The following is a 72089-nucleotide window of genomic DNA, read 5'->3' on the forward strand; positions in this document are numbered from 1 at the left end:
GATGTTATAATGAATTGGAAAAAGGTAATGTAATTAAATGTACCTTTTGTTAATTGAAAGTGGTGTTGGAAAGATTAAAATTGTAATTTTTTTCAAAAAAATATTTAAATGAAATCTTGTTTTTTATTTCTTCATTTGCCCAACATTTTTTGTCATGGCAAGTTCAGATGAGTTCTTTATATTTTTATGGCAAATTAAAATTGCACGAGCGATTGCAATAAAACTTTATCAACATGCTGAATTGGAATTTGAAGAATTATCCTCGTTTATTAATTGGGAATTATGAAGGTTTGATGAAAATTAAGAGGAATGGTTTTGCTCGCTCTCTCATTTAGATAATGATACAAAAGAACAAAAACGATGGGGTGAAAAACTTTATAAAGTTTTAAAAGCGGAATGCATTGAAAGAAGGGGCCTTTTTTTGATAATATTAATGAATCATTATTTTCTATGTACTTATAAAAAAGGATGATGAGTGATATATCCTTTGATTTTTTACAATGGCAAGTCATACTGATCATTACGATCACTTAAAATCAATTTTCATGCATTTTGATAATGGAAATAATAGTATGAATTATGACATTATTTCAGTTATTAATAAAGGCGGTGTTGCAAAAACAATTATTGAATGGTATATTCTCTATTGAGTGGAAAAAAATTCAGACTTATTTCAATAAAAAAGGGTGATATCTTCAAAGCAAAGTTGCCTGAAGCTAAAGGGAGAAAATTGCAAATGAAAGAAATGAAATTACGATCCTTCTTTAAAGAATAGGCGTAAATTTATTATCACAGTTGCGAGAAATCATTTTTGCGTTAAGTGTAAAACATATGAAAAAGATTATAAGTGTTTCATGAAACCACTTAGGGAAAGTAATAATACAGCGACATTTCCGGCATTTTTTTTTTTTACTTCAAAACAAAAACTGATGAAAATGAAATGATCCCCTTCTATGCTGTGGTTCAAAAAGTTTGTCAATAGTGAAAAACAGGAATTTGAAGGATGTGAAAAGAAAGATGAGAATGCTGAAAAATTTGCGGATCCATTTATTAAAAAAGCAAATTGTTCAAATTGCGTTTGCGGATATAGACAGTATGTTTTTGATAATAATGGAGATAATATTATTTCAGACTTAATTAGTTTATAATTGAACAAAGAAATAGTATTGGATTGCACACAATGGAAGTCGTTTTGACACAATTTTATTACGAAAATTAATTAATGAACAGGAAAAATTCCCGATGTTATAATGAATTGGAAAAAGGTAATGTAATTAAATGTACCTTTTGTTAATTGAAAGTGGTGTTGGAAAGATTAAAATTGTAATTTTTTCAAAAAAATATTTAAATGAAATCTTGTTTTATTTCTTCATTTGCCCAACATTTTTCATGGCAAGTTCAGATGAGTTCTTTATATTTTTTATGGCAAATAATAAAGCACGAGCGATTGCAATAAAACTTTATCAACATGCTGAATTGGAATTTGAAGAATTATCCTCGTTTATTAATTGGGAATTTATGAAGGTTGATGAAAATTAAGAGGTTTTGCTCGCTCCTCATTTAGATAATGATACAAAAGAACAAAAACGATGGGGTGAAAAACTTTATAAAGTTTTAAAAGCGGAATGCATTGAAATGAAGGGCCTTTTTTTGATAATATTAATGATGAATCATTATTTCTATGTACTTATAAAAAGGATGATGATTGATATCCTTTGATTTTTTACAATGGCAAGTCATACTGATCATTACGATCACTTAAAATCAATTTTCATGCATTTTGATAATGGAAATAATAGTATGAATTATGACATTATTCAGTTATTAATAAAGGCGGTGTGCAAAAACAATTATTGAATGGTATATTTCTCTATTGAGTGGAAAAAAATTCAGACTTATTCAATAAAAAAGGGTGATATCTTCAAAGCAAAGTTGCCTGAAGCTAAAGGGAGAAAAATTGCAAATGAAAGAAATGAAATTACGATCCTTCTTTAAAGAATAGGCGTAAATTTTATCACAGTTGCGAGAAATCATTTTGCGTTAAGTGTAAAACATATGAAAAAGATTAAAGTGTTTCATGAAACCACTTAGGGAAAGTAATAAACAGCGACATTTCCGGCATTTTTTTTTTTACTTCAAAACAAAAACTGATGAAAATGATGAAATGATCCCCTTCTATGCTGTGGTTCAAAAAGTTTGTCAATTTGTGAAAAACAGGAATTTGAAGGATGTGAAAAGAAAATGAGAATGCTGAAAAATTTGCGGATCCATTTATTAAAAAAGCAAATTGTTCAAATTGCGTTTGCGGATATAGACAGTATGTTTTTGATAATAATGGAGATAATATTATTTCAGACTTAATTAGTTTTATAATTGAACAAAGAAATAGTATTTGGATTGCACACAATGGAAGTCGTTTTGACACAATTTTTTATTACGAAAATTAATTAATGAACAGGAAATAATTCCCGATGTTATAATGAATTGGAAAAAGGTAATGTAATTAAATGTACCTTTTGTTAATGAAAGTGGTGTTGGAAAGATTAAAATTGTAATTTTTTTCAAAAAATATTTTAAATGAAATCTTGTTTTTATTTCTTCATTTGCCCAACATTTTTTGTCATGGCAAGTTCAGATGAGTTCTTTATATTTTTATGGCAAATAATAAAATTGCACGAGCGATTGCAATAAAACTTATCAACATGCTGAATTGGAATTTGAAGAATTATCCTCGTTTATTAATTGGGAATTTATGAAGGTTGATGAAAATTAAGAGGAATGGTTTGCTCGCTCTCTCATTTAGATAATGATACAAAAGAACAAAAACGATGGGAAAAACTTATAAAGTTTTAAAAGCGGAATGCATGAAATGAAGGGCCTTTTTTTGATAATATAATGATGAATCATTATTTTCTATGTACTTATAAAAAGGATGATGATGTGATATATCCTTTGATTTTTACAATGGCAAGTCATACTGATCATTACGATCACTTAAAATCAATTTTCATGCATTTTGATAATGGAAATAATAGTATGAATTATGACATTATTTCAGTTATTAATAAAGGCGGTGTTGCAAAAACAATTATTGAATGGTATATTTCTCTATTGAGTGGAAAAAAATTCAGACTTATTTCAATAAAAAAGGGTGATATCTTCAAAGCAAAGTTGCCTGAAGCTAAAGGGAGAAAAATTGCAAATGAAAGAAATGAAATTACGATCCTTCTTTAAAGAATAGGCGTAAATTTTATTATCACAGTTGCGAGAAATCATTTTGCGTTAAGTGTAAAACATATGAAAAAGATTATAAGTGTTCATGAAACCACTTAGGGAAAGTAATAATACAGCGACATTTCCGGCATTTTTTTTTTTTTACTTCAAAACAAAAACTGATGAAAATGATGAAATGATCCCCTTCTATGCTGTGGTTCAAAAAGTTTGTCAATATTGTGAAAAACAGGAATTTGAAGGATGTGAAAAGAAAGATGAGAATGCTGAAAAATTTGCAGATCCATTTATTAAAAAAGCAAATTGTTCAAATTGCGTTTGCGGATATAGACAGTATGTTTTTGATAATAATGGAGATAATATTATTTCAGACTTAATTAGTTTTATAATTGAACAAAGAAATAGTATTTGGATTGCACACAATGGAAGTCGTTTTGACACAATTTTTTTATTAAGAAAATTAATTAATGAACAGGAAATAATTCCCGATGTTATAATGAATTGGAATAAGGTAATGTAATTAAATGTACCCTTTGTTAATGCGACATTTCTTGATAGTTACTTGTTTTTGCATATGTCGTTAGCTAAATTTCCAACTTGCTTAGGTTTTGAAGATTTAACCAAAGGGTATCACCCCTATTTATTTTACGATTTATGTTCGATTTTTTGACCTAACAAAAATGGGTGATGAAGAAAGAAAGGCATTCAATTCTTGGTATAATAAGTAATGTAAATCAACATATGTATTTCGTGATGAGATTTATTATTATTGTGTTTCGGATGTTAATATTCCTCGAAATGGATGTTTAATTTTTTCAAATTTAATGAATGAAATTGCGAATGTTTGACCGTTTTACGATTCGTCCATGCTAACAATCGCAAGTGTTGCATTAAAGGTTTTTAAGTTAAACTTTTTAAAAAAACATCAAATGGCGTTAATTCCAAAACAAGGATATCGAGGGAATACCAATCAATCATTAATTGCATTATGTTGGTTAAATTCTATTCCTAATTTAACACACTCAAAAATGCATCGAAATGGTGAAAAGCAAATTTGTGGGCAACATGTTGATGGCTTTGATGAAAACACAAACACTGTATATCAGTTTCACGGATGTTATTTTCATGGATGTGAAAAATGTTTTGAGCTCGAAGGTTTCAATAGTACAACTAATGAAAGTTTTTTAATTTGCGAGAAAAAACAAGATGATTCACAGAATTAATGTTATCACATAGATATAAAGTTATTGAAAAATGGGAATGTGACTTTCTAATTGAAAACAAGTTAACTGAAAAAAAAGTTGCACATGAGAAACTAAAATATTTCAACTTTTTACCACTTGAGCCAAGAGATAGCCTTTTTGGTGGGCGAACATGCCCTGTTTTTTTAAATTACGATGTGAAGTAAGGTGAAAAAATCCGGTATTATTATGATTTTACATCTCTTTATTTGTATGTGCAAAAGAAAAATAAATTTCCAATTGGTCATCCTGACATTTACTTGCGAGAACAATGTAAATCCATTGATGTTAATAACATGACCGGATTGATAAAATGTAAAATATTACCACCAAGATCATTATTTTTTCCTGTTTTGCCGTTCTGTTTTGAGGGGAAATTAATTTTTGCTCTGTGTCATCAATGTACAATTGAGAAAACGATAAGTTGTTCACATTCTGTCGACGAGCGCTATCTTTATGGAACATGGACAAGTGTTGAAGTTAAAAAAGCAATTGGCATGGGATATAAAATAATTGAAATTTTTGAAGAAGTATATGATTATACACGGTCAGCAGAGATTTTCGGGGAATATGTGAACACGTTTTAAAGATAAAACAAGAAAGTAGCAGAGTTCCAAAAGAATGTTTTGATGAAGAGGGAAACATTAATGATAATCTTTTAAATCACTTCATAAATGAATATGAAAGAATTGAAAAAATAAAATTGAATAAAGAGAAATTAGTGCAAAAAGATCCCGCATTACGAACGATTGCCAAATTTTTACTAAACGCATTATGGGGTAAATTGGCACAAAATGATAACAGCGTTGTTGTTGATTTCATTAATTCATATATGAAATTATGCAAATTATTAATCCCCATACAATAATACAATAATACAATACCGTCGATGTAACATCAATTGATTTTATACCGGATAATTGTGTGCAAACAACACATAGGAAAAAATGTCAACATCTGTTCACTTGGATAATAGAAATGTTGTTGTTGCTTCATTTGTGATCACTTATGCTCGATTAGAACTATATAATGTATTAGAGAACTTAGGTGGAAATGTATTGTATTATGATACTTATTCTGTTTTTTTTGTTGAAACTGAAAAAAACAAAAATATTATTCAAACTGGGAATTTTCTTGACGACTTAACAGATGAAATGGAAAAGGATAATTGTAGCGAAAATTAATTTTGAATCAATAAAATGGTGTGTGGAAAATAAATAACAAATTATCGATATTTATTATAATCGAAAAATTACACGAAATAATCGCCAACAGGTAATGGTGTTACCCGAAATTAAAAAATTCAAATTCACATTTAATAAAAGATACATTATTGAAAATTCTTATAAATAATTTCTGTTTGGTTTTTGTTTTAGCGAAACGAGATAACCAATGTAACGCTACCCCTTTCCAATCCGTTTACAATGTGCATTACAGGACCAACACAATGTGGAAAGACATATTTCATAAAACAGCTAATTGCAAACATCGACAAAATTATTGACTCGACACCTGATAAAATCGTCTTTTTTTATACCACATTTGAACCGATTTACGATGAAATTCAAAAAGAAATTAGAGAAAAACAAAATGAAAGCGACCTTCAAGATATAAAGTTTATTGATTGTGATAAAGGTATCCTAACAATCGATGATATAAAAAATGAATTTGGTGTAAGAACATTGTTAATCCTAGATGATCTAATGGTTCATGTTGGTTCAGCGACTGCATCATGCACAGCATCAGAAAATCAAAGAAATTTGAATAGTTTAGTTTGTTGCGATAGTCATCACCTTGACATGTCATTGATATTTGTCTGCCAAGATATCTGGTATAAATACGTCCTTTCAACATTAAAAAAAATAGTCATCATCATTGTGTGTTTATCAATCATACAGATGTAAAACCAATTTACCAAATGGCTAAAAGCAAAGGAAGTGAAAAAAGAAGATTCAATTAAATATATAATGACATTAAAGATAAAAAGAATTTGTATTTGTTTTTTGATGGGAAACCTGACAGTTATGCAAATGCATGATTTCGCACAAAAATAATGCCAAATGAAGACACAACATTGTATATAATTTAATTCTTTTTATTAATGAAATAAAAGTTTTACATTTCTGACTATTTTCTACTTTTTTACATTTTTGTTCATATAATGATTTAATGTCAAAATTGTTTTTGGATATTTCAAATAATTTCATTTCATTTTCAAGTGTTTTTCTTACTTGTTCTTTTTTTTTAATTTTACCCATCACACAAAAAAATATTTCATTTTCCTCCAGAAATAACAATTTATTCCAAAGATATAATAAACTCCACATCCTGCATGTTACAGTAAACATGTTTTGAATAAATTTGTTATTAACATGAATCAATTGTAAATTATTTTCCGTTGCAAATGTACTCCAAAATTGTTGATATTTTTCTGCTTTCCTTCCAAAAACTGTAAATCACTAAGTGGTAAAATATCAGCAGGATATGCACCCAGAGAATTGTCTATGTATTTTTTCCAAGTTTATCAATGTCATCGGTCATGAAATACTTGCTAACAAAACAGATCGCGTTAAACTTCATTACTTCCCCATTAATGAAGGAAGAAGAGGCATTGCCAACATTGGAGCCAAGGATCCAGTACCTCCTTTTTGTTTTATATACTTTTTTTTCCTTTTTCCAACAATTTTTTTTCTGAAACCACCTTTTTGTGTTGTTGCAAAGTGTGCTAAATTTTTTCATCGTTTAATTCATTGAATTCTATTATAATTGGGAAAGGGACCAGGATTTCCAAAATTGACCAATCATTATTTATCCCACCTCTTTGTTTTATTTCATTCGTCAATCTCCTTGAAGCCGACCCGCTTAAACCTTTTTGTTTTTACACCCATTCCCATTTGTTTCATTAATAACAATGGTAATATTGTGTCATGTTTGTACCACTTTCCCTTTAAAGCAAATAATTTATAAACTTTAAACGTTAACACAATTAATTGTCGGTTTGAAACTCGTCAAAATACGACACCTGTAAAGCATTGTTTACACTCGAGATATTGCTTGCAGTGGCAAAACATACATAACAGTCTCCTGATCAACCTCGCCGTATCCAGCAACAAACTTGTCAGTAATTCTCTGGACGGGCAGAAATGAAGATGGTCCAAAAGGCTCAAAAGTATTTCGACACCACAACTGAGGAGATACAGTAGACTGTCCCAGTAAATATCGATTCGGATGAGCCTGGAACCAAACTACACAAGCGAAACAGAATGAGTACCTGGAACCACCAAATGAGATTATTTGCCTCACAAAATACTTGACATATGCTGGTCGCAAATCAGAGCCAGTTCTATTGATCTCGCCATTAAAGCGCCCTGCCCATCTAGCAAGAACATACGAAGAGCGGTTTAGCCGAGACATACAAGAACAATACTTAACTCCAGCCAACTGAATTGACTCGTACTTGTCAAATAAACGGGGAACATCGTCCAAGGAAAGAGTGGGGAAGAAAATCTTGTAAGTATCAGCAAGAGCTTCAACGTCATCATCATCCAGATAAGAAGGTATATGATGAGTCCCAAATTGGTAACAGTAAAGCGAATACCACAAATGGTTTTCTGGGTTGACAAAACCTTTTACCAAGCCTGGAGTCTTCAATAATTTGTGCGTTGTCAGCAACAGAAGCAGTTGAAAATTGTCTAAAAAGGGGTTGGAAATGGTTTATATAATCAGCTGGAATGTCTAGCGCGTAAACACTTTGATCACATAGAAATTTTCGCATAATTTGGATTTCCACTGACTTGTTATTTGTTTGGAATTCACCCAATACACCGTTATATCTTTCAAAGCTGAACAACCAAAAGGAGTAGACAGGTCCGTAGTCGAGGGTGCATTCAGCGAGATGTGTATGAAGGTGCATGTTTGGAGTGACGTTTCCTGGTTTGTAAAGGCGTTCAAATTCACTGCAAAACTTTAAAAGGGCAAAGTGAGCTTTCTCAACGTCATTTATTTTTATCAATGGCCTACACAAGATCGCACATGCTTCAACAAATGGCAGCCAACACAAATAACGCTCCATCGGAAATTGACCAAACAGAGAAAAAAGCAAAAAAACCAGCACCCACGTCAACCTCGTACCCAGGGTCTTTCGTAGGGGAAAAAAGAAAGACCCTGGCAGCGGCTGGTCACGTGACTTAATTGCCTTAGGGGGTATCGGTAGAGTATCATATTACATGTTTCCACTAAAAGCAATAATATTCCAAATTTGCAAGAACAGCGAAACCTTCGAAACCATGTTGGAATTTATTGCTTTTCTCTCATGTTTGGAATTTGCAATTCTAAATAGTCTGTATAGCGACACCGTTTTAAAACCAAAGCAAGTCATATGCCTAGAGAGTGTTTTTTTGCAAAAAGACGTCCTATGCGTATTACCGACTGGTTATGGCAAGTCTTTGATATTTCATCTCGTGCTGATGTTGTTGTTTGCAAAACACAAACTGGACAGCGACTTTAATTTTGTTGGTTGGAAGCCCAGAGAATTTATCCCTGAAGATGTTAATACGATCGTTATTGTAGTCTCACCATTGAACGCTTTGATAAGTAATCAAATCTCACGGCTAAACTTAAGTGGTATTCGAGCTTCTGTTCTGTCGGTAAAGGACGGCTCAACCGCCGATATTATTGAAGAAGATACAGAGAACATTGTAAACATGGAATTGGATTTCAGCCTTTGCGAAGAAGAAAAGCTGCGGAATGGCTGTTATCATATCATTTTTACCCATCCTGAATCATTTGTAACGAGTAAATATGGTCGAGAGTTATTGTTAACGAAAGCGTACAGAGAAAATGTTGTGGCTATTGTCGTAGACGAGGCTCACTGTATTCTAGATTGGTGAGTTACAAAGATATTTGCACTGCATGTTTAAAAATACTCTTTAAGCAAGCTGCTTGCCCTCTAAACTTGGTATAGTGCACATGTCAAATTGTGTTGTTTACTATCCTTGAGTATTCATAATGACTTTTACACACTTGCAGGGGTTCTGACTTCAGAAAGGATTATTCCAAACTTGGTGCTTTATGTGCATTTTTCCCAGACGTGCCTGTTGTTGCAATGACAGCAACAGCCAGTCATGCAGACATGAAATGCATAAAGGAGTCACTGGGATTAAAAAAATGCAAGATTGTGATGGCAAATCCAGACAGAGCAAACATTTTTTATAAAAAAGTTTTAAAACATGGTAATGATGCTGATGCTGTTGAATCCATATTAATTCCAATGGCAAAGGATCTGTTGAGGATGAAGATTGAATATCCCCTCACAGTTATTTACATATCATTAAAATTTTGTGGGCTCACATATAAGTTATTTGAACATGTGCTGGTAAGTGAACAATATTTCCCAGTTGGATCACCTCCCATTCTTTCAAATAGAATGTTTGCTCAATTTCATGCACCACAGACCAGTCAAATGAAAGATGAAATACTCAAACAGCTATGCTCGACAAGAGGAACCATCCGTATTGTGTTTGCAACTGTTGCAATGGGGATGGGTGTGGATATTCCTGATATTCGCAATGTCATTCATGTAAGCCCTCCATGCACTTATAAAGGCATATTTCCAAGAAACTGGACGTGCTGGTAGGGATGGCAAGCCTGCATCAGCCACTTTGTACTACAACAAGCGAAATATTTCAAAAAACAGAGTGGGTATGCAAGATGAGATGAGAGCTTTTTGTTCCAATAATAACATTTGTATTAGACTTCTTTTATTGAAAGCACTTGACTATGAACAGGAGAAGCCTATTCTTCCACAACATGTTTGTTGTAGTATTTGCAAGCAAAAGTGTGAATGTACAGAATGTGTGGTGGTGCCAATGATGGGACAAATTTAGGTTAAGAACATTATTGCCTATCCTCTATTTCTTGTATGGTAAACAGCACTTTTGAGATACATATTCGTGTAATATATGTAATATATATATATATATATATATATATATATATATATATATATATATATATATATATATATATATATAAATATATATATTACTCACAAATAAATCACGAGTATGTATCTCAAAAGTGCTGTTTACCATAAAGCCCTAAACATTGTACGAATTATTTCTATGTACATGCTCTACTCTATTAAAAAGTTAGGAAATTGATATTGTTCATTCTTGACAATCATAGTGCAAGAATATTGTATATACAGTATAATCCTATCGTATGTATGCAAATACAAATATGCACTGTGACAAAAATATGCCTGTTTAATTTAGCACAATGTCAATCTGATTCTTCATTAGAACTTTATGATTCTTTGTCAGAACTGTCTAATTCAGTGCCAGTTGATGTTGAGTTATTCCTGAGAATGTTTTTCTTATGCTGTTTAATCCATTCTCTAAACTTGGCTTCATCAAACAAATGTGTGGGATCATGGGATATCCCAACAAAAGACTCCAAGGATCTTTCCTCAACTTTTGAAAAAGGCCTTATACCTCTTAGATCAGCAAGGATCAAACGTTCATCACTATCAGAGGACTTGTGGGAGTGTGCAGATGATCTTCTATGTAAATTCACCTGCTTCTGAAATGACTCCACAACTTTGGACACTCCTGCAGAAGCTTTGCTTGCACGAGTAATTGCTTTGACAGACTTGTTTGCACCCATAGATCTGATGAGCTTCTTCATCTCAGAGTTTTGGTTCTCTTGGAAAAGGTCTATTTCTATATTCTTCCCAGCACCACCATTCCAGTTCACAATGGCAGCCCATTTGCAGTTAAAGGCCTCTGCTTCTGACAACAAGACCTCAGACTGCAATATGTTAACAAGCATTTCAATGGAAAACTGGTTAAAACCAGTTGTCGAAAAGAAATGAATTAACAACTGTTTTCTTATTAATGACAAGTGTTCTCCATTGCCAGCTGCAACAGCATCCTTAAAGTCTAAAAGTAGCATGAATGATCTTAAAGTGTTCACTGCATAACACCAAACGTCATCTGTCTTGACTGTAGAACTCTCTATTTGGTTTTCATCAATGAAAATGTATTCATCCAGAAACTTATCAAGGGTGCTCATGATATAACTTTTTTGGTATGCATTGTCAAGCACACGAAAACTGTGAGGAGCATTTACCACTGGGGAACATTTTGCATCAGCCATTTGAAAAAAATCCAAAAGGGCTTCTACAAGATAACATTTTCCAACTATAACAAAGAACTGTTCACAGTCCTTGTAGTGTTTCACATCTACCGTAACATTTCTGCGGTTGAGCTTCTCTCTGAAGAATCGCAGGGTACCTTTCTCTCTTCCAGAAGTTTTGTACAATCTCTTAAATACAGTCTACAAAAATAAATAAGTATATTAGACTTTCTTTAAATCATAAACTATAATACTGTTATCCTGTTGACAATTAAAATTGTTCAGCACTAGCAATAGTAAAAATATAACTCAAAAATTTAAACATAATTTCTGGATGCAATTCAAAGTAACTTAATATTCAATGGATACCATTATATAGAATATAAGCTTACTTTAATGTGCATACATAAATTATTACAGTTTATGGTTCCTTAGAATGTGTGATGTTTCAATGACTGATGGGTTAATTTAGGTACAGGACAGTTCAACTTAGTTTCATTGAATAAAATTGATATGACACACAACCCCATAATGCCCAAATTATTGGGTTGATTCAAAAGAAGTTTATACAGCACACTTTATATCTTCAATATAAAATATACATTACCTTCAAAAAGCTTCTTTTTGTATGCCAGTCCACAATGCAAAATGGATAGAGATGGTCAAATCTTTGATTAGCTTGATGGCATCCAGCACGAAGGTCTTTGGCACCTGCAAAACGAACGCGAGTGAGCTGATCCCCAAAGCATGGTATTTTCACTCTGACCAAAGGATCGTCATCTGAAGCAGTGGGTGGTACATGTGAGGCAGGTTGATCAGGTCTGGACCGACATCCTACAGCAGGCATGGCCATATCACTGGATGAATGCTTAGGGATATTATCAACTGCAGAAGCTGAAGAGGTGGAAGATTGTGAGGTGGGTTGTGCGGTAGAATCACTGGAAGAACAAAGACCAGCAGCAGAATAAATTTCATATGTCCATTTTTCCAATTGATCTAGGACATCCACACAATCTGAATATTTTTTTTCATCTTTCAGTAGGATTGGCATGGTAATAACTTCAGATTTTGTTGCCATTTCCTTGGCATGGAGGCAGTCGGTGGTTTGTGGGACAAAAGGTTTAAATTTGTTAAAGGCAGGGAAATGGTCAAATAAAAGTTTTGCAATTAGTATTTTGTACCGACTTCTAATTGACTCCTTATCTGCTTGGTTGAGTTTTGCCAACTTGGTAACATTACATTCCTTTAAGTCATGCTGAGGTCCATTATCTGGTAAATCTCCAACAGGTACTCTACTGAATACAATGCTTGTTGCTACAGCATGAACACTGGCATTTTGAGAATCTGTTCTCATGTCATGAACCTTTTCTTCCCAATCTATATTGTCCAGAACATAAACAAACTTATGGCCAGACTTCACCATAGCTGCAGCACGATCAATAAATTGTTTGCCAATATCATCAAGTATTGTATACTTCTTGGTTGGATCAAGGCATATACCATACTTGTTAAGCCAGTCAATCAACTAGAATTAAAATATTATGTATAGCATTTAGATCAATATAAACCTATTGTAAAGTAAATATAATACACTTCCCCTTTACGAGTAGAATAATCCATAATTTAAGGCTACATTACACTATGCAATTTCCCTTGCAACTTGCAATGCAATTGTAATTCTGAGAGATGTTAATTACTGAAGAGGGTTCAAAATGTAAGCATGCAATAAAATATGGTATTGGCCAACTTAACATCTCTCAAGAGTAGAATTGCATTGCAAGTTGCAAGGAAAATGGCACAGTGTAACAGGCCCTTAAAGGGTGTGTAATGAAACATGCTGTCAACCAGACACTCAGTTGTGAGTATCAGTTCATTTTGCTTGTCTAAGTGAAGAGTTCAAGATTAATAGCAACAATGATTTTATGAGCTTCCCATTTACAATTACATTTACTGATGCTTGCCCATGTGTAAGCAGGACTGAATTTATCCTCTGTATCCTGCTTAACTCGTGACATCTCAAGAACATTATGATGCCATAAATTAAGCTGATAGCAGGCGTTTTCTTCCCAACATTATAGCTGTATTGCAGCAGGCTTGACAGGATCTTCTTTACAATTGGACAACGTGTTGATAGCTCATTCATAACCTCTGCCATCCAATCTTGATCAATGAGGTTAATATTATATATATTGTAATTTATTCACATAAATACAAAACTAAACTTCGTTAATAATGTAAGCCCCCTTAATAATCTGTATCATAAAGCCCATGGCTGATATTCATGGCTGAGGTTTACTGTATACAGTAATTTTAATAAATACCATTCATAATATTTATTATTACCTTCAGCAGACATTCCATCACAACTTCTTTCCCTCAAAACTGATGGTTCACTTCTTCTGGCAACTCGAAGAAGTTCTTCATTTGCTCCCTTCAAAATATCTTCTAAATGGTCTGGATCTTTACCCTACACAATATGCAGTATCTTCATTATGTTGACAACATATACATAAATATATGTACATCCAGATCTTATTTTGTGAACTCTTTGAAATTTAATACAATAGGATGCTAATTTCTATTGAAATTGGTTCAACTTTTTTTTTTCAGACACAGTGCACAACTTTTTTTTTCAGACACACTGCAGCACTAATGAATAGAACCATCAACCATTAGGATTCTGGATTTGCATAAAGCTCATGCATTATTATTCATGATAGCATTAACATATTTATAAATTCAATGTTGCAGAATATGCCATTACGTCGTTCGAACATAAATGTATTATCGCTATGAAGACAAAATAAATTTACTTACAGTAACAGGGACGTCATCTTTTGAGGTACTAAAAATCCAGACTTTGTCTACGCAAACCGACAGTTTGTATTTTGGCGGGCGGTTTTACTGTAGAAGGGGAAACTTCAATACAGCGTTTCGAGCGCAAATTCTCCCATAGTGATCGTTGAGTTTCTTGAATGGTATTCTTAAACTGTATGGCATTATTTAATCTTCTTTCGCACGGTCGACATATCAAATGTGGAAGGCCATCTTCTTGCGGCACACTCTCAGCATTGCGTAAAACACTCTGATTAGTGTTCCGAAATAAATTTTTACTGTGATAAGGATCAACAACAGATTTACAAAGTCCGCAGCGCGAATTTTGAGTCAACGCCGGAACCTTTTTATAGTGTTTTTTCGGTGTGTCTTTGCTAGCCATCGGCGCGCAGAAAGCCACGAGTAAAGTGACACGAGTGAAGCGTTGAAATTCGATATCGGACATAACAAATTCCCCCTGAGGTGCTGAATAATTCGAATCGGAAATATAGTTTTTCGACTTTTGTTCCTCAGAGAAAATACATGGATGTTGCATTTTTTTTTAACAGAGCTGTGAATTCGTTTATGAAAATTTCATACCGAGATAAGTTCACTCCTCAGCCACCCCTCCCAGAGTAAAATCACTATTTACCTCCCAAAAAGTGGGAGGCACGTGACCAGCCGCTGCCAGGGTCTTTCTTTTCCCCCACGAAAGACCCTGGGTACGAGGTTGCACCCACGTCTTCCACTGTTCAGCCCTGAAACCTCCAAAAGATTTCTCAATTTTCCTTGGCAAACGACTGAGATCGGAAGGGAGTTTTACACTTGTCTACCATCTCTTGTACATGTTTTAAGTTATTGCTATTTAGCAATCCATTATCAAGCCACAGCTCTATGATCTGTTTGGCAGTACCAAGAAAAAGGTTATGCATTGGAAATGGTGAAGCGGACGGAGTCGAAATATGGAAATCGAAAAAGTTCAGAAAAACGGACACAGTGTTCACTTTCTGCTTTAGCTTTCTCTTCTTGCGTGCTCTGTTGGCAAACTTGTTCAACGTGCGCATGGTGAGTTGTATTAGTTCTAAGGTCGCAAGCATCAAAACCCAAATAATCACTTGGTTCACAAACACCACCAATAACAAACTGCTTAGTACACCTATGACAGCCCTTTCTTGAGTTATGGCTCAAGAACCCGCAGGTTTTTCTACCTGCTGGAACTTCACAAGCTACACAAAGAAGAGCAGCTCGAAACAGTGCTCCAGGATGTTTAATTGAAATACCATCGTTCCATAGCATTACCAACTCATCGACAAGAGGAGAGAGGTAGGAATTAATATTTCCAGAAGGTTCTTTTGGGCCAGGAATAATCCCAACGAGAATACCATTTTCTCTCTTGAAGCGCTCATGCCGAGGAAAGATTCATCAATACCATGTATAAGACACTGATTGCATACTGCATACGTTTAAATGGCCGCATCCAATCGACATTTAACATAAGTGCATAGTTTTGAGGTTCAGAAAGAAATGGCCGATCATTAACAACTTGAAAATCACTCCACACGCGTCCTTCGAAAACATCACACATAAACTGATGGATCGTACGAATGTCTCCTCTTGTCCGCCACAATTTGCATTTCTCTACAAAATGAGTTCTCTTAACAAGATCTTTCAAAGAGTTTATTATACTCTTGTAACAGTACACTTTGTGGGGATACAACTGTTTTTTGCTGTCACTAAATGTAACTTCCTTCAAAAGATGTGCACCGCATTTCGTTTGTCTCCACCTCTGGTGATGATTAGGAAATTTGATGAAGCCACAGGTGTTAGGAACATTTCGATTTCCAACATTATGAAAGCAATCTTCAAAAGAGTAAAGTGAGTCACATTTTGGACAAACAACGTATTTAACAAAACCATCATTCAAAAGGTTCATTTCCTTCCGAAGTAAGTATAGTGATCCCGGAAACAAGTCAAAGAGATTTGCCATCCAATGATTAGTCAATGAAAAAACATAAAATTCTCGATAAAAATTGCAAAAGGAACTCCAAAGCTCAATCAGAAATATTAAAGTTAGTCCAGAAAAAAACAAGCACTATTGCAATAGAACGGATGATAGACTTTTGCTTCGTACTTTTCGAATTATCATCATCATCGCTTTGAGCAGGAACAAACAGAGGATTTTGAATATTCTCAATCAAATCCTTGTCAACATCATATGTACGCCCATCATCCTACACTTCATGATACATATTTTCCCATGTCTCGTTTCCTTCTCCACCTGATTCATTGTTATGACCAACTCTATCATTTCCATCAACTACATCACCATCCGAATCAACACCAGCAACACCTCCAAATCTCATCTTCATTGCTGCTACTGTCTAGTAAACTAGTATCCTTCTCCCAACATTTGTTAACTGCATCATAGTAAGCTTGTCTATGATTTCTATATGTTCTTCCAGGAAGTAAGACCTTGCAATGAGGACAAAATGTCATATATTTGCCCGACATATTGTACAATACGCATGCAGCTCGAATTTTTATTTTTCGTAAACGTTTTTATGGCAATTAGTGAACTTAGTAGTATAAACTGTATACCTGGACTGTTACACAAGCCTTGTTTTGAAAATATATGCACTTATAAGCGTGAAATAATTTCCTGCTCGAGTGCGCCAATCAACCAATCAGCAAACAATGTAACCTGTTCTAGCCTAAATTCTGGTTGTCTTTTTTGTGTTGTTTTCAACATTGCTGCACTGTCTAAAGACTACTGTAAGTTTTTACTGCCATAACTGAATATAATGGAGTTAGAAAGCTCAGAACAAATCATTAAACAGCTTCTGGAGAACCAGAAAATATTAATCGAGCAAAATCGAAAAATGATCGAGGCTCAAAATGCAGAAAATGCTGCTCCCAGACCAAGACAAAATGAAGAGAGCGAAGTAGGCTCTCTTGCACTTAAAGGACATTGGCAACGAAAATTTTTATTCTCCAAATCTGTTAAAATAATCTAGGAAATACTTAATTTAATGTTTTTGTGTGTCTATCGTATTTAGTTCTTGAGAAAACTTCCAAAAATGTTCATCAGTGGTCCGCCATTTTGAAAATAGAGCCTTATGCTAATTTATGCTAGCATACATTTGTGATGTCATTTGATGGGTTCCGGAAATATGATTATATAAACTATTGTTGTATTCTCATATGGCAACTTGGAAAATTTGGTAAAATAGGGTATAGTGGGGGAACAGAATCTAATACCTATGCAAAATTAATGCATCAACTTTGCGGGGACATGTTTTTCAAAATATTTGGAAGAGAACATATGTACATATGAACTATAAGAATATGAACTATGTACACACATATTTGCACATGCAGTGCAATATACAACATGACGTTACGGTGACAATACAACACAACTAATAACCAATCTCCCAAAGTTTAGAATTCTACTTATATTTAGATTTATACTAAAGCTAAGGATACTAGCGTTAGCGTGTAAGACAGGTGGTCTCCTTCCTTTCTCATGCGTACGTTTGCGCTCATATTTTCCCCTGTTTACAATTTTACTATATTTTAGCATAAACAAGGCGCCTTTTCTGGCGTTTACTCTGGCGTGCTGTGCACATGCTAGTCTTCAATATAAAGGCTCTGAACATAAACAATACAGTTGATATTCATTTATATGCCTTGCAAACCTAAATGTTGTGCGATCGCGAAATTCAGAAGCTCATCGTACTTTAAAAAGTATAGAATTTCAATTGTTCAAAAATGTAAATAAACCGTATGATATGTTCACTTTTTCTTACACTTTGGAATTCATGCTTTATATATTAAATCTTCAATCCTGTGCAAATTAACTGCGATGTGTCAACGCGCCGGTAAATGATCATATCTTAAAATAAGACCAGAATCTACATGCATTAAATATATTCTTTCCCCAATTAAATCTAAACTTAATCAAACAGCATCAAACGAACCGTTTATTTGCTCCTTTTGGAGGAATTGCCGTATCATGTGAGAGAAATCAAATGAGCATGTCATATCATTATGACACGACAAAATATTATTTGAGTTCACCACACGACGAAGCGCGAGTTTGTTAAATGTTCGTATTCATCGTACTCTATTTCATAGCAGCAATAACATTCTACAGCCCTTGTTAATAATGCGCAATGTTCACATTTACACCAAGTAAGTTCTTCAAGGCGCCCGGCATTCGCTCTTTCCAACTTGCGATCGAAATCCTCGTCAGAGGAAGATGGATCACTACTGTAACGTCTCTTATCATAACTCAACACTTCGTTATACTAAGACAGCTTTGTATATTTTGCACTACTAACTACAATGCATTCGCTTTTTATATACAACAAACCGGATGTGCAATTATTCATATACAAAATACATATCATTACATCCCCCCTTCTCTGAAGAAACATTAATAGTTTTTTTGTCATCTCAAACTTTTCATACGGAACTATAAACTGAATACTATAAACTACTGTTCAACGAAATATGTGTCAATAAATTGTCCAAACAATGGATAAGTCGATCAAACCATAGACTATATATAATGGTCTAACTATAAAATAAACTAATAAGTTAGGTCAGTTCCTAATATTACAACAATCTTGATATCAAGACGGTTTTCAAACAATTCTTCCACTTCGTGTTCTCAATAGACCATCTGAAATAACTTCTGTCGTTTTCGCAGCCGTGTGCTGTTCTTCTAGAACTTTCTCAATTTCTTCATTAGGTTGACCACTGCATTGGACAATAACGGGATTCTCACGTGGTTGTTGCTCAATGTTCCTCGTAGTACTTGTTTCACTCTCGGGTGGATGGGCATCAAAGGGTGCTGTACTTTCCTTTGGTTGATCCCTTGAATATTTAAGATGACGTCGATTTCATCTGTAAACTCTGCCATCTTCTGTTCGAACTTGATAGGAACGAATGTCTATTTTCCCTTCCACTTTCGTTTGTACCCATGGCTTATGCTTCTCTGCTATCTTTAATGGTTTTATACGAACGAGATCACCGTCTTTCAATTCAGGTAACTCTTTCGTGCCTTTAATATAGTAATAAGCTTGCTTGCTTTTCTGTTCCAACAACTTACATTCAAGATTCTTCGGAATACCAGGCTTAAGTAAGCTTAGCAAATGGCATTAATGTCCTCGTCCTACGGCAAAATAAACGCTGTGCTGGCGAGTATCCAATTCCTTCGCTTAAAGACAAATAAAGACAAATACAGGTCTCTACCACTCTCTTTCGCTTTTTTCATTAACCGTTTAGCTGTCCTTACCGCATTCTCCGATTTCCCATTCGACTTCGGATATCCAGGGGAGCTGGTGATATGCTCGAACTCAAACTCTCTTGCAAACTCACAAAATACTCCTGAATTATAAGGCGGTCCATTATCAGTGATAAGCTGATCAGGAACTCCATATCTTGAGAAATGCGACTTCAGTTCTCCTATGACTTTGTCAGAAGTTTTGCTTCTTAATTGATATAACTCAAAGAAATTGGAAAAGTAATCAACTGTCAGTAAAAAGTCACTTTCATCGTACTCAAACAGGTCACAGCCAACCTTCTCCCATGGCCGTTCAGGAATGGCATGACAGATCAGAGGCTCTTTCTGTTGATCTTGTGGATAAGCGTTGCACGTTGGACATCTCAAAATATAGTCAGTAAGTTCTTTAGTCATTCCAGGCCAAAACACACTGTCTCTTGCGAAACAGCCTTCATTCCACTACATTCCACATCAGCTGGTGGTGATTCAAAAGGATACTGAGTCCACTAAACTCAGAATCCTATATGACTGTTCTGCAAAAGCTGATCCTCAAATACCATCCCTGAATGACTGCCTCGAGAAGGGACCATCTTTACAGCCACTGTTGTTCGACATCCTTTTAAGAAATCGACTGAGAAGTCATTGTATCACAGGTGACTTGAAGAAAGCTTTCTTACAAGTACAAATAAACAAGCAACATTGTGAAGCACAGAGAATGTTGTAGTACAACAACCTACAAGACAAAGAAATTGTCGAATACCGGTTTACAAGAGTGATTTTTTGAGCTGTGCCAAGTCTTTATATCTTGGAGGCAACCTTACAATAGCACATGAAACAGTTTCAAGATGAATATCCAGAGGCAACAAAGGCCTTGCTCAAGGACAGATATGTCGACAACATGCAAAGTGGAGGAGATTCGGTCAGTGAATTTGAAACATGTAAAAAACAATCCACGATTATCATGGAAAAAGGTGGGTTCACTCTACATAAGTGGCACAGCAACGTTGAGAAGTTGGAATCTAATTCCAACAAAACAGCCAAAGATGATCAAGATCCTAATGCGAAAGTTGACAGCGGGACAGCAACCAAGATCCTAGGAGTTCCTTGGGAGAAGAAAATGGACACTCTTTGAGTTAACTTTGCAGCTTGTCAACTCATAACTTCTCCATTGACTAAACATAAGATATTGGCAGTGATAAATGGTGTATACAATCTGCTCGGGTGGGCTTTACTGGTAATGATTACAGAAAAAATCTTGTTCAGTGAACTTTGTTTGCGTAAGGTCTTGCGGGACGAACAGGTACCTGATGACATAGGGCGTTGATAGAATAAATGGGCTAAAACACTTTGTGAATGTACCAAGATTACAGTACCTCGAATCATAGTAAAACTGATGAGTCAACAGATTTCTATACATGGCTTTGCTGATGCAAGCCAGTTATCAGTATGTGCAGCAATTTGTGTTCTAGCCACCTACAATGATGGAAAGACAAGTCAAAACCTACTGGTTTCAAAATCTTGTGTAGCGCCGAAGAATGTTTTGATACCTCGCTTAGAAATTGTTGCTGCCTACACCCTCGCCAAGTTGCCAAGCCATGTAAATCATGCTCTCAGTTCATTCAACATTTTGCAAGAGAATCAATTATAGTCGGACAGTTTGACAGTCTTGTACTGGTTGGCAAACAGGGGAACATGGTCGAAGTACATGCGGAATCGAGTGAAAGCAAACCTTGATCTAGGGAACTTCACCTGGCGTTACATCCCAACAGACAAAAACCCAAGCAAGTCCTTGTGGCCAGAGCAACCTAAAATTACAGAAACTAAGGAAGCGTCATGTGAAACTCTACCAGCCAAGAAAGAGAAAGGGAAAGCCACAGACAAAAGAAAACAATGTGTCAAAACCATCCTTCGAAAGCACAAGTACTGGAAACTTCTTTGTGTTACAGCGTACATGTTCCGATTCATAAGACATCGCAGAAATAAGGAAAAGCAAACGGGGCCATTGACAACTGACAAGATTGCAGCAGCTGAAAATCCATGGCTGAAAATTGCCCAGCAAGATGAAGAAGTAATAGTTTACTTTACCCTTTTGCTATAAAGGAAGACGATGTTGGGGTGTGGAGATGTCATGGTTGTGACGCCAGCTACCATCCTGTGTTCATACCTCGAAGACATCCACTAGCAGCATTGATCATGGAGCATTGTCACAAAGGAACCTTGCATGGGGAAGTTCAGGCAACAACGTGCAAGGTACGAGAACGGTTGTGGGTCCCTCAACTCTATCGAATGATGAAATCAGTATGGTTTAAGTGCAACAGGTGCAAGAAGATAAGAGCCAAACCACAACTAACTCCCACTACATCTGCACAACCAGAGCACCAGACACAATACACAAATCCATTTTCAACAACAGGCATTGACTTTGCTGGGCCAATGTACTACAAGAAACAAAAGAATTTGACCGCTAAGGCTTATGTCATTCTGTTTACTTCTGCATGCACATGCGCGGTGCATCTAGGACTATGCAGAAACCTTAGTATGGAAGAGTTCAAGAGATCCTTGAGAGAGGTTGTTGAGAGGCGGGGTTCTCCAAAAGTAATGGTGAGCGATAATGCAAAGACCTTCGTGGCCGCCAATAAATGGTTAGAAACACTTCAACAAGATGAGAAAGTCATCAACTACTACGTAGCAAGCCAATCTATAAAATGGACATTTATCTATCATGTGCACCCTGATGGGTTGGGTTCTTCCAACGGTTAACTCGCTCCCGTCTGGTCACTATTGCTCCCGACAATATGTCGGGGAAAAGCAAAAACCTAAATATCTCAGCGAGTATTTGGGCTAAAGACCCCGGAATAACGCCAAACGATAGAGCTTGAAAAGATTATTTAAATGGTATATTCAAAACCGCATATAAGAATAAACTGCATTTGTATTATAAGTCAAAACATGAATCAAAATAATAAGTTGCCTTGTTATCTCAAATTACTCCCCATAGCAACCATATACTTTAGAAATTCAGTATTTTCTCGCTTTTTTTGTTCTCTGTGTTTTTTAAAATGTCTGAATTTTACATACTATCATTCTGTTATAATTCTGACTAATTGTTGGGGTAGGATGTGCAAAAGAAGCGGAGAAAATAGCATTTTATAAGTTCTAAGCGATCATTGTTGCTAAGCGCGTGCTTACCGCATGCTCGGAATGTTGTCATGCGGTTGGAAAATGTGACAAAACTCCCTAATGCATCCCCCCTAGGGTAAATTTGACCCCGGAAATCGATTTCTGGCGTAAAATTGGACCTAGGGGGCAGGTTTTCGGCTTTTTTTGCCCGAAATTTGTTTCGATATTTTTATTATTGTGAAATAATATTGCCGGTGAGGCGAATTCATATCATCAATGTATGTTTATATAAAAAATCGGCAAAAATCTTCTAAAAGCTCGATTTTGACGCTAATGATATCAAAATAATCCTGAATATGTGAACTAAACCACTGCAACGGATGTTTTTTGCATTTGGGCAATATTAAGGATTAGGCCGCTTTGATGTGCAATATTGAATAATATAAAAAGCACATGCACTTTAAAGCGAGTATCTTAGCAAATTGACAACATATCAATATAAAAAAAACATGTATCTACAGAAGACAATTTCTTCTTTAAATCGCTTCTATTTTTGTTAAAATCGGTCAAGTATTCGAACAGGATTCGCAAGTTATAATCAGCAAACCAGTTCAAAATGTCACCCGATCGGACGGCAATGAGTTTTAATTGGTATGATGAAATCAGCATTATCGAAGGTTGTTGGGAAGGCTATGCTCTCTTTCGCGGAACTCAAAGATATGTTATTGGATGTCAAATGTTTTATGAACAATAGACCCCTTGCATATCTGGGAGAAAAACTCAAGGAACGTGCGGTAACTCCAAATATCCTGCTTAGAGGGGAACCAGTAACATGTCTGGAGAAAAATGTCGAAGAGTTGGGGGAAGAAGCGGATGAATGCGGCGGCAGAAGTATTTGAAACGTTGTCGAGAGCAGCTACAAAGACGCTGGGTCAAGAAGTATTTAGGCACACTTGACGAGAAGCAGAATGCAAATGCAAGTCGAGGTGCAATATCTTTGGAAACAGGGGAGTTGTGTTGATAAAGGATTCACTGAAGAGAATGGCAAAATGGAGAATTGGATGGGTCGAAGGAAAGATCAAGGGCAAGGATGGAGTACAAAGTACGAACAGAAAATATCTTGTGGAAAGACCAGCTCAGCTGGTTGCTGGTCTAGAAATTGCCGGTGACGGTTCAGTGACAACAACAGAAGGAAAAGGTGATGGACAGAAACTAAACCCAGAAGTGAAAGAATTCCAACCAAGAAGGTCAGAATGAAAGGCGAGGGAAACTGCTCGAAATCGATAGTTGGAATTGCGTTGAACGAACTAGAGAAGGACTAGAAATGTAATAAAGCTGCATTTCATGACACTTCAATAGGGGGAGAGTGTTAAAAATTGTGACCTTTAAGAGTTCAGAGACTAGGAACAATCTGACCTATTAGAAGTAAGTGGAAGTGAAGTTGTTATGTGTACAGATAATAATAATAATATTTCACATTTATATTGTGCATATTCTATAGCGGGAAAAATTGGATCAGAAGTTTTAGTACGTTCAAAAGAGGTGATAAAGAAATACATGTGGGAAGGCGAAGATGCATGTAAATTCCATGTTGCGCTGCTTTATCCAATTGTCGCAAGAGAGCTCACTCGTAGGAACAAAATTGCAATTCGGAGAATGACGTCTTTAACTTGATCTTCTAACCCATGGCAAATATGCTTTACACAGGAAGTATACGAAGTTCTAAAGCTCCACCATTTAACAGGAAAATACGGTACAGTTTTTAAAAAAACAAGGAATGTTGAATATCTAGACATGTCAAGTAAATATTATTTCACAAACAAGTTATTAAAAACTGTGAAATAGTAAAAATTTTTAATAAAAATATTTCATAACAAGTTTCAAATTGCACTTTGAATTCAAAGTGTCTATACCATTTTTGGATGGATAAGCTTAGCTATGTAAATACATAGTCACTTCAAATTAATCCTCATTAGACAGAAGTGAACAACAACACTTTCCTCATATTTCATGACTTATTAACGTATGTGAAAAATGAATACTATTTCACTAATAACTTATATTAAACTCTGTATGTAACATATCTACACCCTCTTCATCTTTATAAGCTTAATTAATGCTGGAGCTAGACTGCCAGCCACAGCTGATTTTTCAACAGCTTTGTGATTATGAGAAGATTTGACAACTATCTGCTTCTGCATGTAAGGGAAAACTGCAATTGCAAACAGTTTTGTTGCCAACATCCTTTGGTATGTATTCCCAATTATATTTGGTATATTTAGTATGCAGAGGATCATTTATTCTTACCCAAATATTTGCCATGAAGTCATGCCTAAGGACCATAAACCAACGTCTGGTTTTAGTTGAATGCTTAGCATACTGAGCCAGTCTAACATGCTTTACCTCTCTTCCTTGCTTGCTATTGAGGCCCAGACCTCAACCATACTTGTCAAATAGTATCTGAGTATGTGCAGCATATTAGCATTATAAAAACACTGGCATGGTTCTTTACACCTATCAATTTCAGCCTGAACTATGTTCACATGAGAGAAATGAGATGGCATTTCTCAATTGCAAACAACAATATGCAATCGCTGCAAGCTGAAGTTTTGCTTCAGGACTATCTGAGTCACTACTCAGACTAACTATAAGAAACAAAAACTTATGGCACATAATTTTAGTTTCTTTTCCAGTAAATCTGAATGCAAATGACCTTTTTCGACCTTTGGTGAACCATTTTTTGACCTTCTTAAATAGTCTGGTGGCCTTTAATTGCTCTTTTAAAAGCTATTAAATATTTTAAAAAAGGTGAATCATTTGGTAGACTGTCAACATTGGTGAAACTTGCTGCAATTTTAGACTTACCCAACGCCACTTCCAATATAAGCAAATGCATATAACCCCAGGCATTGTTTGAATTATGCAATGGTTCAGCCATTCCTTGATCAATAAGCCTACGTAGTATAGGCTCAAAATTATCGTTTTAGCTTTGGACATGCTCGCCAACATTTAAAAATGATAGCAGCGATGCTGTGGCCTCATCATCTTTTCCAAATGGTGCCCCATCTGCACCAAGGGCAATTCTAAAATGATAAGGGGCACTTCCAAAGTGGTGTAAAAAGAAATTAGATCCAAAGGGCTGGTCAATGACAATATATAATTCCACCAAAACTGCAAGAAAACTGGCCAATTCTCTGTAAGAACAATGCACTTGTTTGTCAAGTTCATCAGAATCTTGACAAAAATCAGCTGAAAAATTCCTCATATTATCCACATTGTTGGCAGATTTGATAAAGACTATGCATACATGTCCAATACTGTCGCATGCATACGGATCGACAACCCCCATACACGAAACGACTGTTGATTCGTTCCATCTGTACGAATGGAAAACGTGCATTTACCAATCGTAAATAACACCGTTTCCGCTATACGCTTAGATCCCTTTTGAGGACGATACCAATACACAAGTTTTTAAAATAACTCGCTAGATATCGCTTCAATATATTTTACCAAAGATATGCCTTATCAATTAAATAGACTATTTACTTATATATAATATTCCTCGTTCTCAAGAAAAATATGAGCAATATAACATGTTATTAAAAGCCGCAAGATATCACAGCAATATATATAGCGCACAAGATATGCATATCTATCAGTAAAATAGAATACTATATAGGTGTATGTAGCATTCCTCGTTCTCAAGACAAAATAACTGTATATGTGTCATACATCACAAAGCTTTACTTTACTAAATACATGCATGCAGCACTCAAGATAACTGTCTGTATATCAGTGTTAATTTGTATATGTAGCTAACATTCCTTATTCTCAAAAAAAACCACCAACAATTAAAGAGTGCATGTATAATTTTAATGGAAAACTTTCATTTACCCACCGCTATACGCATAGGCATAGTCATAGATTCCCTTGGAGTATGAAATCAAAACACGCATTGCAAACAATAAGATAGTCTATTTATATATGATATTCCTGCGTTCTCAAGAAAAATACGAGCAATATAACATGCATTGTTATTAAAAGCCGCAAAATGTTAATGCATTATATATAGCACACAACAAGATATGTTTATTAGTAAAATAGAGATGTCTTTAAGTTAAAGACAAAACGTTAGAAATGCATTTTTTTAAACTCTGAATTGTTTTGATGGCTTTCATAATTTTATAATTATGTTGGGCTCTCATATTTATAAGAAGTCGTTTTCCGCCTGGCAAATCTCTAGCTACGGTATTAAAATAGACTTGTTATATGTAGCTACTATAGCGACGAAACAATCCATTCGACAATGACATAAGGAGGGCAGTTGTGATTGAAAAGGAACAGCGTATCTTTATCACAAATTGTTTTCGATCGACAACCTTTTCGGGGACAAACCCTAGTTGCATCACTTGCATGGTGCTAAATTACTTTATTTACAAATGGACAAAATCTGTTTACTGAACGTAAACGAACAGTCCATTCAATACCAATGGTACGGATCGACAAACTTTTCAGACACCTATCCTAGACACATCTTCCCTATATTTACGAATAGACACAGTTTTTTTACGGATCGTAAACAAACAGTCCATTCGATAACAATGGTACAGATTGACAATATTTTCGGAGGCCTGTCCTAGACACATCTCGCCCTATTTACAAATCGACACAGTCTGTTTACGGATCGTAAACTAACAGTCCATTCAACACCAATGGTACGGATCGAGAAGATTTTCAGAGGCCTATCCTTGACACATCTGGCCCAATTTACGAATCGACACAGTTTGTATAGGGATTGTAAACGAACAGTCAATTCGATACCAATGGTACGGATCGACAAGCTTTTCAGAGGCCTATCCTAGACACATCTTCCCTATATTTACGAATCGACACAGTCTATTTACGGATTATAAACGAACAGTCCATTCGATACCAATGGAACGGATCAACAAGCTTTTCAGAGACCTGTCCTAGACACATCTCCCCCTATTTACGAATCGACACAGTCTGTTTACGGATCGTAAACGAACCGTCCATTCGATACCAATGGTACAGATCGACAAGCTTTTCAGAGGCCTATCCCAAAGACATGTTCCCTATTTACGAATCAACACAGTCTGTTTACAGATTGTAAACGAACAGTCTATTCGATACCAATGGTACAGATCGACAAGATTTAGAGGGTCCTGTAGCTTGGCACATCTTTTTTTTCCCAATAGACAAAATCTGTTTACGGTGCATAAACTAACCGTCCATTCGACACCAATGGTACGGATCAACAAGCTTTTCAAAGGCCTATCCTAGACACATCTTCCCTATATTTACGAATCGACACAGTCTATTTACGGATTATAAACAAACAGTCCATTCGATACCAATGGAACGGATCAACAAGCTTTTCAGAGACCTGTCCTAGACACATCTCGCCCTATTTACGAATCGACACAGTCTGTTTACGGATCGTAAACGAACCGTCCATTCGACGCCAATGGTACGGATCGACAAGCTTTTCATAGACCTGTCCTAGATATATCTCGCCCTATTTATGAATTGACACAGTCTGTTTACAGATCGTAAACGAACAGTCCATTCGATACCAACGGTACGGATTGACAAGCTTTTCAGAGGCCTATCCTTGACACATCTTCCCTATTTACGAATCCACACAGTCTGTTTACGGATGGTAAACAAACAGTCCATTCGATACCAATGGTACGGATTGACAAGCTTTTCAGAGGCCTATCCTTGACACATCTTCCCTATTTACGAATCCACACAGTCTGTTTACGGATGGTAAACAAACAGTCCATTCGATACCAATGGTACGGATTGACAAGCTTTTCAGAGGCCTATCCTTGACACATCTTTCCTATTTACGAATCCACACAGTCTGTTTACGGATCATAACTGAACAGTCCATCCACAGTCCAAGATTTAGAGGGGCCTGTAGATTGGCACCTCTCCTTTCTACCAATGAACAAAATCTGTTTACGGATGGTAAACCAACAGCCCATTTGGTACCAATGGTACGGTTCGACAAGTTTTAGAGGGGCCTAAAGCTTGGCCGGCACACATGTTGTCCTTTTTACCAATGGACAAAATCTGTTTACGGATCGTAAACGAACCGTCCATTCGATACCAAAGGTACGGATCAACAATCTCTTCATCAACTTATCCCATAGACACAACTAGCCCTAGCCTTACAAATGGACACAGTAAGTTTGAGGATACAGCTGTTTACTCCTTAGGCACACGCTAGTTTCCATGCCTCATGTTCTAGTCGACAAAATGTGTTTACGAATCAACATAGTCTATTTACGCATCGTAAACTAAGAGTCTATTCGATACCAATGGTGCGAATGGTTGCTTACTTCTAACAAATAGAAATGCCTAAATTGCTTTACCATCCGTATAAAAAATTTTAAGAAACAAATGACCCTTATGCTTGCCACAGTATTGGACAACCATCAGACTATGAGCTTATCATAATATAGTAGATTGGGGTTAAATACTGTTTTGGGCACTGTAGCAACAATATTTCTACATACAGATTTGTATTTTTCTTTTGGCAAGAGACCACCCTCATAGAGAACCTTAAGACTGCGACAAATATTATCATTGCTATCTTGGTATAGCATTGCCTCAGATTTTACTATGGGAGGCATAATCTTACTTTTCACAGTATCAGAATTTGAAATATATTCCTTCAGAGCACCAGTTGATGATTTGGTCACAAAGGTTACCCACATTCCTGCAAGTGCTGTTGATTTTTTACCCTTTTCATCCCCATGTAATTCTCTACGCACATTCAGAGTTTCCTTTTGTCTTGTTCGACTTGAGATCTCAGATAATTTGGCTTGGAAAGTATCTGAATTCTCCTTGTTTACCTCTGATGGAGCCTTTTGTCGAAAGGTCAGCTTTCTCTTGGAAGGCAATCTGGCTTCTGTTTCTCCATCATTCTCAAGCAATGTTAGTTTTTCCTGACAACACTTAAGCTGCAAATGATTATGTATAAATATAATCATAAAAATGGTACATCAAATCTCACATCCATCATTGAAAAATATAATCATATTATCATAAAAAATACTTGGATATGGCACCAACTGTACTTTATATTGATAAAAAGTTGAAAACACGAACATACCCTTTTGGTCATCTTGTCTATAGTTTTATCCGCTTCTTTTAATTCACCTCTTAACTTGACAGTCGTAGCATCTTTTGAAACCTGCTTTGCTTTCAACCTTTTGCATTCATGAGCTAGTTTGCTATAAAATTCGCCAAAGTTTTTTTTTATCATAGTAAAAAAGCGTAAATGGCCGACGTAATGTTCTAGAATGGCCGACTCTTACTCGGAAAAAACACAATATAAATCGATCATTACCATAAAAAATCCCCCAACAAGTCAAAGACAAAGCGGAATACCAGGTGGTCTTTAATCACTGCAATATACCTGGTTGATCCCCCTGCATACCTCCAAAAAATGAATTATCATGCATGATATGCTTTAAAAAAGGGCGCCATTTTGAATTATTTTTCTGGACACAAGTGACCGCATTAGTGACTTTTTCAGCCTGCCGTGAATAATATTTACCATTAAAAACAATTACTAAGAATCTATCCTATATAAAAACAAGTTAATTATATGACTTGGCAAATAAATACGTCTTTGCCAGTGACCTAAAACTGTCCACAGTAGTTGCTTGTCTTACTGATAAAGGCAATCTATTCTATAAAATTGGAGCAGCAATCATGAATGCTCGATTACCCATGGTCTTTTTAGTTCTTATTGTGCTCCTGACTAATAAAATACCATTATCATTACGCCTCAAATCATACCTTGAAGTCTTTCAATAGGAATCAAACCAACTTCCAAGATTTCTTACTGACGGCACAGGTATAATATCAGTGTTGCCAACTTTGATGCTATCGATGGACACTTTAGCCAGCTGTTGACGACTGCCAATCAATAAAAACTCAAGTGTCTTGCAATCATTTAAACATAGCATATTTTCCTTCATTCAAGCACGCACATCTCGTATGCAGTTCTCCAACCCAGCAACAGCTTCAAGTTCACCCAAATCATCAGGTTTAAACAACATATATAATTGAGTGTCATCAGCATATATGCATGCACAGAAGGGAGATGCGAATGTATAATCTCAAACAACTTGTTGATATAAATCGTAAAAAGTAGAGGGCCTAAGCACGATCCTTGTGGAACACTGCATTCTGAGTTAAATTAATCAGAAAGCATTCCATAAATCATTGAAATTCTTTGGGATCTTTCCTCCTGATACGATTGGAACCAAGAAAGCACATTTCCACACAAACCTAACACAAACCTAACTGTGGCTGTAGTCCTCAAAGTAGGATGGTGTGATCAACTGTGTCGAAGGCAGAACTCAAATCTAATAATACCAAAAGTGTTACATGACCTTATCCATATTTATGTGTAGATCATTTTTCACCTTAATCAAAGCAGTTTCAGTGCTGTGATGTTTGTCTATAAACACTTTGAAATTCAGACATCAAATCATTCTTTACCATATGACATTGACACATTACGGCTGCATGATCTGAAAAATATCTTACTGGCCATGGCTCTGTAGCAACGATGTTATCGCACTAACATGTGATAATGAGATCAAGAATGTGACCTTTTTCATGGGATGGTAGTTTCATATGTTGCACTAGGCCCATTGAGTCAAGGAGGTCCCTAAGGCGAATGGCGTCCAAATTATTTGACATGTCCTTATGGATGTTAAAATCGCCCGATATAATTAATGGCTCACTAGACAAGACAATTGATTCAAGATAGTCCGCAAACTTGTTAATAAAGACTGCCGTAGATACAGGGTGTTCAGCTGAATATGGTGGCCTATACACCACAACAACTCGCAAATGCATCACTCCCAGGCCAACTAGCCACTCTGAAACTTCGAATGATGATTTTTCAGCAGAAAATACCTTGGTAACCTCTATGTTATCCTTAACATCGCTGTCCCATTTCCAATTCTATTAGTTCGTGGACAATGACAAAGGTTTTTATATCCTGGCGGTCTAAGCTCGTTCAGAATAGCTGAGTCATGAACTGTTGTTAACCAAGACTCACAAATAGTAAATATATCAGCCTTTACATCACAGACAAGATCAACAAATGCTGTAGATTTGTTTCTTAACAATCTTGAATTTAAGGTACACATGGAGATCCCTCTCAACAAATTTACCGAAAATATATCATCGGTCTTAACTTAAGAATGATAGAGAGAGAGGTGAACACATTGAGAATAGAGCACGGAAAAAATTGATATATAACATCTTTTTTGGAGTAGATTTAACTTATTTTTGGTGTTGGAATGCGAGGCCAGATTTCCAACAAAAGTTTGGTCTTGACCTCCTTTTTAAGAATTTTAGACCAATAAGCAATTTAAAATATGTTTAAAAGTTAACAGAAAGGGCAGTGTTCAACCAGAGACACAAGCATATCATGGTCAACTCAGTATATCCTCAATTACAATAATCTTATAGACAATTTCATAGCACCGAAACAGAACTGTTGAAGGTTACGAATGATCTTATTGAAGATGAATTCGCAGGAGGTCACTTTGTTGGTGATACTTGATTTGAGTGCTGCCTTTGATACGGACATACGGTTAATCATGGTATTCTAATTGATTGTCTTTTCTGCTAGATTGGTCGTGGATGTTTGGAAATACCCCCACATTACTCCAGTGGATCGTTCTATGCTGCTGCACCTGAACTATGGAACAATCTTCCAGTTAATATTTGTAATATCACCTCATGCAAAGTGATTAAAAAATCGCTTAAAACTTACCTTTTTAAACCATTTTTAACATAGAAGTAATGTATAGACCTACTCTGCTTTTATTTTAAATTTGTAATTTATCTTGTATATTCAAGTTGTAAGATTTCTTACTGAACATAATGTGTTAAGCGCTATTGATCTGTCATTGTAAATAGGGCTGTATAAGTGTTAAATTATTTTTATTATTATCAGCACAAAGAAACAGCATGTGTGCCAGGCGTTTTGAACAGCTGAACGCTAATCTATATTACAATACTTCATGTAATACATACATTTTAGCTTCTAGAAATCCAATATGGCACTACGTTTTGGTGTGAAGGAAGTTTTACAAAAAGCATTTTTGTGTAAACCAAAAATACAGTTCAAAAATTAGGTGTTGATTACAGTGCAAATTCTTTTCACCACAGCATACAAATGAGAAAACCGTTGTTCAAAATGATGCGTGACCAGCAGCACTTATTACAGCACGGATATACAATGGGCTATTGCATTTAATATCCGTATCCCCCCTATCGAGGACCTTGGAAATCGTCTGGGGTAGAGTATTTTCAGATTATGGAATTCCTCGGGTGTAAGGAATTTTGAATCTGGAATTCCTCAGGTGTATTAAATTTTGAATCTGGAATTCCTCAGGTGTATTAAATTTTGAATCTGGAATTCCTCAGGTGTATTAAATTATCAAGCTGGAATTCCTCAGGTGGATGAAATTTTGAAGCTGGAATTCCTCAGGTGGATGAAATTATCAAGCTGGAAATTCCTCAGGTGGATGAAATTTTGAAGCTGGAATTCCTCATATCAAGCTGGAAATTCCTCAGGTGGATGAAATTTTGAAGCTGGAATTCCTCAGGTGGATGAAATTATCAAGCTGGAAATTCCTCAGGTTGAAATTTTCAAGCTGGAATTCCTCAGGTGGATGAAAGTATCAAGCTGGAATTTCCTCAGGTGGATGAAATTTTGAATCTGAATTTCCTCAGGGGGATGAAATTTTCGAGCTGGAATTTCCTCAGGTGTAAAGAGTTATTAAAAAAATTAAAAAAATTCCACGTGGACAACTAAGTTTCACTTTTAGAAAACTATAGAAAACTCTGGTGGAAACAGAAACGAGTTGCGACTATGACAGACATTGCCAGACATTGCATAGCCATAGGACTTTGCCAGACATTGCATAGCCATAGGACGAATGATATAGTTTATTCCCTCAGGCATTCACTGAGAGGTGAATATATTTATTTTTGCTCATCTGATGATGATTGCCTTGATTGGAGGCTACAGTATTCCGGGTTCTGAGTTTTTTATTCTCTTCCGAGTTAGCCCGAGCGCCACGAGTTTGAATGTTTCAAGTATTATTGAAACATTTGGCGCCCATAAAACCTGTCTGGGCTGCCTAGGGAATCCCGAAACATAAGAACGATAAGAACGCATACGACTAATAAGAACGCATACGACTAATCGTGTAGATAGGCCTTAATATATACATGTCAGTGGATGTAATGTCTTGTAATCGTTTTGGCATTTAGGGATCGGGTTCTTTGGAGTGCAGTTAAATAGGGTTAGTATTAGGATTAGGATCAGGGGATGACAGCCACAACCAACGCCCGGTGATCGTGATTGTAGTCAATCCCACTCCGCGAAATCTATATACCCAAAATTATAACTAGCAATATTTAACTAGCATATATACTTGGAAATATTACTGCTATTTGCAATCAAACGCGCCGCGCGCCGAATTTTTATCATGTTTACTCGCAGTCAGCGTTATTAAATTGCGTTTGCTCCACTCGGTAGCGTTCACCCACACTCAACGTTGGACTATTGTCAACGTAACGATTCACGGGTGATCAACGTAAGATGCTGTATATCTTACATTTATAAGATTCACTGCACTCTTTCGCCAGTAGGATGTTTATTGAAAAAATTAGCCAACAATAAAATGCCTATGTTTTGATTAGCCTGTTCTAAAGAGTTGACAGTTGAATTTTTAACTGTCACTCACTCATTCAAAGTTGAGCAGAGCAAACGTATAACGTTGACTGCGAGTAAACAACGATAAAAATTCGGCGCGCGGCGCGTTTGATTGCAAAAGCAGTATTTACAAGATTTCGCATACTGACTCTCGCTAGGAAATGTTTTTCATGCATGCTCATCTACGAAGATCTTATATATACTGCACAGTCTACTTTGTAATCGACGAAGAAATTTCCAAAAAGAACACGGATTTGTAGATATTTTGTAAATGTGTATTATATATAGAGGTAGCCGCTGCAAAGGAATTAAGTGGCCCAACAAGTGGCACGCCGCTATCTATGATTGTATATTAGCCCTTCTCCCATAAAACAAGAAAAAGCATTGAAAAAGCAACTCGAAATTTAACTCGAACTCGAGTCCAAACTCGAGGGTACATACCTCCCCTGCCTATGTATCAATTATATACGCCCGTATTCAAAAAGCTCACTCACACTCACACTCATTGAGTGAGAGATCTTGAACTTGATATAAAATTTCCATTTCGGTATTTCCAATCGAATAGAGGCCTGATTCTCAGTGTTTAACCTTAAATCTTTCTACCTATTCAGAAAGAACTTTCTCATTGACCAGCATTAACAAAATTTATATGTCACACTCAATGAGTGTGAGTGAGCTTTTTGAATACAGGCGATAGACTTTCATCTTTCGATTTCAAAATTTTGCGAAGCCAAAGGTTTCAGGTAATTGTAACTGAAAGAATTAACTTCGGGTTATACATAGTTTCGTTTGCACTTCGAAACTTAATAATAAGGATGGTTTATTGGCATGCACAGTTGTTGTTGTTGAGAATATCAAAAGCCTTTTATAAGAAAACATAATAAACACTTAATTACTAAATACTGAATACTGACGCCGAGCGCAAATGTGTTTTGTTGACCCGTGACTGCCGTTGTTACCCGAGGCGCAGCAAGTGTGTTTTAGCGTGAAATTTACTGGTATTTCAGTTTTGGTTTAATTGGGGTATAAAAAATATTTTTAATACATGTAGATTCTGGTTCTGCGACTATTAGTAAAGTCTGAAATGACTATTTTGACAAAAGAGGGGTTTGGCAAGACAAGAAATATGAAGTTGGTGCTTGTGTAGCAAGATCTGATGGGAATTAAAAGTTTTAGATTTGAAAATGTTTGACAGAAGTCCTGCAACAACGACTGTGCCGATAGAAATGGAAAGTAGAAAGATATCTCGTACACAGTATTTCGTACGCAGCTGACAACCTGAAGAAATTGCAAACATGAATAATTATTACTATTTGCATGCGTTCAACTGGTCAGTCTCCCGCGTTTGTTAGGTTTCTTGATTGAAACGTGCAGGTTCGAATTCATAAACGGTGATGTACTTACTGTAATTAGTAACAATATATTGTTTACAATAATGTTCAACGTTTAGTGGGAAAATTCCACATGTTTTGTTCACGTGATTATTTTTACCTCACATTTTACTGTTTACGGATAATATTATCCGAACAAATTGCAAATTGGGGATAATCGGCGAGTATTTCGTGAAAGTATTGTGGAATTTTCCCACAAACACGGATGATTTATTTGTAAACAATATTAAATTAACAGTTTAAACGGCAAAGTATGGAATTATAGCACAAAAATAGAGCATTTTATAAAAATAATAAAATGTACAGAAACTTTCATATATGGGGCACCGTTACTGAGTTTGAACCTGCATGCACGTTTCATTCGAGAAACGTAAAATTTGAAACGTGAGTAAACGCGACTGAAAAATTCGGGACATTGACTAGTTGAACGCAATTGGTTAACCCTTTCCCCACCATCAACGGTCCATCCTTGTAGATTTTTTTTCGCATTCATTTCAGTGTTTAATTACACATTTTCTGTTTAATTGCCCGTTTGTCTTTTACTATTTAATAAATTTACAGCCTAATTATATATTTTACAAATTATTGTCATCCAGAAAGTCATCTTGCTCTGAGGATACAAGAAAATCAATCTCATCATTGGAAATTTCAACTTCAACCTGGTCGCATTCAAATTCCATACTGGAATTTGCATTGTATGTTGGCGCCGTATTTGTGGAATCGTGTTTGGTAGCGTTTTTCTCGTATTGGTCTATAGATTTCTTTAGGTTAGATTGCGCAATTTTTAGTTTTGAGAATGTTTCATCGAAGGATCTTTCGAATTCTTCGCGTGTTGTTTCCTTTCGTTCGAGTTGCTTAGATAACCGTGAATATTCGCTATCCACCATGAACTTTGACTTTTCTAGTTCATCTAGATTTTTAAATAATTGCCTTTCCTTTTGAGAATTGTCATCTTTGCTCGACTGCCGGCTTCTCGCAACAAGTTCCTTTACATTGTTTTTTAACAGCTCGTTTTTCTTGAGCACCCAATGCACGTCAATAACGCCTGTAATAGCCTGAACACCCCAGTCACCCAAAGAACCGTCCTCAATAATCTCGCGTAATTTACTATTAAAAAATATCTTTCTGTCTTTCTCTAATCTCTCGGTGGTTTGTTCAATATCGGTGTCAGCGTAAAAGTTAGGGTATTTATGCCTCATGGTGTTATTTTCCTTTTCTGCCACTGATTTCTTCATTGTAATTGCTTCCTCGCTGTCACTCTTTTTACTTTCCATCGGCACAGCAGTTGTTGCAGGACTTCTGTCAAACATTTTCAAATCTAAATAAACTTTCCCATCAGATCTTACTATACAAGCACCAACTTCATATTTCTTTTCTTGCCTTCTGATAATCGCCGTGCCGTCTATAGTGAACTCAAACTCCTCCTTTGTCAAAATAGCAATTTCAGACTTTAGTCGCACACGCAAGTTTTCTAAACGAGATTGCATATCGACTCTCTCGAGAAGTGCAATAACCTCATTGGTACTGGAGTTTTTTAAAAATAGTGTTTCGTACATTCTGAATTTCGAGCTTTAATAACTGAATTTGTTACAGTCGTTACAGTCAAATAGCAATAGTTACAATCAAAATACAAAGTGTTCCACTTTCGCTTATGTAGTCTGTTGCGACTTTCTGTAATATGGTTTAATTATTAATTGTCAATCACAGCATAGGCAGCCCAATGGCGAAAGTTCAGTTTTATTTTTTACTTGAAATAAAAATGCATACTTTGAAGAAATTGACATAATTATGCTTTTATTTACGTGCTAATGTACTTGTCTATAGTTTACAAGCTAAGATGCGTGTCTGACAATGTTAAGGCGATTGTAGGCATTATATATTATATAATATCCTTATAATATAATAGGATATTATATAATATATTATGCCTACATCGCCTTAACATTGTCAGACACGCATCTTAGCTTGTAAACTATAGACAAGTACATTAGCACGTAAATAAAAGCATAATTATGTCAATTTCTTCAAAGTATGCATTTTTATTTCAAGTAAAAAATAAAACTGAACTTTCGCCATTGGGCTGCCTATGATCACAGAAGCACTTTCACGACTACAGGAGCGGCTACAGAAAGGCGGTCATTTTAAAAAAGGAAATAAAGAATTATTTACGTTTTTTACGTTTTTCATATAGCACATGCAATAAAACAGCAAAAAATTATAAAATAATGAACAATATCATAAAAATAGCGACTGAACTCGTCAAACCAGCACGCGGTCTCTGTATACGCGATCCTGTAGTCGTGAATGTGCTTCTGTGATTGACAGTTACTGCTCCTTTCAAATGAGCGCACCGCGCGCCGAATTTACTGATGTGTTTGTATTGTGTCAACGTAACATTGATATGAAGTCAACGCTACGTTTAAGCACTGTGTTTAAGCAATGTCAACAGCTCAACGCTTCGTTTAATCACATGTGGTTTAATCAAGGCTCAATGTCAACGGCTCAACGCTACGTTGTGCTGGCGTCAAACTTAAGCTGGATTTCCAATCAGTGGAAAATGTCGCGCAATCGATTTTTTGCGTTCGCTTTCTTTTCAAATGTGTTTACTCAAGCTCATCTAATGGGATCAGTTCCGCTTGACTGTTTGTATTTCAAAAGAAAGCGATCGCAAAAAATCGATCGCGCGACATTTTGAACTGAGTGGAAATCCGCTATAATGTTGAGATGGCGCCAAACTACGTTTAGATGGCAAAAATATAAAGCATGAAAGTTAGCAAACGCGGCAGAACTTTTGAAAGTGGAAAAGCGACATCAATTTCCAGGATTATACTCTATTTTTATTTATTCCTCGCTTTATTCATAAGAATGAAAGTCGAACGCGAAGCCTTGCACAACATGTCAATCAAATGTCGCGACTTCTGTGGAGTAATTGCTATTTTTAGCCAACAGTTTCTGTCACATTTACCGTAATTATTCGAATGAACGCCGGGGCGTTTATTAAATTTTTGGCGCTTAAGGGGCCGATTACATGGGCGAGTTGTGCCGGCTAAGCGAGTTGACCCGCTTCGTATATTTATTCCCTATTATTTTAGCATTACGATTACATGGCAAGCGAGTTGTCCCGCTTAGGCGGGATCCCGCTTTTCGCTCGCCGAGTAACCCGCTTAGGCGGGACACCTTTCGCCATGTAATTGTATTTTGCCGAGTTGACCCGGCAAAGCGGGCCAAGAAATCTGACTCGCGCGTGCGTTATTTTGTCATTTTACATGTGTTGGCGGACTAAACGAACAGCACTGCGAAAAAAAATCGCAAAATTCAGTAAACCGTTCTTTGCACATGCGAAAATTTCTTTTCCATTCGTCTTATAGCGATATCCCGTTAATCGTATTTCTCCACCAGGCGTCTGTTCTTCCATTCTTTACCCAAAGCGATCGTTTCTTTCTCAGCAGTCTACGCATTCTGACGTGCCGAGCTTTTCTTCTAGCAATAGTTTGCTTTGTGGCGTAGTAAGCCATTATACATTTATTTACATGCTGTCGATAAGCCGTGTACGCATATAGCAAGCCAAAAAGTTGAAAAAAAAGGTTGTTATGAGGCAGAATTGACGAAACGACAGGGGTCCATGTTTGAAATTCAAATAAACATTGGCGGTATTTATTTTATAATTCCCGTCAAATTTTAAGTATGTAACATTTTCCATGTAATCGCATGTCTCAACTCGTCCCGGCCAACCGAGTCAACTCGCTTAGCCGGGACAACTCGTCTCATGTTAATCGGCCCCTAAGATGCGGCGTTTGAGGGCGGCGTTCATTCGAGGGTGGCGTTTATAACAAACCTTATTGTGTGATTGTCAACCATTACATTCAAAACCAAAAAAACTAAGAATAAAAGTTAGGTCCTTTCACATTATATGTAGATAATTAAATTACCCACTGTCTTTGCTTCGAATAAACGCCGCAACGATGAGACATGATGCGGCGTTTATTCGAGCGCGGCGTTTATTGATATTTTTGCTTGTCGCTGCGGCTTTTATTCGAGGGCGGCGTGTATTCGCGTGTATAATTACGGTACCTCATATATATTATATCATTGGGAGAATGATTTTATTAATTATTAATAGTAGCCCATATATCCGTGTTGAAAAGTGTTTATTGGTGTAAAACTACGTTTTCTCTATTGTAAAGTTCTCGCCAGTGTATTTATCGTCAACGTAGCGTTGACCTTTGATAACGTAGCGTTAACCTTGCTTAAACGTATAGCGTTGACTTCGTTACAAGGTATCAGTAAACCCAGCGCGCGGCACGCTTATCTGAAAGGAGCTGTAATTAACCGATGTTACAGGAATCGCAACAGACTGCAGAAGCGGAAGTGGGCACGTTTTGTATTTACTTACGTTAATGGACCTCTTCCATAATAGACCAACTCATTATCCAGGTGACAAGGATGAAATAAATCACCACAGTTAAAAAGAGCATACCGAAATTGTATAATTGCCAAGTTTGGTTTCAAAATGTCAAGTAGCACGGAAAATATAGCCATGCGAATTTGGCAATTTTGTATACTTTTCTACTACGGCCGGAAGCGTGTAACTAATTTAGTTACACACGTCCGGCTGTAATAGAAAAGTATACAAAATTGCCAAATTCGCATGGCTATATTTTCCGCACCTTACAATATTTCGCACCCAAACTTGGCAATTTTACTAATTTTTGTATGGACTTTTCGGAAATTCTCTTTTTGTCTTCAAACTCAAAAGTTGGTCTATTATGGAAAAGGTCCATTAAGATCATTGTTTCCTATTGGCCGAGACTGCCAATTCGCTCGTTCGTTACTGTAAAATTCCGGGCTCTCATTGGTTGAACGTTTCATGTGATATATATTCCTAAATCCTAATCGAAAATAGGTTTCCAGCTCTGGGTTTCCAGTTGTGTTTTGTAAGTTCTTTCAACATTTTAAATAACATAGCAATGACATCTCTCAAAATCGTTCAGGAATATAAGGTGATTGGGATCATTCCTGCATTCGATACTGAAATGTCTCTCGCAAATCTACGGCGAGAAATTGAAGAGGATTTTGAGATAAGTGATTTTGATTTTAAACTTGAAGATAATGGTCAGCGATTTGATTTACAAGATGAGGTTGTAACCAAAGTTGCTTCTCTCGTAAGCTTAACTGCAGATAAAGTTTCGAGATATATATTACCAAACGTTTACCGAAACCAGACAGACCATGTGAACAAAAGACAAATCGCGAAACTACAAATACGAGTGCAAATGAAACGGAAAATCCAGAAGACGACAAAAACAAAGACGTTCCAAACACGGCGCCGTTTCGTCGAGACAAGGTATTCACAAGCTCGTCCACAGGTACAACTGGCAGCTTTCTACGCTCACCAACATCGTGGGAGATTCGAGGTGTAAAAATGTATCGGGAAGAGATCACAAAAGCAAAAGGTATGGAAAAAAGACGGCGGTTGTTTTGGAACACGGAAGCCAAGAAACTTTGCAAAGATACGACAAAATCAAAGAAGGAGGTTGCAAAATCTATCAATATAGCATGGAGAGAACACCAGAGCGCTTTGCTGCTAGAAGAAGAGGAATTAGTCTCGCAAATAGACAGTACAAACACTGACACTGAAAGTCTGGGAAAAAGAAAATGCAAGCCTAGTACGATCAAAAAGAACGCCGATCGAATTCGGCAACATACAGTTGCTCTAGATGAAATTAACACCGAGTTAAATGAAAACATCAAAAAAATATTTAAGGGACCCGAGGCAGCTAAAAAAAGAAAGATCCTTGAAGATAAGCAAAAATTTCATCGAGCCGAATTGAAAAAAGCGCAAGACACTATGCGAAAAAATCTAAAGACTACAATGACATCGGTTAAGGAACTACTATGATCTAATAAATAGACACTGATTCGTCACAAAATATCGCTCGTCAAGCCGGACATGCATGCGTGCATATTTTAAACGCTATAGAACTGTACAGTTGTTCATATTAACTGTGTTCAGTTGTGTTATATTAATAAATAAATAAATATGTTCTCTTATTTGCTTTCAACATGTACATTCAGGGGTACGATAATAGCGGGATACTGATGGTTCTCGTGTTATTTATGGCTTATTAATTTCCATACTCATTTGTCAAAATGAAAAATACTTTTTCATGCATGTGCTGAAGAAGGATGGTTTGCATCATTGCATGAGAATAAAACTTGTTTTTCAATTTAAAATGATAAGGTTGTAACGTAATTATCGAAAGGGTTTATGGCGTATTTCTCATAAAAGAATAATAAAAGAACAGAAACAAAAGTTTAAACTAAGAAAACCCGCGGAAAGTTAAGCTTTCTATTCTATTTAGCTAAATTGTAAAATACATCTTAATTTTCAATCATTATTGAGAACACGTTTTCCGCGGTGTTAATAAAACCTGGTTCGTTTTTCAACTCCGTCGCGCACGCCGGCCTATAAACTGCCCGGGCGTTGATACAAGTGATCTAAAACCGAGAATACAAAACCGCGGGAATATTTGTAAACACAATTAATACCAACATCTTTAAACTGTGCTAATACCGAATATTATTAATAAAATTTTTAAAATGGCATCTCCATCGCTAACAACAACAGTAAATGATCTTCATGTTCTTAAAACTGCAATCATGAATAATCGACGGGATATCTGCGAAAAAATATCACAGAGATATAGCATATGTATACAAAACATCCCGCTTACGACTACCATGGATTGCCGCCACAAGCCGGATCTCTTCTCGGATGTGTTGTTGCCTAATGACATTCCAGGGAAACTTGTACCTGTGCAAGTAAAATCAGATGGGAATTGCCTGTTTAACTCTGCTTCAGTGTGCTTGGTCGGAGATGAGCATTTGAGTGCTAACCTGCGACTTTTAACAGCAGCAGAGCTTTTCCTGCACTCAGATTACTATGCTAATCACCCTAGGTAAGCAATCAGGTTTTTCTGGCCCTGGTTTTCTCTGCCACTTTTAAATCGCCTGTTGTTGGATATAAATTTTATTAAATCTAAGTATCACTAAATCGAGGGTAATCTTTAATAATTGTTGGTTTCAAAACTAAAATTTTATTGCTATTCAAGCATTTTTTGAACGGTTGAAAAAATCACTATCCGGTGAATAGCGCTATCCGGCTTTCATAAAATCGGCTCTTATTATATATTCACTGACAAATGCTTGTTGTATGCAGAACCTTTTCATATTAAATATGCGAACTTAAAATTTTATATAGATATAGTGCAAAAAAGGTGGTTTTTTGCGAAAATTCAATATTTGCTGTCTCTTTATCGGCGGACGAAAGTGATGCAACAAATCGTGTGGCTGCCATAAAAACAGAAGCATCTGTGACATGCGTGCCAAAGAAATGGGCTGGTTTGGTCCAAATGCATGCGTTGGCTTCGGTTCTTGGACGAAACGTTTACACCGTATATCCAAATGTTTGTCATGGCATTCGTCCCTTGTTTCATGGTTGCATACATCCCCGAGAATCTCATAATTGCAATGACACATTGTACATAATGTGGACGAGAGACAGTAATTTTGATAATCGGTTTGGAGCGATGTTTCAACCCAATCATTTCGTCCCTCTGTTAAATCCTACTTATAATATCAACAATACTGACGATTTCCCACTTCCCATGTCATCCACTGAGCGAAGGACATGCGCAAACAAATTTGGAGAATTGATCAATTCTATAAATGAAGATGGTCAGTCGGGGAAAAACCGTAAAATTTTAGGGGAGTATCCTTTAACATCAAGGGCAAGGAAGAGGAAACAGAAAACGTTTTCAAAATCAGTGTTGTTTAGCAACACTTCTCCTGCTATCATTGGACTTGGCGTAAGAAAACAAGATAAAAAACGAAGGTCAGAAGATATGGATAACCTAAAAAAACCAGCAAAAAAAGTAGCAGCTGAGTCGATTTTAAGAAAGCCTGCCACTACTCCTCTTGTTGTTAATGAAGATGAAAACCAGGATGAACCACGCAGGTTGAAAGATGTAGATAGCTTTAACACACCAGCAAAGAAAATAGCAACTGGGTCAGCCGCAGGAAATATTTTGGCATTTCCTCTTTTATCATTGGAGTGGTATATTACTCATGCTAGTTCATCCGTTGCTCTCAAGACTAAAGAATTTCCTTCTCAAACAGAAACCGAGAGCCATAATAGCGAAATAAACAAGCATAACAGGGCAAAGGCGAGAGTCGATGACAGTGGCAATGGTGATATTCTTCCGTTCAGAAACCTCTCCTGTAATTGGTACAAAAATTCAATTAAATACTCACAATCCATGAAGACAGAATCAAAGAAAGACTCAAATATTCTCCCTTTCAAATTATCGCACTCATGGTATAAACGTCGGGGACAGCTTGCCAACAAAAATCAAAGCAGAAATTCATCCACATCTAAAAGGCCGAAGGGACTACTCGAGGAAAATATACGTACATTAAAAGATGATTGCGAAGGGAAATGCACTAGTCAAAATATAAAACAAAAACTCGATTTGATTAAAGTAGGCGAGTATATTTTAAAACATGGTCCTTTAGTAGCTACACAAGAAATTGGCAACTTGATCAGTCAACCGAATACGAACGAGCAAAATTCCCACAAAAGAAGGCAAATGTCCTCCGAAATTTTTAACAAGGTCCGACGCCATTTAAATGTTATTCAGGTTTACATTAAAGGTACTGGTTATCTTGTTGAAAACAGAGAGTACGACCCTGTTGAGATTTCCCATAGATTGAATGATATATTTTCACCTGTCAGCGCCCAAGAAGTAAATAAGCACGTTGAGCAGAACGTCAGTAAACTATTAGAAACAGCTATAAGATTTGCGGACACCAAAAAAGATAGAGATCTCATTAAAGGATTGTTTGCAAAAACAACAAGCGTGAAACATACTGCAAAAATGCTCAATGTTAAAAACCCTTCGTCAATTCGCAATGCCGAGCATCAGTTGAATTATAAACTTCACGAATTTGAACAACTTGAACGTGCTTCGCAGATTGTGAGAAACGATTTAACGAATGAGCAGCAAAGAAGACTGACGAAACGCATTATTGCAAGTAAGAAACAAAAGCTATTCAAACTTCGTAGTGAAACACGTGGGAGGGCATTAATAGCAGACCTTTTTCCAGAGCTTAAAGTGGTTCTGGAAGAGATATTCTCATACGGTACTGGAGAATTGGTAGGTGGTCTCGAAAGTCATCCACGTCTTACCACTGACATTATGTATAGATCACGTGACAATAATCTGTTCATGCGACAAGCACGCGAAATACTGTTGAAAGTATCCCCACCTGGGCTCGGGATATCTTTGTCGTCATGCTTTAATTACACAGAATCGTACAAGGAAAAAACATATGCAGCAATACGACACCATGCAGGAAAAAACGTTAACGCACGAATTTCCTTAAAGTGTCCACCAAGAACACAAGTCACGAAACAGGTGGTTAATATTCACTGGACAACAAAAAATGTTAATTTAATACTAGAACATTCAAATGGTTGTGCGTCGGACTGCGTAGTTGATTCGAAGGATGCTAAAACAATTATCTGTGGGGATATTCAACCCGTTCAAAATCCAGGGAAGAGTTGGAAACCAATTAGCTATCCAGATCATACATTTGATCAAAGTCGGACCAATGCCGTATATCCGATGACGCACCTTTTCCTTGAAGACGTGCATGACTCTCCTAGTTCTACGGATGACTCTGGAATTGTTGAAATAACTAGAACAGGTCGCCCAGTGTCGTTAATCAACATTGCTATTACTGAGAGCGAAACAACATTTCGGGCAATGAACGAATTATTATATCTGGTGGGGCAACCGTCACTAGATGATGTGTTTCGAAATAGCGAAACTGGTCGCTTAAAATCTATTTTTGTTTTTCTTGTGGACAATGGACATGGCGAAGACCCTGACAGTCCTTTAACTAAAATGTGTCTGGCCCGAATTTTGTTCATGTTAGGTTTGTCAAAAATCTGTCAGAGATCATTCGCCGAGTATCATAGCAAGAGGAATTTCGTGGAAAGGGTCCATGCGTCCGAGAATCTCGCATTATCCCGCCATGGCGCATTTAGCAGCAAACAGATACACGCCAAAGCTGAAGTTGGAAGCCCAGAACATCTTGAAAATATGGAAAAGATGGCGGACGACGTTAAAGAATGCTTGTCTCAAGCCCGTTTCGCGGGACGGTTTCTTCAGTGTTTCAGAGGTATCGCGGGCAACGGCATATTTAATGACGAAGAGCGCTTGAAAGAGTTCTTAAAACTTTCTGAAGAGCGTAAAACGGAGTGTGAGTGGACATACAGCGTGGCAGACGTTGATAATCCTTACTTCCAGTCGTTGGTTAATGTGTGGGGCGTACCAGAAAATTTTGAGCGCAGATACACAGAAGATTACGACGTAGCAACAAACAACACTGGTTTGAGAACATGTTGGAATGACAAGTATTCCACCAATCTTTACAGAAAAGGCTCTGAAGAAAACTTTGAACTTCAACCAGTTCCAGATTATGTGTCATGGCAGCAAAGTGGCGAGCTTCATTATCTTTCGTATGAAAAGACATTATTGTTATACAATACAGCAAAAGCTAACGAAATAGTAAAAACCCCAGAGTTATTTCTTCCATCAAGAATCCTTGAAAGTTTATTCGTAGTAACTGACACTCCTCCAGATGACATACTCCCGATTATTGCTCTCCTTTCTTGGCTTCCAGTTGACGACGTTGTTACGTTTTTTAAAGAAAAAGCCGAAAAAGAAGATAAGGACTATCAACATGATATTTCACGGGAAAGTTGGCGAAATCACAAACTCTATAAAAAGAAAGTTCCAGAATTGCAACAAATTTGTAGACAAAATGGTTTGTCACTCAAAGGAAGCAAGCATGATCTGGTACGAAGAATTGCACTGAACAGTGGAGAAAAAGAACAAAGTCGTTTTCAGCCACACTACGATGGAGATATTAAGTCCTTACCACAGAGTATTTGCAATATTAAGAAGTTTTCTATAGCTACTTTAAAGTATATTTTAAAGTCGCATTCATTATCAATTTGCGGGAACAAGGATGAATTAGTACTACGCGTGTTTCTTTTAAGACATGACCGTCCGTATTTGGCAGCTGTCAGTCAAGCCAAGGCAGTAAAGAATGTTATAAACACTGCGAAAAGTGTTATTTCGGAACAGGTGAAAAGATACCTCCTAGAAATTACTGATGTAAGGCGTCTGCGAAAGAACAAAACCAGTATAAAAAACAAGTCGTCTATACCAGTTCCAAAGAATGTAAAGTGCCCAAGTGACCTACACAGCGTTTTCGAGTCTCTTGAACGCTACATCGATAGCAAAGTACATGAAAGGAATGCTACAAGTTTACCGGTTCCGTTGGTTAATCCTACCGACTCACGGGAAAGTGATTCTACATATGACGCCTTTTTTGAAGTCGGAACCCGTATACGAGTACGCTGGAGTAAAAATGAAATTGGAGATTCAGGATGGCGTCCAGGATGGTATGTAGCAGAAATTCAGCGAGCAAATGTACTGGATGATACCATTGACATAGTGTATGTATCAGAGCCGGATTCAGTTTATACAGTGGAAGTAATGGAATATTTTTCTGAAGGGAAACTTCAGTTGATTTAAGTTGATTTGACCTATTTTATATACCATATTTACTTACTGTTTTGGCTTTTGCCTTTGTTATTAGTCGACTCAAAAGGACATACTTCGTCAGTATAGAGATAACGGCCGACAAACCGTTAACCGCAAACGTCAAATTTCAAGTTGCATTTAAGGGAAGGTTTTGCAGCCAAATTTTGTTAAATAATTAAATTATGTTTTTTAATTCACCACTCGCCCCATCTTCCAAAAGCTAAGAGTTGTTTAGGAAATACTATTTGGAGTTTGCTGTTTGGAGTTAGAGATTTGTCGTAAACGCGAAGCTAAAGGTCTCTATAGTAATTGTAAAAATCGCGCATTGGAAAATCGGCAAAGGATTTCGAGCAGTGCAGTGAGTGCACTACAACTCTTAAGGCCCAGACAGCCGGACGCGATTTGGCAACGCGGCGCGATTTTTCATTTTCCAAAATCAAATAAGTTTTAAACTGTCATTATATTCTTGTAAATTACTTAATAACGATATACATTTTGACTGCTCTGGCGTCAATAGATTTCAAATTTTTCTTCTAGAAATTAATTTATGTGCTTCTGAAAACTGAAATTTCGGTCTACAACTCTTAAGGTCCGGTCTGTGTTGGCCTTTATTCTTCCAGTATATTTCGCGCTGAAACACACTTGCGACGACAAAAAATGATAAAAACAAAAACAAAACCAAAACGAAGGCGAATTTTCAACTCTGTCGCTCGGGCCAGAGGTACTGAGTTTTGTTGGATCATAAACGTCATCAAGCAATTGTATTTATTTAGTAATTTTAAAAAATGCATGACGAGAATAACAATATGAGATTGTATATAGGTGAACAACTTTAGCTATTCTGTACCTAGGGTTTTATAAAAAAAGGCCAATACTTAATATTCAAATTCATGAATATCCAGGTTTTTTCTGCAAAACACAAAAGATGTTTGGTCTCTGGAATTTGAGGTTTATTGTAATTGTGTAAATAAAGTCAGGTGCGCATATGAGATCAGGGGCCGGTTGTATCAAGCCCGTTTAGCTTAAACGGTGGATAAGTCAAAATTAAATAACACTCTTTCAACTCTCTTTGAATGAGTCAAATTGAATATTATGCCCCTGAACATGTAGTTGTAAGCAGTATCTTTCTTTTGAGGTTAAAAATATTCAGTTCGCTTGTCGAATAAAACGATAGATTTGCTTCCTATTTTGAACTTATCCACCGTTTAGGCTAAACGGGATTGATACAACCGGCCCCAGAGACCAGCAGAGTCTATGTGCAATTTAGAATATCAAGTGATTGCCTTTTTTCAATACAACTGTAAAATTTGCATAATCTTTATGCAATTGACAATTTATTTGAGAGTAGGCAAAACAATCAAGGTCATCAATGTTATCTATAGTTAAATATTCTATTGTACTTCATACTGTTTGTAATTGTTTGTAAAAAAACAGTTAATAAAGTACGCATCTATAAGCGCGATAAGCATGGTGGAATTCTTCAGGTTAAACATTTAACAGAGTGGAATTCCTCGGGGGTAGGCATTTAACACAGTGGAATTCCTCAGAGTTACACATTTAACAGAGTGGAATTCCTCAGAGGTACACATTTAACACAGTGGAATTCCTCAGAGGTACACATTTAACAGAGTGGAATTCCTCAGAGGTACACATTTAACAGAGTGGAATTCCTCGGGGATAGGCATTTAACACAGTGGAATTCCTCAGAGGTACACATTTAACACAGTGGAATTCCTCAGAGGTACACATTTAACACAGTGGAATTCCTCACAGGTACAAATTTAACACAGTGGAATTCCTCACAGGTACACATTTAGCAAAGTGGAATTCCTCAGAGGTACACATTTAACAGAGTGGAATTCCTCACAGGTACACATTTAGCAAAGTGGAATTCCTCAGAGGTACACATTTAACAGAGTGGAATTCCTCAGAGGTACACATTTAACAGAGTGGAATTCCTCGGGGGTAGGCATTTAACACAGTGGAATTCCTCAGAGGTACACATTTAACACAGTGGAATTCCTCAGAGGTACACATTTAACACAGTGGAATTCCTCAGAGGTACACATTTAACACAGTGGAATTCCTCAGAGGTACACATTTAACACAGTGGAATTCCTCAGAGGTACACATTTAACACAGTGGAATTCCTCAGAGGTACACATTTAACAGAGTGGAATTCCTCAGAGGTATACAATTAACACAGTGGAATTCTTCAGGGGTAAAAGTTTTAAGGTCGAGATCCTCGATAGGGGGGATACAGTTTTTAAATGGAATAGCCCAATGCAGCCAAGTTAGATTGCGCAACAATGGCAAAATTGATAATGCCTTCCCGAAAGCCTTTGCCACATTTACAAGTGTTCCTGGCTTCACCTATATTACCTCATATTACTTTATGGAGCTAATTCTTTTAGTCAGTGAAGGCGTTTTTGAAGGCATTTTGCAATGTTGCAGCATAGGGCACAAATCGGCTGAAACAGGATTTTGGGTTAAGCATGATATCAAAGTAAGGTAGTATTCTCCATTTTTTCTACAACGTTTTAAAATCGCAATTCGTTTTATGTGAACGATTAGTATGTACTCAATACTTAAAAAAGACTCCTAAGTTTAAAATACCTATTCATTTTACTGAAAATTAGGAAAATGTTACCAGAAACCAAGAAAATCAATTCTTACTGTATTTACTAGAAAGAAATCATATGCAACCCAATATTTGCACAATCGCTGTACTGATAGGTTCTACCCTTAAATTAATGGGACCAACCATAGAAAACTGATGTATAGCATGCAACACAAGCCACAAGCAAATATTGAAAAAAAAATGTACAAAAATTTAGAGTGATGTTACAAAATGTTTACGAAATAAATATCAAATACCAGTTCTGCACTGATGCATGAACATAACTTTTGTATGGTCTGACCTAAATACAATTCAACCATGCATGTATCATAATAAATCTTCATCTATATTTACTATTATTTAACGACTTATTGTATTGCATACACTGACAGAAGTCGAAAAAATACTTATAAATTATCATTAATGTAGGAGAAAAAATTGCACTAATAATGCGCGCTGTAGCTTGTGAACAGGGGCGTAGAAAGCATTTTTAAGTTGGGGGGCCATTAACATCTAGGGCACTTGCCTGATACGGCTATTGTTAGGACCGGAAATGGGGCAGAGGGCTCAAATTTTCATGTCCGTGACACAATGATTACCAGAGTAAAGTGTCTGGCTAAAGGCTTGGTGTTATTGTGGTTGTTAACCAACCTACGGTGTTCACCAAACCTTACCCTTAGAGATCCTCCAGTTTCACCGATATATAGTAAACCACATTTGTTGCATGAGATGCAATAAATGAGGTTGGAGGAGAGACATGTGAAATGATTGGCTCTTTTACACTAAAAGAATGTTGCGAGCGACAAATTTTTTGCGGGTTACTGACAACAAACATGGTGGCTGGTAATGAGGGGGCCTTTTACATCCTCTTCAGAATCCAATGTATAAAACAGCAAACTGGAGTATAAAAATGTGCAAGACGAATTACATTTGTTTAAAAGACATTAATAGGAAGTGGAAAAAGTCGTATATTATTCATTTTGATCCCAAAAGAAAGAAACCACTTGGTAAACATGCCATATAAATACAGCTATCGATTTAAAAGCACTGTGGCCTTGACGAAAGCACCCGTTAATTTTTCTATAAATGTTCACAATATGTTATTAATAGCACTGATGTGTGTTTGTTTTATATGGAACAGTAAGCGCAAAAAATAACATGAACAAAGAGTCATGCCTCTTAATTTTGGCAATTATGTAAGAAATTACATGTGATTTTATGTTTCTTTTATCATGTCCGAAAAATCAAACGAGTCATTCTATTGCATATTGTGCAACGCATGTATTGTAGAGATGAACTACATTAATTTGTTGGGGGAAAAAGCCAAACAAGAACATCTGTTGCATGACGTCAAACAATTTATTGGCGTTGATTTGGACGCCAGTGAAAGTAGCAAGATACTTTGTCGTGTATGTTATAGAAAGATCACAAGAATGCAAGCCCTCGCGGATGATCTGCAAAAATCTTAGGTGCTTGGAAGGCACACTAGCGAAAAGAGTAAGCGAGTGGAACAAAGTCCTTCGTGTACTTGTTCTTCATCTGTTGTTCCACCTAAAAAGAGACAACATGTCACTATAAATGAAACGCATTGGCAGAGAAACCTCTTTAGCTCCACGGATGAAAACCGTCATCCCTATCCGAGAATGAAAATTTACATAATGGTGAGGCATACAAGTGATATAACCTGTACTAAAGATGGTATAAGTTGCCAATATATTTTTCGATTCCCCATTTTTAATACTTTGTACAAGCTACAAAATACCGATAATGATGAATTAATGCCATCAATTAATGCAGGGTATGCTTTAGTGGCTTATAGGAACCGGTAGGGTCGGTTGTACGAAGGCTGATTTCTAAAAATGCTGAAAAAGCGATAAATTTTCAGCTTTGGAATGAACAATTATCAAAAAGGGTCCTCAATTTAGGAAAACTATTGAAGATTTAATCAAAGTTATACCCAACAACAAGATATTGTAGAGCGATTGAAAAAAAAAAACACTAAAAACAGTGTCCAGTGGTTAGCACTATTCCGATTTCATACAATGGCCCCAGGTGGTTGGGAGACTACCGTCCACCTACTTTCCGATATACACAGTTTAAAGCCATCAGGCTATTGAATGCATATGACTGAATGTTATTCTTGTAAGTTGTTCTTCTCAACTCATCTATTTTATGTAACGTTTCTATAATTTACCAGAGGAACAGCCAACCAACATCTCACCCACAACTGTCATTGCCAGTGATGTTAGATGTCAAATGGACTCTGCAGAATATATTATAAGTCAATCAGGAACAAGAAATCCTTTATACGTACATGTGTATACGCTCAATTTAGTCTACACATATGATCTTAGGCCATGTTATTACAGCCCAATAATATACGAAGGTTATACAAAGTCATAATCAATCCAAAATCGAACGTATGAGTAAAATTGTTTTCCACTATTTCTTTTTGTTTGTGAGCTCTCACGCAAAACTATAATCAGAAAAAGACAAAATAATTCCTCTTCGCGGGCAAAATCTGCATAGTGGAAAACAGCCCTTATGTGACACTTAATTATGTCAATGTGACTGTTACTGAGGTAACATTTCTGCTGGCTAAATTGATATCCCCCTGCACCCCTGCCCCCATATGTACGGCTCTGCCAGCTGAACAAAACCATAAATGATAAACTGCACCTAAAATTATGCAGTGCATTAAACAAGGGTGTTGTGTTATATTTTCAGCTTGCTGAAGAAAGACCACTTAATTCAGTAGAAATAGAAAAATTACTCAATGTTGTTTGTAATGGCATACCTAAAGATATTGTCGGCGTTGTTATGGACATAACTAGCCTTTCCTCAGCAGTAAAACTCCACCTCCTATATCAGATAGACGAACAGTGTAAAGGTCTTTGCGTAAGAAAAGGTTGTAAATCAGTACTTTTCACGCGCAATTGCACACTAGAGTATCTTCAACCGTTTAATTGGGCCATGTTACTGAAAGAAACGAAGGAAAGGGTACCTTACCTGCTGGATATTCTAACAGCGGTTGCTTCTCCCAAATTGCACGAGACTGACCAAAGTCAAATCACAACAATCTGCACAATTTACGGAATGCTAATGAACAAACGTTGGCACAAACTTAGTCTCATACCAAAAATTATTTTTTCCTATTTTGGGTGTAGGCCATGCAACAAAGAAGGTTTGAGATGTACTGTATAAACAATAATAAACTTAGTTTACCTAAGTGTACATATCGGTGTGTCCACTCAAATGAGAAATCTCATGCAAGATAAATTACTTGTTACAATTACACTGTTATAGCTCTTCTGAATATTCAAAAGGAATGCAAACTATGGAATGTTTCGCATAATAGATTTGAAGTCCAGCTTCTTCTCGATTTGAGCAAAACACCATGAAAGTTTATCCAAATTAACATTCACCATGACTAAGTAGATACGTATATTTCAAAGGCCTATTAGACAGTATGCACATCTCTCCTCTTCAACATTTGCATGATACATCAAATCATTAGTGTGAACTTTTCATTCTTTAGACATTTACTCGGCTACGAAGCTATTGGTGTTTCGCAAGTACAAGATGGTTACCGAAAGACAACAAAAGCAATTGCAGGCAATTTAGTACACGAAGTCAGGAAGAGATGGTCACTAAAGGCCATGATATCAGAGTTGTATTTGATAATTTTGACTTTAAGGTATTGGCGGGTGTTATTTTAAGTAATCATCAAAACTCAGATTATCATTGGATCGCACAGTATATTACTTTTATTACTTGGATTTATATTACTTTGATTACTTGGACTGGCTGCAGGATTTTTTACTCTAAGTATATGCCCCAGAAGAAGTCAACATAGATAAACTCTCCACTCAAGAAAAGTAGAAACTGATGGACAAAGTTTTTCGAGGTCCGATATATAAACTCTATATATAAATATCCAACAAAGTCAGCGTTTCAATACTGCCAGTGAGAGTTTCCGGTACTTATACTGGCAAAAAAATACCACACCATTTAATAATTCTTTAATTCCATCTAGGAAAACACTTTCCTTTAGCGGGTGACTTACTTGTACAACAAGAAATCTAGTAGGGACGTTGGGACATTGTATCATTTCCGTCAAATCTTCCACTTGGTCAACGTACCACATAAAGTGAAGAAAGACTACAAAAGTGCCGAAGCATTATTTCTGTCAACCACTAAAGCATATATTTGCTCAGCATTTATGACATGGGCAGGCATGAAGGATCTTGATGATAGAACTCCACGAAACATTACATTGCCTAACCCAGATTCACCTGCTGAGAAAAAGAGAAAATATTTAGATGACGTCATCGGAAAGTTTATTGACGAATATGTGATGGTTGAGTTAGATGCAGAAAAAGAAGTAGGGAAAGGAAAGTTTCATCAATTAGTGTCGATTTTCCAACAATGCTCTGCAAGCCTGTACTGGTTATGTTTCAGTTATTTTGAAGCCACAAGGGTAAATTACATATCCTTGAGGGTTCCAAAACAACGTACTTATTTTCACATACGTGAGGTTGAATGTAATAAGAATATTATAAGGAATCAACTAACAGGGTTTTCAGGGTATTTTCTTAATATAAAATGTTTTCTGTGGGATAAGAATTACGCTATACCGACAACGATTTTGAATATCGTTTATAAATTAAGACAACCATTCGCTTTAGAACGAGAAAGAAATTTGGATCAAAGAAATAAAAATACGGAACCGTTGCCGCACTTTAGTGAACAGATTGAAGGTAAACCTCAATTTTTGTGGGTGACCATAACAAACTGCATGGTGATTTACTTTGCAACTTATATGAGTTGAAAACAACATAGATACAAACAAAATACAATTTGATTACCTGTTTTAGTAGATTCACATATTAGATAAGTCCTTGTCATTGACATGGTTGCTGAACTACCAGAACAGGTTGCTGTGTGAACTACTGTACAATGGGTTATATCTCAATTACCAATTTATTTGCCGTAGGAAATACTCAGAGTAAGCCCAAAAAAAGCCTTCAAAAAGCCCTCTTGATAAGCCAACTTACACTGCCGACACATGACCTCCTACATCCCAAAGAGTCTCGATAGTGAAATAACCTTTCACGAAGCATATCTTTGGCCTTGTCAGACAATTTCCTTGATGTTTGAAGTTGAAATGTCGCCATGTTTGATGATTCTGCTTCAACGTGTTTAACGTTCACAACATAACGACTGCTTTGACACTCTCAGCAAGTACAAATAGACTTGTGAAAATCACAGCAGAGATGCACAGGATTATGTACATGTTTTGATTTGTGCCCAAAGTAACTCAAAACAATTTCACGCTAGCAGTGATCTTTGCATGTGACGAATTGAATCATGTCATCGTTGACGCCATGTGGGTGCTTGCAAATATTGTACGAATCGTAATACTTCTGCATAACATCCATCTCGTCCAGCATGGCCGACCTCCTGGAAGTATTCCTCCTTGTGTTTGGGACTCCTGCGTGTATTACCTTTCGGATGTCAGGGAGATTACAGTTATTAGAATATACATGGTTTAGAGACTAGATGAAAGTACAATACAACTCATTATCTATGTTATTGTCCAGGTTTATGCAAAAAATGGTTCCTTATCCGTCACATGTCTATTATATTTTTGCCCAACTAACCAATAGCAATGGCTTGGCTTAGCTCCTCAACCGTGACTTGAACAACATGATAATTCAGACCTTACTATTGGTTTATTTGTTCAAAATACAATAGACACATGTGAGGAATAAGGAACCATTTTTTGCATAAATGTTCCCCGACATAGATAATGAGTTCTATTGTACTTTTATGTTGTCTCCAAACCATGTATATTCTATTAACTGTGGGGAGATCAATCCCCATACCAAAAGCAATCATTGCAAATATCACTCGTGTTGGTGACTTTTGTAATGTGAATGCCTTCACTAATTCTTCCTTCTCGCTTTTCGGTTAATGAGCATGATATTGAGCAAATAATCTGTTTGAAGCGATTGGTTTAGCTCCAACTGGAAAGTACTGATGTGTTCCCATCTGGTGAGCAAATATTAGGAAACTTTCCCCACATTCTTCAAGAGAGCGAAAGTAGAATGTCATGGGCATGTTGATCTTTTTCTCACGTAACTCGTCCAAGTAAGGTTGTAGAATTTCACAAAGTTTACTGTAACCAGTTGACAAACATTTAAAACTGCCAAAATAAATATTTGGACGGTCAGGATTTGCACTCACATTGGCTGGATTTTGTAAGCAAATAGATTCTTGTATGAGCCTGCAGGTCTTTTTGGTAGCAGTAGCAGTGAGCACCACAAAAGGTATATTTGGGAAGAAGCTTGAAAGTACACTCAGCTTTCCATATGCTGGTCTAAAGTTGTTCCTGTCAAATTGTTACATTTAAGTGATTTAACAGTTTCATTCATTTTAAATAACATTTGGAATTGAACACAATAGCAAAATTGACCTGCTCTGGCAAACATAAGACAAACTGTGTGAATATTTTACTGCTGTATTTTTCTTAGATGGAAAAAACACAATGTATTTCATACTGGGGCCCTTACTATTATAAAAATGCATTATTTTAATACTTTTTTTATAGCTCAACTGATAATTTATATTAGTAAATCAATTTTATTTTTTATCCTAGGCACATTGATGGGAATCATAAATTAATTAGATGGCGCCTAGTCATCCATGGGGGAATCGATGGCTTCAGTAGAAGCATTGTATATTTAAAGTGTTCTCCCAACAACTGTGCATCAACTGTCCTAGAACTTTTCGAAGATGCTGTCCAGAGATTCGGATTACCATCAAGGGTGCAATCCGATTTTGGTGGTGAAAATATGGATGTAGCAAGGTTCATGTTATGTCATCCAGAGCGTGGAATAAACAGGGGGAGCATGATTACAGGAAAAAGTGTCCATAATCAGAGAATTGAAAGATTGTGGTCTGATCTTAGACGAGTTCTTATATCCTATTATATTAGGCTCTTTTCCCATTTGGAAAACGTTGGTGTTTTGGAGTCACTTAATGAGTTGCACTTACACGCTTTGCATTTTGTCTTCCTCCCAAGGATCAATAGAGCTCTCCAGGAATTTACAAATGATTGGAACAATCATCCACTTAGTAGTGAAGGAAATCGCTCGCCTTTATCTCTCTGGCATTCCGGGGTCACATCATTGATCAATTCTGATTATAATGCAATCAGTAGCATACTCCAAGGAGGCACTGCCTGGAATGACTACGGCATTGATGATGAAGCTCTGGTACAAAATCCAGATGTTGATAATAATGTTCAGGTGCCCGAGTTTGAATTTAATCCCACACTTGAAGAATGGGAAAATATGAGGTTAATGATAAATCCCATGGATGATGATGGTAATCATGGATGTAATTTATATGCACAAACATTGAATGCTATAGAGGTTCTTGGAAATACACAAAATAGCTGAACAAAAATAATTAATCAAAAATCCATTTACTGGTAAATGTCAAACAATGTCAACAATTTTTCTTTCATTTCAAAGAATTTGCTTGAGATAAACTCATAATTGTTGACAGAAAGTAGGTGCCCTGGTTCACCTTCAAAAATAAAAATGCCATTGAGATCTCCTCTTGTTAATTCACTCATCAACAAGTGGAAAAATTCCCTCTTAGGGCCACCAGCATCAATGCCCCATTCAAATGAGCCTGATGACTGAAACTGCACATTAACAGGATGCCTTATATCAAAACTGGGATTCTTGTATTTCTTCAGTGTTTGCATAATCATGCTTTTTTCTCTGATGATAGGCAGGTCAGACTCTGCTGAATTTGGAAGTGTGACACCTTCGATGAAATCATCAAGTGCTTGTAATGGACCAATTTTTCTTATCTTTGTCATGGACAGTGGCAATGACCATTCATCACTATCAGAGTCTAGAAAAAGACAGAAAATATAAATTATGAATGTTACATTGGCAGCACAAAAAATATAAGATTTATTTTCAATAAAGAATGTTTCATAATAGTTCACAGCTGAGCATGAATTTCAAATTTCAAACATGGCTTGAAAACCTCTCAACCACAAAAAGAGACATTTCTCACCTGAAAATGACAATAATTTCATATGTAAAATTATTGAATAAATTATCAAGTAATCAAATTACCACATAAAAAATCTCATATACACGATTTCATTACTTCTATTAGTAACCAAATGAAAATTGTATGGTTTGAATACATTTTACATATTATATGCAAACAAAAAACCTGTATCCACAGTTGCAGCATCTGTATTCACACTTGTATCCAATAGATAGTTAATTGCACTGGATAAATCATTTTTAAGTAATGCACTCTCAATCCTCTCACTTCTCTCATCCGGGAAGATCTTTAAAAGCTCTTGTCTTCGCCAACTGGTCATAGCATGTGCACTGCTAATACTGTCAATTTGTTGAGTGGTGGGGTTATGTGATGTGGTGTAACCAAAGCTTTGTGAGATGGGTTCAGTGACTTCTTTTTCATTTAACTAAATTAAGGTAATGCCACTGCACATATTATAACTGCTATTGACCAGAAATATTCACCAATATACAGTGGCGTAGCCAGCATCGATAATTGGGGGGCCCATATTCATATATTCATGTTAACAGACTGTAAAGACAATTGATTTGAAAAGAAATTAATCCTGCGTATCACGAATATATGAATATTGGCCCCCCCAATTATCGTTCTTGCTACGCCACTGCCAATATATTGGACTCACTTTTACATTGGTTTGCATTAATGTGTCATTATCATCATCATTATCATCAGCTGTAAAACAAAGCATTCATTTGGGACATTCATTTCAGAAACAAAAAATTACAAATTAGTGAATTAATTAAAACCATGCAACCAAATAGCACAGAAAAATATCATCATGTTTGTTAACCAAATACATACATTCTTCTTGTTATTACATTAACTATATATTTCAACTCAATTTACCTATATCATATGACCTTTCACTTGCATCATGTCCAGAATCAAGCTAGTGAATAAGGAATATATCAAAATTATTCTAACTAGAAAGTAGAAATTCATGTTATGTCATGTTTTAATTTCTCTTCAAATTGAATCAGAATTCGAAAACAAGACTTCAGCTAAACACTTTCATTCACCTCTACATTTGGAATAAGCCACACAGTCTTCTGGGTGAATAACTTGCCAATTCTCTCACCATCCAGTGTTTGATGTGGCAAAAGGTTTGGTGCAACAAGTTCACTTCCAATTCCACATACAATCTTGAAACTTTATATCCAAAAATGAAAAAACAAACACATACTACTTAAGGTAAACAAGCAAGCTAGTAGTTTCAAGAAGTTTTGAGCTCTGTTAAGTATTAGGCCTAATTCTTCAAGGAGAAAGATAAATGTAATTAAATTTTAATGAAACATCTTAATGAGTTATTTTGCACTAAAGCTTATATCTTGTTCATTGAGTTAATTGTCTGGTTGGCATTTTCCTCTCCCATTCCCAACAGACCCAATTCTTGAAAACGTGCCCTCTATTTGTAGCCCATATCAAGGGGGAAGTCTCCTTACCTGTTACCACATAGCTTTTCTTCAAAGGCTTTTTGAAGGTTCCTGAAGACATTTTCCTCATCCCAACTTCTATCAAAATCAAAGCAGCTTATACTAAAACCATTCTTGATGAGTTTTGCCTTTGCTTTTCCTTTTACCACAGACTTCGCATTTGGGTCACACAACAAAACAACCTCTTGAGTAAATATATTATTCGCTTTCGCCTTCGAACTTCGGCGATTTCGAGTCAAGGAGTTGGAGGAATTTTGTCGTCGGGAGAGTCGGGCTCTTGTTGTGGGTGTGTAATTTGGAAAAAACGAGGTAATAGTTCCACCGCCTTGTTGTGCAGATGAACCTCCTTGCCGGAAGATGGCATTGAATTCTGCCATCGGACTTGAGTATGTTTGAAGATGAGAACTTGTAGAAAGATTGCTAGCAGCAGAACCGGTGCTTGTAGAAGGTTGAGTTGACGAAGGCGAAGTTGAAGCAGCTGAATGAGCATTGTCTACATTTGTCGTACTTGAATTAAACGTTTGTTGGTTTGAATTTATAGTTTCCTGCTGGTTCATTACATCTGTGATAAGAAGTCGAAACTGTGGACTCCTAACAACGTTTTCTACTATTGAATCGACACTATTTGACTTCTCGCCCATTTTTTAAATCATACGAAACACGCGGTTTCACCGTTTGGCATCAGGGCGCCTGTTTGGCATATTTCAATAATTTGCGCTTTTGGACATCCCCCCTGCACACAGAGTTACATATATTTGTAATAACATGACGTATTTCGCGTATTCGTGCTATATCACAAGTTGTGATATATTTCGCGAGTTGTGATATATATCACACACTTGTAATACATATCACGCACTTGTAATATATATCACGAGTTGTAGTATATATCAGTAGTAGTATTATATTTTGTCATATTTGGCGCCTCATAGATGGTTAGGCTAGCGGAAAAATTTCAAAGGTGGCGGCAAATGTGGGGATCAATAGAAAAAATATCACATGACAAGATACAACAGAGACGGGAAGTAGACATTGTATGAAAAAGGCATTAGCGTGATATTGGGTTACTTGCTCTATTGTTGCCTTTAGAAGTGTTTTTTAAGTCTTTCGAAAGGTATTTGAAGGGTAAAAGTCCTTTCCTTGTAGTTTATGCAAAAAAGTTTGCAAATCGAATTAAGGGGTGTGCTAAGTCATCCTATCCTTTGTAAAGATGATGTTGCTACATTTGTCAAAAGTAATGAAAGGCAAGATTGTAGGGGAGAAACTGTATGGAGCTGAAATTATCACTGGACTGGACAGTGTTTGTCCTGATCCTATGTAAGCCTTGTTCAATGCTTTGCTACCAATATATGAAACATTCTGTAGAAAGACAAATCAAGGCAAGCTTTTAAAGTAATTTTATGGTTTAATTCCACAATCCTGTGAACTACTGTCATGTCAAGATTACAGGATAGTCAACTTTATCAAGATCCATGTCCAAGAACACTTGATAAAGTTTTCTCGCACCCGTGAAACCTCAGTTGAAAGCTTGCCAAAGGAAGAGGGACACCTTGATCCAGCAGAACATGGTCCTCTTTTCTATGTTGGGGGTATGTGATTGCTAAATTGTACCAAGGCAGTAGAACCCAGAAAGCAGACAACAGACACAAGCTACAAGCACTGTTGCAAAGCATTAAAACTTCAGAGCCCAACAACTACATTTCTGCTTGGACAAGGGATGCCTTGTAACACCTTCAAGGGTTTAGTCATGTTTCTGAAAGTTGCAGAAATTAGTTTTCGAAAACATGTGGTATAGTTTTGAGGAATGTCCCTATCAAGACAATAGTTAAGTTAACAGTAAATTCACCCACTGTTAAATCATATTGTTTCTGAGGTTCAACCATCCAATTTGACACAGAAACTGTGTTTGGAAAATATTATTAAACTGTACATAAAAGTCCACTCATTTTCATATGCTTGAGATTTCATCACAAAGCATAACATAAAAGATAAAAAGCTTAAAACAAGCCCTTAAAACAGAAAATGATGGTATTATCTTTCTGACTCTATAAATTTCCCTAATGTATGTACTCAAATTATTGGGGTTTTTTACTCCGCCTGCATATGCGCAGCAGAGTCTTAAAATGCCATGGTCTTTTTTCCTTTTAGTAGTCGTAGTTTTAAGCGACAGAAGTTGGCATTTCTACAGGTAACCCAAAACAACTTCATTTTTGACCGAGAGGCCCTGGGTTACACGGTCCACGGATGAATTATGTATATCAGTTGGCATGCAGGCAGAGTGAACGCCTTGAGCAGGCGTCTTGTTGCATGTAAATCATACTCATATTAATTTTTTGCACCTTGTTAATAGCATTAAATAGAAATGTTCAATTGCTCTGATAGGACATATCACTGTATTTGGATCCCGGCGGATACCAAAAACATTTTGGTCGCCATCGCAAAGCGTTTTTCCCCATAAATGGTTAAAAAGAAACCCGTCATCGTTGGGAAAACGTAACATCTCAGGGACCTTGACTTGACCTAAATCACCAGGGCAATCTCCACTAAAAAAAGCGGTCGCGAAATAAGCTTGGTCCTGACCGAGCCAGTGTAAAAACGCTGGGTAGCTGGAAGAGCATGATTTTCAATTTTTCGCTGCAAATGATGTGATAGCTCAGTTAACTTGCTGAAGAAAAACGGAGTAGCTTGTTTTTGCGTAACACACGCCTGCAACTGTTCTTGAGTAACACTGCGAAGATAATCTTTCACGGACTGATCTGCAGCGGGATTACCTAACGCAAGACGTCGATCCCATTCCCCTTCACGACTGATTGCGTGAAAAATAGGTCGTAATTTCCCAACGAAGGGATCAACGGTTTTATATGACAACCGAAGTGGGCATCCGCACGGATGTTGACCACGCTGACCGAGGAACTCACAACTATTAATATGAACCTGCGTTTTACCGTGCTTGTCTTTATAGATCAAAAATCTACATACATCACATGGTAAAACTGTGGCTATAGAGACTTCGCCTGGTAATGCCGCTAAAAAACTTTCTAGTTCCTGCTGCAAAGAAGCTTTTTGTTTAGAATATTGCGTCGCCTGATGATAATTTTGTAACTCTTTAAGACGCTTGTCAATGGTAGGGAAGTCTACATCCTGGATTGGCAATACCGTGGACACATGGCGAATTCTCCGTTTGTAACCACATTGTTGACAAAACCGGAAGTCGTAATCATTAGCATGACAGCAAACTGGACATCGAACAGATGGTATAAATAATTTTGCTATCCCAGGCAGAATCTAAGAAGACAGAATGAGCATGAGCCAATTTTTCTCGGCATGAGCCAATTTTTCTTGGCATGAGCCAATTTTTATTTTCTATCAAGATGGACATGTTACATAACGCCCATAAAAAACGCCCATAGGTCACCTGGAATGCCCCTGTGAGGCACCCAACCATTAGATGATGGAACAAGAAGAGCATGACTGTCACCAGCAGAGGCTAACTTCTTGGAAAATTGTGCTCGAGCCATAATTAAAGGCCACCAGAACTTCCTAGGATATACATCCATAACGAGGAGGGTGCAAGACTGCTTGAATGCCTGTAAGAATCGAAGGACAAAGCCTACCAAAATCGAGAGCTGAAAAACATAAGGACGGCGCATTAATAGTCCCAGAGATGACAAATCTTGCGCAAAAATATTCACTCCCGACGACCCCGGAGTCGGATAAGGCGTAAAATGCGGAAGGGTTGCTCCAAAATTATCCATCATAGCGTTAGAGTCCAAGGCCATCAAATCGCGGGAATGACCTTCTGACCCACCAAAATCTCGTTGTACGATTTTCCACAACGAAGCCGTTAACATACTATCCATTGATGACAAACGACGAGAAGGGATATCAGCAGGGTTCTGACTAGTAGGAACGTACAAAGGTTTAAAGACACGTTTAACTTCAATGTAATGAAAAACAACCGTTTTAAAGCTCGATTCAGTGATGGGCTTCTTCCGCCTTGATTGTTCCACGAGGAAATAACAGCTTGGTTGTCAACCAAAACATCGACTCTAGAATTATAGAGGACATCCTTACATGCGTCCAACACCCTCTCGATGGCGGTGGCCTCTTTGGTGGCGATGTCCCATGATACCTCATTAGTACCCCAGTAATCTGCAACCTCTTGTGTCATAGGGGATAGGATTGAACCTCCCCATCCGGACGCTGACGCATCAGTTGCAATAGAGATCCGACAATGACGCTCTAAAAACAACCAATGTTCGACCTCCGTCCTCAATAACCCAGACATAGGGATTGGCTGAAGCATGCGTAAACCCCAGGAAATCCTTCCATTCATTTCTCTTGTAAAAAGCTTAGCCGCTGGCACAGCTAGGGAAAAGGGGACACATTTCCCAACTAAGCGTCGAAGAGTTTTTACCGTCACTGTCTTGCACGTTAACATGTCATGCACAAGTCGTAAAAAACGGGCCTTTTTGTCTGGGATCAATTGAAATACCCCACACAGAGAGTCTGATAAAAAACCAAGATAAGGCACCAACAACTGCGGAATAAGCACTGATTTCTTTAGCCCCAGAAAATAGCCCAACGCAACAAGATGATATGCTACGACAAAAATTGCCGACTGAGCTGCTGCAAAATAACGACGATCTGATGTGCCAAGTGAAGCGTAAGCACCCTGATCTAACGGAACTTGTAACTGCCTGTTATGCCGATCGTCAATATATAATGAACATGGCACACCGATCGAACAAAAATAGTTGGTAGCCACCAAACCCATAGTGTGGTACACGAAAGGCGAGCATTTCCAACCAAAAAGTAGGGTATTATAGAGGAAATACCATCCACCCCATTGAATACCAAAAAATGTTCTACTGTCTTCTGAAAGAAAGATATGATCATATCCCGATTTATCGTCGAGTACTGTCTGATACGACGCCTGTGAGACGTAACGAGGCAAGTCACAAAGTTTGTCAAGTGTAAAAGGTTTATCTTTCATCCATAAGTTCAAGAACCGAGCATCGTAACAAAGACGCGGTTTTTTGGGTTCCACTGTTAAAGGAAGAACAATATGTGGAGGATCCACCTCACCAACCTTTCCCAACAAAGAAACCGCTCCTATTGAGACACGTTCGAGCAGCGTCTGACGGATGAATTGAGCAAATGGTATACATGAAAGATTATTTGCAAAGAGTTCCTGTGGTGGACGTTCGGAATCATAATATTGACCTTTATAGGAACCTTGAAAACGCTGAAAAAAATCAAAGACGGATAGAGTTTCACTAATCCAACGCAACACATCTGACTGTCTAGACGACGATTGGCCCTGAGTGATGTGCTCCCAGAACGAAAAATGTTGCTGCAATTCGCCTGCCTGAAAGCTGTCCGGATCACGGAAAAGAAGGTTGTCAACATTTACAATTGCCTGTCCTTCAAGAACACGTTTCACCTCGGATGCCAAGTTACTATTAGGAGCCACCTCCCCGCTGAGACTGGTGGGGCCTCCTTGACTGTTTACCCATTTAATAGGACGTTGTGACATGTCGAAATCTAACTGTAGGAGAGACTTATCAAACTCTTCGTCACATTCCCACTGCCAAAAATTAATCTAAAGTACAATCAACGAGAAAAATAGTATTACTACAAGGCCCCAACCAGACCAGCGAGGAGGTGACAAATTAACCCGAAAAACAAGAGGGTTGATTTAGGTACTTGTTTTTAACTTGTCACAACCTGTTAGCCCAGCTAAAACAAAGTTGTAATCAACAGATGCACACACTTTAGTATCTTTGCTTCTCTTTTAATATGTGTACACACCGATTGTGTAGAATCATATTTAATTCAAGTTTCGCATTAATTTCAGATTAATTATTCATAAGTTAACTATTCATAATCCAGTTCCTTGTGTTCATTTCTGCAATTCGACACCTAAACTCGGTTTTTCCGCAGCGGAAATCCCCGCGGCCATATCCCTACGGCGTTTGTAACATTGAGCACGAAAATGACCTGGCTGACCACAATAATAACAATGAGTCCCGTAATTTAACGGGCCGCCACGTCCCTGAACGGCGTTGGCATTGGTTGGTCGCCAACGTGACGCTGATGATCGTTCCCAGTCAAATGTCTTAGCCACCTTAGTCACAATATCAGATATTTTCTCGTGATCTCGTGATCAAAGGGATCAAATTCTGGAGGGTATCAAACATGGCGAGAGCATCAAACTTATTGAAATCCGACAAAGGACGCGAAGCATAGTCCAATAATTTCTACACAAGGTGTTCCACTGATGCTGTTGTTATCGCATCAACTGACGCTCGCAATACCTTAATTTCTCGTTTCAATATCTGCCAAAAACAGAACAATGCCTATCATTAGCTCTAAATTACAAAAATCCCTCTGAAGAATCTCTTGCTTAGTCAAACTAATCAAACGAAATGCGTAAATGAAATAACTGTCACTTTATACCAAAATGTCAACAAATATATAACCACTTTTCTCCAACTGATGCTGCTAAAAGAAACCATTCACCGGAATAATTATCCAAACCAACCAGGCGAGGCACGCCTACATATATAATTCACCTTCAAACCATCCCACCTCTTGCATATAAATCTATTATCTGGCCTAGCCGGGCGAATCACAACTATAATTTTCATGTTACAGCAAAGTACTAACCAAATATAACTCATCGTCAAATAGTCTCTTCGAAGGAGGCACTTGCATATAAATTCTTTCGGACTAGCCAGGCGAATCACGCCTATATTTCTTATTTTACAGCAAAGTGCGAACAAAAATATAATTTCACATTCGAACCATCCTGTCGAAGGAAGAACGTGCATACAAAATTTTATTCGGATTGGCCAGGCAAATCACGCCTATATTTCTCATGTTAGGGCTAAGTGCTAACCAAAATACAATTTCACTTTCGAACCATCCCGTCGAAGGAAGCACTTGCAAATTTTTTCCAGACTAGCCAGGCGAATCACGCCCACACTTCTCATTTCACAGCAAAGTGGTGACAAAAATATAAATCACTTTCGCTAGCCAGGCGAATCACACCTATATTTCGCATGTCACAACAGAGTGCTAACAAAAATATAATCTACCTTCGAACCAGCCCGTCGAAGGAAGCACTTATATACAATGGCACATCATACAGGCACATGTATCTGCTCTGCGTCTCGAAATAGCAAACAACACTATTATAACTGCACATAACTTCTTACGCTTGCACAATGTACGCAAACCTAACAGAGAATACAAATTCTAACCCAGCAAGTCATCAACTATTTGACATGAAAGTTTTAACATAATCCAGCCTCAAACACTTAGCTACACACATTATTTAATAACATAGTTTAAAAAATATACCTCGAGCTCATCGTCACTTTGCACAGAACCCAGTTCACTCGGCCCTGCGGCAGCTTCTTGAATGATTGCTTCCTGTTCTTGCACAGCTGGTTGTGGTGCAGGATCGCCTTCGACGGGTTGATTAACTTCATTTGGGAACTGAACTTTGCCATATTTTAATAAGAGTTTACGTGAGTCGTAAAACAACCAAATTCGTTCTGTAGCTCCTCCCAGATTGTTCGCTGGAAAAAACTGAGCAAAACTAGAGGATTTCACTCATATTTAACTGACTGTAGTTCCTGAGACTATATTCATGCTTAATCAAGCATTACATGGTAATTTACTGCTTAATTCCCACTTCGCATATCATTATTGTAGTTGTGAATAGGACCAGAATCTACATGTATTAAATATATTCTTACTCCAATTCAATCTAAACGTAATCGAAGAGCATGAAAACAATGGTTTATTTGTTCCTCTTGAAGGAATTGCCGTATCATGCGAGCGAAATCGGATCGCGCATTGGAAAATTAGCCAAAGCTGTGCACCACAACTCTTAGGAGATAAGACTGGGATGTAGATAAATACAGTCACATACACATTTTAAATACTAGAATGTTTCGTGCCATTTCATACTTGCGACGACAAAAAATAAAAAAAAAAAACAACAAAACAAAACTGGGGCGAATTTTCAACTTTGTCACTGACGCCGGAGTAAAAAGTAGGGCACTATAGATTTTACATCTCAATAGTTCAGAGGAGATTAAACCCATTATTATAAAGTACCAGCACTCTTCCCTTGATAAGTAGGCTGACATAGAGCTAAACATTAAAGTGGAATGGCATTAAAAGAGATATTTAATGCTCTAGCTGCAGTGAGCAAAGTGAACATATAAAATTTACAACCTGACCATTTAGTAACCTTGAGCATGTTTTGTCAGTTTTTAGTACCATAGATGTTTTACAATATTTACAAAACCAATATCTTGACAATGATCAGTTCCTTCCAATTGAAGAACCTTGCATGATATTAACTAATTAAGTGTTAAAATATACGAAATGCCACCGCTATAGTTCGATGGAAAACACCACATTTATTTCCTAAAAATCATATAGCCATGCCAACATACAACAAATAGTTATAGTAAACTCCAGTCAGAGCTGTTGAGTATTTTCTTTTACAAAACTCCTACACTATGACACAAAATCCTTATCGTTTATCCACTTTTTATTTAAAGGACATGTTCTGGCTGTGTTACTACAACATTTTTATAACTGTCTAGATTATAAGCTCAACGACAAGTTTTAACGAACTCAAAGCTAAAAGACAACCCTGTTGTGCAAAAAAAATACCATGTGTGACAAAAGTCATTGAATGAAGAGTGAATAAACAGCAAAATCTACTGGTCATTTTTATATAATTCAGTTAAGTACATACATTTGAAGGACTGACAAAAAGATCTAAACAGTAGAAAACAGTTTTTTCTGAAACAAGCAAAGAAATTGATCCATTTAAAAGAAACAATCCTTCAAGATAGTTCAACTTCACTTGTCTTTAACCACTTTTTATTGAGCAGACCTCTCAAGTCCCGGTTTCACCGGGAGACTCCCGGTATTGAGCTAATTCTCCCGGCCTCCCGGTAAACATTCATACTCTCCCGGTAAATCAGTAATAAAGGCTCAGAACCAATTTCGTTTTAATTTTGTCTTGTCGTCTAACAAATTTAGTGAAAACGTTATATAAATTATAGATAACATTTGACAAGTTTTACGCACGAGGTCGTTCAGCCTTGTGTAGTCGGGAAAATTTCGACTTCGTGTAAATCACTGAGTACTGTGTCTGTAATCTGTTCAATTTGATTGCAACTGGGGATATTGAGGGATATAACCAGACATGAAAAATACTTTGGACATGCGTTTAGGGATTTTAGGGATAATTTGGGATGGCTGAATTGATGGCGTAACACGTTTTTAAAATGGCGGAGAAGAGAAACGCAGAAGATGTAAATTACAGTTCAGATGAATACGACTCTGGCGAACAAAAGTGAAATAAAGTTGAAGAAAAAAAAGCAAAATCCAGTTCAGCAAAGTACAAAGTGAAGTTCAAATCAGAATGGGAAAAACTGTATCCAGTAAGGCGTGTAAACAACAATCCTTATGCATTTTTGTGTATCCCCTGCAACAAGCAAATCCATTGCAACCACCAAGGCTTAAAAGATATTAAAGATCATTGTTCACGGGAAGCCCACAAGACACAGGTATGCCGGACTAGCAGCAATCAAAATATTTCACAGTTTTTTTCATCACCCCAGTCGTCTGTTACAAAAGATGCTATCAAAGCAGAGGTAATGGTGACCAATTTCTTGATACAACATAACCTGCCAATAGCCACAGCAGCACACCTTGGCCCATTATTCAAGACTGTATTCCCTGACAGTCAAATTGCGAAGTCATACGCTTGTAGTGCTACAAAAACCACTGCTATCATCAACGAGGCAATGGGACCTCACTGCCATGAATATATTGTTGAACATTGCAAAGAGCACCCATTCAGCCTTGGCATTGATGGATCCAGTGATACAGATATTGAAAAAATGAATCCTGTTACAATACGAATCTTTGATGTCAAGCGTCTAAGTATGTCACATCTCATTTTTTTGACATGTGCGTCACCACTGGGTGTGATGCTAGCAAAGCTGAAGAAATCTTCAATGTTGTGGAAGCCAAATTTACAAGGACGGTGTTCCTTGGTCACATGCTGTGAGTTTGAGCATATATAATACTAATTCAATGATAGGCAATCATAACTCATTTGCATCACGATGCAGGGGGGAAAATCCAGAGATTTTTATAAGTGGGTGTCCATGCCATTTGACACACATTGCAGCTGGAAATGGACATGATGCTTTTGCGGAAGTCACTGGGATTAACATAGATGATCTGCAAATAGACATTTTTTACTGGTTTGATAAAAGCACAAAAAGAAAAGGGTTGCTAAATGAATACATGGAATTTTGTGGTCAAGACTATGCAAAGGTGTTGAAGCATGTGTCAACACAATGGCTATCCCTGGAAAGATGTGTCAAACGGACATTAGAAAAGTATGAAGGACTGAAATCATACTTTCTGAGTGAGAATTTCGTAGATCGCAGGTTCCAAAGGTTACATCAAGCATTCAACAATCCATTAACAGAAGTTGTTCTCCTATTCCATCATGCATCAATCCCATTATTCAACAACTTCAACAAACTGCTTCAATCAGAGGAGCCTATTATTCACATGCTGCATGGTTCAATGGAAAAGTTGGCAAAGAGTCTAGCAAACAGAATCATAATTCCTGAAGTTGTCAGGGATACACCACTTGCAGAGCTTAACCTTGATGATGTCAGCATCTATAAACCAAAGAATTCTATATTTTTAGGAGGAATGACAAAGGCCAAGCTTCAAAAACTTCTTAATCATGGTGATATAAGCCAAAGAGAATATTCAAGTGTGTTTGATGCTGCCCAAGCATACTTTAAGACAGCTCTAAATTACATTTTAACCAAATTCCCACTATCAAATGAAGTAATTATGCATGCAAGATGGATTGATGTTCAGAATCGAATTAATGCAACCTGGGAAAATGTAGAGTTCTTTATCAATGCCTTCAAACCAGTGTTTCAAAATATATCTGTTGATGACACATTTGATGAGTTCAGTGATTATCAGACCATGACTGATGAATGTATTGGTCAAGCTGCCTTTGAGGAAGCTAAAGTTATTGATGGAGAACAAAATGGGCAGGCCCTGTTTCATTACAGAGTGGATGTTTTATGGTGGCATCTGTCAAACAAGAACATTTCAAATACATCAGCTAATAGATTTCCAAATCTTGCAAAAGTAGCAGAGCTTGTTTTAGTCATGCCTCATAGCAATGCTACTGAAGAAAGGCTGTTCAGCATAATAAGAAAAAACAAAACAGAGAGCAGATCATCATTGAAACTAGAGGGCACACTATCAAACTTGATGGCCATGAAGTTGCAGTACCCAGAGGAGGTAACCCCATGCTTCAAGTGGGTACCAGATGACAAGCTTTTGGACAGTTCTAAAAAGGCAGCTTCTGTGTACAATAAAAAGCACACTTAATAAAAGTTTACATTAAAAATTTACTTTATTGAATTGCAATGTTGGTAAAAAGCAATAAATATTAAATGTGAAAAACACAACCTTAAATACTTCAATCACTGTGTGAACCTCCAGGTTTTTTCTAAAAAATTCAGGTTTTGTGTGTTCCTATAAATTAAATGTCAAGGTTTTTAGTCTGCTAGAGTTGAGAGGTCTGATTGAGTGATCGGTAAATCAATATAACCTAATGGAACAGTCAAATAGTTAACAACAGCATGATACCACAGATCATAATTTGTTACATGGCAAGTACATAGTGCCAAAATAATTTTTCTAGCACAATTTTTTTTACAAATGAATTCTGGCTGGCATTTTTTGAGGGTTTTCAAATATATTATGTTTGAATGGTGACAATAATTGCTCTCATTTTATTCATTCTATATTTTCGAAAAAAAAGTGGTGATAAAAATCTCAAGTAACTAATTACTCCGGCGTCAGCGACGGAGTTGAAAATTCGCCCCGGTTTTGTTTTGTTTTTGTTTTTTTTATTTTTCGTTGTCGCAAGTGTAATGGCGCAAAATATACTAGTATTTAAAATGTGTATTTGACCGTATTTATCTACATCCCAGTATTATCTCCCAAGAGTTGTGGTGCACAGCTTTGGCTAATTTTCCAATGCGCGATTTGATTTCGCTCGCATGATACGGCAATTCCTCCGAGAGGAACAAATAAACCATTATTTTCATG

The 72089-nt window shown here is 36.8% G+C and overlaps 3 protein-coding genes across 3 annotated transcripts; 2 read left to right on the top strand and 1 right to left on the bottom strand.

The window, feature by feature from the left end:
• Window positions 1-8758: 8758 nt before the first annotated feature.
• Window positions 8759-10107, top strand: LOC114526744 (ATP-dependent DNA helicase Q-like 1). Its single transcript, XM_028548271.1, has 2 exons — window positions 8759-9357; window positions 9501-10107. Exons 1-2 carry the CDS (start codon window positions 8759-8761, stop codon window positions 10105-10107), a joined length of 1206 nt encoding a protein of 401 aa, XP_028404072.1.
• An 8965-nt stretch (window positions 10108-19072) lies between these two features.
• On the bottom strand, window positions 19073-20127 carry LOC114526745 (uncharacterized protein K02A2.6-like). The gene is made up of 2 exons (XM_028548272.1): window positions 19673-20127; window positions 19073-19304 (listed from the first exon to the last, which is right to left on the bottom strand). The coding sequence occupies exons 1-2, from the start codon at window positions 20125-20127 to the stop codon at window positions 19073-19075; spliced, it is 687 nt and encodes a 228-aa protein (XP_028404073.1).
• A 1291-nt stretch (window positions 20128-21418) lies between these two features.
• LOC114526746 lies at window positions 21419-22473 on the top strand. The gene is made up of 2 exons (XM_028548273.1): window positions 21419-21781; window positions 21814-22473. The coding sequence occupies exons 1-2, from the start codon at window positions 21419-21421 to the stop codon at window positions 22471-22473; spliced, it is 1023 nt and encodes a 340-aa protein (XP_028404074.1).
• Window positions 22474-72089: the final 49616 nt, after the last annotated feature.

The sequence above is a fragment of the Dendronephthya gigantea genome, unplaced genomic scaffold, assembly GCF_004324835.1.
Source record: "Dendronephthya gigantea isolate DGI-Jeju-01 unplaced genomic scaffold, DenGig_1.0 000041F, whole genome shotgun sequence".
Lineage (NCBI taxonomy): Eukaryota > Metazoa > Cnidaria > Anthozoa > Malacalcyonacea > Nephtheidae > Dendronephthya > Dendronephthya gigantea.

Bases quoted from the DNA above. Each gene is read 5' to 3' on its own strand.
- LOC114526746 (XM_028548273.1), top strand. From the start codon at position 21,419: ATGCGGAATCGAGTGAAAGCAAACCTTGATCTAGGGAACTTCACCTGG. The intron at 21,782-21,813 runs GTAATAGTTTAC...TTTGCTATAAAG, and splicing joins TTGCCCAGCAAGATGAAGAA to GAAGACGATGTTGGGGTGTG.
- LOC114526744 (XM_028548271.1), top strand. From the start codon at position 8,759: ATGTTGGAATTTATTGCTTTTCTCTCATGTTTGGAATTTGCAATTCTA. The intron at 9,358-9,500 runs GTGAGTTACAAA...ACACACTTGCAG, and splicing joins GCTCACTGTATTCTAGATTG to GGGTTCTGACTTCAGAAAGG.
- LOC114526745 (XM_028548272.1), bottom strand. From the start codon at position 20,127: ATGACTAAAGAACTTACTGACTATATTTTGAGATGTCCAACGTGCAAC. The intron at 19,305-19,672 runs GTATTTGTCTTT...TAAATATTCAAG, and splicing joins AAAGAGAGTGGTAGAGACCT to GGATCAACCAAAGGAAAGTA.